We start from the raw sequence: 72,089 nt of genomic DNA, 5'->3' as shown, positions 1-72,089 counted from the left end.
TTGAGGTAGATAATGTCTCGATTGAGATTTTGAATTCATTTATTTGGATTTCCCTTATTAAGAATTGGAAGACATTAGAAGTTTGAATATAAGTAATGCAAAGATTGATTGACCACTCATGACATGTGAAACCACCAATGAGAGAAAAAATGTAGATATATAAAGGTATCATCTTGATTGGAGGGGGAAAATCTTAAATCTAATTAGGATCAAGGAGTATCGGATAGAAGGTCCAAGACTATTCAATAGGGTTACCTTGGCTGGGTATGGAGACTCAAATATTTTCTCCAAACTATGATTTGTCATTAGAGAACCGTTAGGAATACCTTTAAAGACTACTAGGTAGAAGGTCCAAGACTATTTTATAGGGTTAGCTTGGGTATGGAGACTCAAAGATTTTTCACCAAACTATGACACGTTGAAATCTATCATTAGAGAACCCTTAGGACTATCTTTACAACTCACAAAGGAATCAATGATAGTTTCAACAAGGGACTTGTCTAAGATAAGTCAAAGTTTGTATTGTTTGGACAAAGTAATGCAAGGGATGGCTACGTAGCTGAGTTTGGAATGTTAAAATTCTTTCTCAACTCATAGACTATCTTAATTCATAGACTTGGGACAAAGTTTGTATTGTTTGGACAAAGTAAATTCAAGGGATGGCTATGCAGTTGAGTTTGGAATGTTGAAATTCTATCTCAACTCATATCTTAACTCATAGACTTGGGATCTTGAAAGAGTTGGGGACAATTTAGAGGTATTTAGGGAGGTGACCTGGATGCATTCCACATCCATATTGTTGGTATGGTTTGATGCACCATGGGCCATGAGATTGCAACATTGGCTATTGAAGGAGTTAGGTAATTATCCCATGTGTGTATTGAGAAAAAGAGCACCCAAATCTTATATAAGCAAGGGGTGGACTAATAACTCAATGTATAGAGGGATATGGGTTGCCAAGCTAGTAGGTCAGATTGCTAGTATCATGCGAGGTATGGGACATGTATGGTGGTGGTTTGTCTCAAGTTGGTCTTGAGATCTGAACGGGGGAAAAAATTTGGTGCAAACATTTTTCTTTCCCATGCCTTGAGGGTGGTTTGGTGCAGCGAGCCTAGAGTGAGTATGTGTAGTACCTATTGCTTTCCTTGTGTATTCTATTGTGTATGCATGTGGTTTAAATGTAGAATGATTGCCAGCAATGATAACAATTTCATCATAAGCTTGATCCTTCTTTTCTCATGTGACCCACAAGGCCTTTACATCCACCTTACCACTCCAAGGTGGTCTCTAGTAGATCTTACCCACCTATACGTCCTACACTATCCCTTTGCATATAGCCTAATCACCCCTATCTCATGGCTCCTAACACCAAGGGAGCAACCACCAAGGGTCTCCTCTAACCGCTTCTTATTTTCTTTTTACATGCAGGGCCTTACAACCCTTTGATTGGAGAAGGATTATAACATCTTACAAAGGCACACAAAGTTGTTTATGACCTAGATGAGAGCTATGTAGCCCCTAACAAGAGTATGCTTGTGGACAAATACGCACAAGGGTATGTTAGGGGCTGCTTGCCTCTGAACAATAACCACTAAAGAGAGTATTGAAATTCATAAGCTCTCTAATTTAAAGCCTAAACTAACATAATTGGTGCATTCATATGCACAATTGGTAGTTCTATTGTGCATTCATATGCACAATAGAACTACATCTTGTTTTGTAACAATAAAATTGACAGATGTATCGGCATGATGAGCCATTGAAAGCAAGACGCATAAAGGTGCGCCCCCCTTTTCTTAGAAGCGTAGGAGATCTCCCACCTTCTTGCTTGAGAGTAAAATCGACGGCTGTCCACTCTCCTATCGGACGGCGGTCAGATGAGCAGCCGTTGAAAGCAGGACAATTACGCGGGTGTAGACGTGTGTGTGTGGCAATGACATCTCTCTACCCCATCTTCTCTCTACCCTCTCTCTCTCTCTCTCTCTCACACACACACGCACGCGCGCGCGCGCACGCACGCAGAGAGCCCTACCTGCTTTGTTCTAGCCGATCGGTCTCCTCTTCGACAACCGGCGCGAACCCCCTTTGGCAGCTGATATTTGGGCAAACCTCCATCTCCATCATCGCATCGATCAGCGGGTAAGTTGCCTGCTAGGGTTCCTGGAGTTCGTCTCTTTTAATGCTATGCAATCAGAAAAGGGCCTATTTACAGTGAGAAAGCCAGAAATCCTGTTTCAAGAAACCCATTCGAAAACCCTAACCAGAAGCGGGTAGTTATGAAGCCCTATGGATGGCTTCTTTGCAAGAAAATGGCACCATGAAGCAGCTTCCAAGCACTCCCATAAGCTGCAGGCTTAACAAAATTTGTGTTCAATTTTACTTCTGCCCCAGTGCCCCTTGCCGATCTTATCAAAGGCAAGGGCAAGAACATCACTTGGAACCGTGCTGCTTGTGAGAACATCAATGCAACCGTGATGAAAATCAAGCAGCCTGACCCCTCCAAGGGTGTAGGTGTTTTGCACCAGAACTCGACTAAGAACAAAAGCAGTTGTGTTGAAGAGGCTGCCTCAGTAGGTGCCTTTGATGGCTCTGCAGAGATGACAATAACTGATGGTTATTGCCATGGCCTTGATGCATGCATGATGACAGTAGCTACCGGCTATTTATGTCATGGTCTTGATGAAAGCATGGGGTCAGATGCAATGGATGGGAGTTTGAAGAAAGACCAGTCGATTATCGACTCTACAGATAGTAATCCCAAAGCTGAGGAATTCGAAAAGGTACAGGAACGAGAGGGAGAGGAGATGGTCTCTCCAGATCAAGGAAGTGATGTGCTTATCAACATACACAGTGTGGCAAATGAAAAAGCTCCTGTCTTGAGCAAGGATTCTCTAATTTCTGTCCCAATACACACATATAGTAGGAGAAAGATTAATGCAGCTTGCTTAGCAATGGGCCAGAAAGACTCGCATGCTGTCCAAAGCAGCGCTAGCGTGAGGAAATCAAAACGTGGATCATCAACAGGCATGCCACAGAATCCTCCATCTAAAGGTGACGAAGGTTTGCGGGTTAAAAAGCTTGCAAAATCTCAGTGTGTTTCAAGCCATGTAAAAAAACGAAGGTGTGATGTGGAGTGGGAAGCTATGATAGGAGAAGGTGGTGCAGCCACCGGTAAAAAGGCAGGTCTCACTGCACTAGCAGCAGGTGGCTCAGTAACTATTGAGACTGGTGATTCTGCAGCAGTAACAGCAGGGTTGCAAGCCCGTGCTCCTAGTCCTGCTGAAAAAATCAGGTTCAGGGATGTGCTAAAACGAAGGGGCGGACTTAAAGAATACTTGGAGTGCAGGTAATACCTCTGTGTCTTTTGTAACAGGACTACACTTTGTGAAATCTGGCCATGCAGCAATTCGTTGTGTCATTTGAGCCACCCTGGTTTGCATTAAGGCTTCTTTCAAAGCAGGAGTGCATAATTTTTTGTTTTTAAGTATAAGTGCAGATTCCATTAATGCATATTTGTACAAGGGTTTATGAATCATGGACGAATCTTACCACATGTAAATAGTCAAGGAAGCTGTGCAAATTTCAGGGGTTGGAAGTGTGCCTCTTGTCTTTTTGGTTTTGTTATTTTTTTTGTGAAAGGAAATACACTGCATTTATACTACGAAGTGTTAAGAAAGAAGTTTTTCCCCACGAGTTTGTGTTGAAACTTATTTGCGGTGTTTGTGCTTCTGTGACACCCCTCACTACAGGCTGTCCAGGACAGCTATGTGGGCAGCTGACAGGCCCCCAGGCAGTGGTCAAACCCACACGGGTAGCGGGCTGAAGTGGGCAAGTGTGGGCAGGGCAGAGTGCCCACTGGCAGCAGCCTGGGTAGCACATGTGTAAAAGGGGGGCAAAGCTTTAACACTCAATGTTAGAACCTGTAAAAATTAATAATTATGATCAAAAGCTTGCGTGCGCCGCCCTAACAGCCTCATACTAGCTGACTTGCAAGCGTTGGCCTACCCGTAACATGTCTTCCCCATTGGAGCCTCCTCACCCCAACTTCTTCTCCCTCCTACAGATTGTGGGCAGCCACAGGTGCTTACACACAGCCAATTTCAGTAGTGAGTTTTTCTTTCTCATCTGCCAGGGTTTGCCCCGCAGAGGTTCTAGTGGAACTTGGTTTGACTGGGAAGATGTTCAGTAGAGATTATGGTTTTCTCTCAGTTTCAGCTTCAAGCTGATTTGGCAGGCCTTGTAAATGGAGCTTTTGCTCAGCATTGAGCATTATAATAGAGTACAGTTATCTAGGTATCTGTCTTGGTAAGTCTATCCAAAGGGGCGTAGTTTCTCGACTAGCATGTGCATTGTGCGCTCTCTTTAGTGCTAGTTTTTATCATGGCTGAGTCTGCCTTTCACGTCCAAAGAACTGATAGGAACTCTGTATGGTGGGTTATCTGTGAAGATTTGTCTATGATGGAGTTGATGATTTGAAGCTTTGCGAGAAGACTCTTATGGAGTTAAGATGGCACTTAGGTTTTGTTAAGTTTGTGAAATAACCTGAACTTTCGATTGGCATTTCTGTTTTGCTTGTTTATCTTGTCCGAGTCTTCAGCTGCTCTTTAATTTCTGCTAAACACTCTCAATTTGAGATAGACAGGCCTTACAACTGTGGATGTGATTGAAGTCTAATGCATGTACCAATGAAGTGAGAATAAACAAAGATGCATTCCTGGATCGACGTCAGGTGTGTCAGTATCCTTGAACTGGACGGGGGTTGAAGATGTATTGGGATGGCAGTAGACTGCCTACATCTGTGTATGGAGGATGTTGAGTGTTCAGCGTTAGTCGATGTGAACCTTTAGTACCTCACGTCTTTGATTGTCGTGCAAGAGCATGTCATTTGTGAAACCACTGAGTTCTTCTGGTCGAGTTGTCTCGTCATGGTATTTTAATTATATTTTTAGTGCACTAAATGTAATAAGGTGATTGTCATGTCCTGTGGTAATTAATGGTGATGTTTTACCATCAATTACGGAAGTCTGACGTCTTAGCCATGCAGTTAAGGGAAAGTGGTGGGAGTGCATGCTTCAGTAGATAGAAGCTCCTATTATCTCCGGCTCTTTGGCTTTCTAAATAACATTTGAGTTGGTAGTGACATCTAGAACTTCGAGAAGTATTGCCATAGAAGATTTTAAATTCAGTATTGTTTCTAAATTGGAGAAAAAGGGTAATCAGAGAGTTTTCTGGACCTTTGTGTGCAGTGATTACTCAAGCAAACTACATTGTGCCATTGGAGCGTTGTATGCTTCCACATTGTGGCTATATCATTGTCTGAGCAGACCACCTCTCCTGGATCCTCCCAGGATATGGGAAGAGGATACCCATCAATACCCATCAAGAGCTTTATGAGACTTCAGGACTCAGTAAGTGTACTGCCTTCTAGATGGTGGGTGTGCTTTGGCGTATGCTATTGAAAGGCCTCGTGCAGTGATGATTGTCATCTCATTTTCTATTATTGGAAGTTGGGGATGTCTTGTTTCTGCCAACTGGCCAAACAAGCTTGTACTGATTTTGTCTGATTGTATCTCTACTTTGAGGTATTTTATCAGACTGTAATCAGTACCTCCCATTCGATTGAGGGTTTTGGGATTTCCAGTTAGGCGAGACTTCTTTTTTTCAGTGATCCCTGAGGACACGGTTTAGTCTTGATGAGCATGTCAGTTGCGTATCGAGTGGTTCGTATCTTTTGAGCATTAGGGATGTGATATTATGAAGTTACTGGACTCTAGACTTGGGGAAAATCATTATTGGCTGCAAAGATGTATATCCATTGTTATAGCAAGCATATGAGTTTGCATATGGCCTGTGGTACCATGTGGGCATAATGATATGATTAGGTACGAATATGCATTTTGGATGGTGTATTTTGTACACTAAGCTAGTTTTCCATTTTTTGCATGATAAAATAATGGGAATTTTAACTTTTGTGTCAGCACAGCAGTTTCATGAATATTGAATGATTGATATTTTTTTTTTGGGTTTTTTTTTTGGGTGATGAGGCCTTAGTAAGGGATGGTTTATGGTGACAATGTCTAGGATAATATCTCCTCCTCATATTTTTTGTCCTCCATATTGTTACATTTGGCACTCTTTGATGTATTGGACACTCTTTATTTGGGGCTTTGTATACCACAGTGAATATTGAGATTCATTCGTATATCTGACATGTCACATGAAACATGCAGGAACTTGATTCTGGGTCTCTGGGAGAGGGATGTACGGCATACTTTGTCAGTTACAGACTGTGGAATAAGTGCTGTAGCTTCCTCAAACGAGACTTCCCGAGAGTGCCTTCTTCGTGATATCTATGATTTTTTGAATTACCATGTATGCCCATCACATCATGTTTTGTCTTTGTTGTCTCTAGAAGGTTCGCTTTCAACACACTGATTCCAGTTGTTTGGTTTTGCGTGGGTAGGGATTCATCAATGTGGGTGTTGCAACAAAGAAGCTCAAGTGGAGCTCAGAAGTGCAAGCTAGGGTCAAACTTCAAGAATGCCAGAAAGCTGGGCTTAGCAGAGTTCCTGCAGTAGCAGATGAAAAATCAGCTGTAAGTTATGGTTGGGATCTAGAAATGGAAACTGTTTCTAGTGCGAAGCCATGTTCTCACTCTTGTGGACGCAAGAAAGAAGGTTCTATTGATCAGGAGCTAGTAAATGTTGGTAATGGACAAATGAAGAGATTGGGGCAGGCAATAATTCTTAATGAAGATACTGGTGAGCTGGATGTGGAAGCCATGGATATAGATAAGAAACTTGTAGTATTGGGAGTGCAAAATAGTCCTGCTGAGCCAAGATTGCATGAGCAATCTGTGTATTTAGGCAGAAAAGCTTGTTCAGAGCTGACAACAGTCAGGTCACCAGGTCATGGTGCAGACGAAGAGTCTTTGTTAGACATAAAGAACAGAATAAAAGCTTGGAATAGAAAGAAGAAGGAAGTGTCACAGAAATTGTTAACACCACTTGAAACTAAACATTCCATACGAAGTGAGGAGGTTAGATTGTTGGAGTGTAAAGACTCTTTGCGAGAAGTTAAAGGAAAAGCCATAATCAGAGAAGGCAGAGATATAAAGGCAGAGGTAGATGCTTCAGCTTCTTACTGTGATCAAGAGGAACTTAAAGGTGAAGTTGATGAAATCAGTGTACTTGACACAGCTGCAATGTCTGCACAGGAGTTTGCAACTTCTCATCAAGAAAACCAGTCGCCTCAGAAAAAAGTCATTATTGTGGGTGCTGGGCCAGCAGGCTTAGCTGCAGCCAGACATCTTCAGAACATGGATATCCAGGTGACTATCCTTGAAGCACGGGATCGTGTTGGAGGCAGAGTTTTTACGGACCGGACCTCGTTCTCAGGTCCAGTTGATTTGGGAGCAAGTATAATAATGGGGGTCGAAGCTGACGTGGCAACTGGAAGGCGGCCTGATCCCACTGCCTTACTTTGCAAACAATTGGATCTTGAGCTAACAATCTTGCAAGGCGATTGTCCCTTGTTTGATTCTGTTATGGGTACAAAGGTCCTTGCTGATATTGATAATGCTTTGGAAGTGGAATATAACAGCTTTTTGGATGAAACGGCCATGTTGGTTGCCCAAGATGGAACTGTTGCAATGCAGATGTCACTTGAAGAAGGCCTGGATCTTGCCTCAAAAAAGCGAAGGGCACAAGCAAAACAAGAACATTGGTTTTTGCAAGAGGGAGTAGATGAACCGTCAGGGAGAATTTCCAAAGATGATCAGGATGGTGAAGCAAAGACCATGCTATCAAAAGAGAAAGTCAACAACCTTTCACTTGCTCGAAGAGTAATGGACTGGCATTTTGCAAATTTAGAATATGTCTGTGCAGCAGAGCTGAGCAAAGTCTCTCTTCCTTACTGGAATCAGGGTGATGTCTATGGTGGTTTTTCCGGGCCTCATTGCATGATAAAGGGAGGTTTCAGCACTGTCATGGAAGCCCTTGGAGCTGGTTTGGACATCCATGTGGAGCAAGTTGTCACTAAAATAGATTATGCGTGCAAAGATGAGCAGAGCGGTGGTGTAGGTCAAGTACAGGTACGAACCAAGAATCAGAATATGTTTATGGCTGATGCAGTCCTTCTTACTGTTCCTCTTGGTTGTTTAAAATCTGACACCATCAACTTTTCACCACCTCTTCCAGATTGGAAAACTGCTTCAATTCAGCGGCTTGGGTTTGGGTTACTGAACAAGGTGGTGATGGAGTTTCCTGTCGCCTTTTGGGATGAAACTGTGGATAATTTCGGTGCTACAGCTGAAAGGGCAGAAATGAGGGGCCGGTGTTTCATGTTTTGGAACTTAAAAAAAACAGTGGGTTTTCCAATCCTGAGTGCATTGGTTGTTGGAAAGGCAGCCATTGAGGATGAGCAGAAAGAAGCAGCTGAATTGCTTGAGCATGCACTAATGGTTCTCAAGAAACTATTTGGGGAAACTGCAGTGCCACAGCCAACAGCATTCACAGTGACAAAGTGGGGAAGTGATTCATTTAGTAGAGGTGCATACTCATATGTGGCTGTTGGAGCATCTGGTAAGGATTATGACATTCTAGGACGGCCAATCAAAAATAGAGTTTTCTTTGCAGGTGAGGCAACATGCAAAGAACACCCAGGTACTGTAGGTGGAGCTATGATGAGTGGCTTGCGAGAGGCTGTTAGGATACTTGATGTTCTGTATAGTAGGGGCGATTGTATCTCAGAAGCTGAAACTATGGCTGCTATTCAAAGACAGTCAGACACTGAAAGGAACGAGGTCAGAGATATAGTGAAGAGACTCACAGCTGCAGGGCTTTCCAATGCTACCAAGATGCATGGAGGAAAGCTACGTGGGAATGAGCAACCATTAAGCAAAGCTACATTGCTCCGGGACATGTTTGGGGGTCCAAAAACTACTTCAGGGCGCTTGCTGTTGGCTAAGGAAATGCTTCATTTGCCTGATTCTTCCTTGAGAGCCTTTTTAGGCACAAAGGAGGGCCTTGTGGTCCTCAATGATTGGATTCAGGTGGTGCCATTTTCCACATTCTTTGGTGCCAAAGTTTGTGCCTCCATTTGTAGTTTTCTGTGTATGACTGCTTGAGATAATGGATTGCCAAAAAATTTATGTTTGTTTATCCAGGATTCTATGGGCAAGGATGCGACTCAACTTCTACGACTCTCTGTACGCTTGCTGCATGCGGTTGGAAGTGATTTGTCCTTGGTTCGTGAGTCAGGTGAAGTGGGTCTAGATCCTACAAAAATTACAACATTATTTTATATCCTTGTGGTCTGGGAGACTTAGCTTCTTGGTGCAATTCAGGTATTGGATGGACTGTTAAGGAGAAAGTATTGATGCATTCAAGTCGGGATATTCGTGCTGCTGCTAGTCAGCTTGTGAAAATGTGGACAGAAGTATTTTGTGAAGAAAAGGCTGCTCATGGCCTTACCAAAACATCGCAACAGTCTGTAAGGTATCGAAAAGCCAGAGTGACGCAAAAGAAGAAAATTAAAGAACCAAAGGTCTCCCCAGTTCAGGCGGGTGCCTCATCAAGGGACAACTTTTCTTGTGCTCTAGTTCATGGTGGGGATTGTCTGCAACCTAGCCCAGAAAAGTGTACACAAGCTTCGGGTTGTTTCCGTACAGAAAAAGCAACTATAGAGGGCATCAAGAAAGAGGATGATGTTAAGCATGAAAACATGGGGCAAGCTTTGAAGTTGAATGGACCTGTCTCACATCTTGAAGCTGCTGCTCTGGCTGCTGCCAAAGCTGCTGACGCTGCTGCAAAGGTTTGTTTTTTGTCTTCCTTACTGGATATTTTGGTTTAGATTCAAATGTCTAGTAATGTGGGGAGTTTAGATTGATTTTGAGAGTATGATTATCGAAAACACCTTTTGTTTTTATTTTTTTTGAGAAAGAGAGAGATGTGCACACACACACACACACGCACGCGCGCGCGCACACACATGGGGAGAGAGAGAGAGGGGTTTTCAGGGCATTTGCTCAACTGAATAGGTCTTTGCTGTAGCTTCTAAAGGCATTGCGTTATCTTCATGCAGGCTTACCAAACAGCTGAAGCTGCAAAAGGCAAACAGCCAGATCTTCCAAAAATCTTATCATTTCACAAATTTGCCAAGCGAGAGAACATGACCATGAGTGACTCGAACAAGAGGAAGCCTCTTCAACGAGAAACTCTAGTTTTGTATGGAAAGGATTTGGTGACATCAGGAGCCGATGCTCGACACTCCAAAGTTAGAGATTGGTCAATAGACTTCAGTGATAGCTGTAGTTACTTAGGTAGTCCTAGCATGTTGGCAATGTATGATATCGGGGCCAGCAGTAGGGATGGCTTCTCTTGTGTTGTTCCAAACATGCCTGGCATATCAAGTACAGAGATTGTCGGAGAGAGACACGAGTCTTGTTTCACATCTAACCAGGATGATGCGTTACCCAGTTCAAAGGAGGCTGCTGACGATGCAAGTGCAGGTTCCTCGATGAGAGGTTCCCATCAAAGAAAACCAGGGATCTGTTTGGCTTCTCTTAATAGTGGCAACATGCCACTCAATAGTGTACCCTTAGTTGAGAATCAAAATCTGGGTAAAACTGTCTCTGATCACCATCAATCTTCAGATCCACACAGGCTGGTGGAAAGTATCTCCACTCTTACATCTGCAGATCCAGAGAAATGTGGTAATGGATTTCTTTCGGCTGTCACAAAGCCAGAAAGTGTGGAAGGTCATCGGTGTAGCTTGAACGGAGCTGATGATGCGAGTGCAGGTTCTTCTATGAGAGTTGTTCCTGAACAAAAAACTGAAACTCAAAAGACTGGGGAGAGCTTTTCCAATCACTTATCATTGGACCCAGAGAAATGCAGTGGTGATTCCCCTACTCTAGATAAACCAGCAAATTTGGAAGGACGAAGGTGTAGCATGAATGGATCAGAGAACATCAAGAAGGCTGTCACTGAGTTTATAGCACAGCTTCTTACGCCTCTTTACAAGACGAGACGGATTAACAAGGATAGTTTTAAGTCCATTTTGAAGAAAGCCACTGCTAAGGTATGTACTTTAGTCTTTCTTTTTGTTCACTTGATATTTTATATACACAAGCATGCACTGTGTGCACACAAGAAAGAAATAAAAGCTGTATTAACATCTTCAAAAAATCCCGAGGGTCTATGAGACCGAAAAGTAACACAATGAATCCATGATAATATTGAGTCATGGAAAAAACTGAAAAAAAGAAACTAGGCAACAGTGCTGTAAGAGCCAGATGGCTGATACAATATGCCACTATGAGCGATGAACGGGAGATAGTATAGCAATACTAAGCTAACTCCATGTCGTCGAAGATTGTCATGGATCTGCAGCTGATGGGTAGAAGGTCGAGAGAGAGGGAGAGTCATGTGAGATCTCACACACACACACACACACGCACACACACACACATGCGCGCGCGTGTGCATGCACGCACACACTGGTCTCATGAGTTTCAAGTAGCTTCAGTTCTAGGTTCTACTGATTTTGACAATGGATAAAATCATATCCCATGATTGCAACGTGCCTGGTTGTAGGTGATGGAGCGGCGTACTGAACAGGAGCTAGCAATGGATGTAGCCGAATTTTTTGATACGAAACGGAAACTCAAGGTTGACAGCTCTTTTCAAATGCTCCAATGTAGTTGAAACTGAATGCCTTCTTTGCTTTTTTTAAAGGTCTCCATTCTTTATTTTGGTTGGGACTTTGCAGATCCGTTCGCTGATTGACAAGCTTGTAGAGCGACATCTTGAGAGTGTACAAAAGTAATGAAAGGGAATATGTGGATGGTCTCTTTACTGAATTGTATGTCATCTACAGTTCAACCCCTTGCGGAAAGCTTGAAAGTGATGAGACTGTAGTCTCTAATGACTGTTTGTAGAGAGGATTTGGCAGCTGCAGTACGGTGTTCTGGATTCCATTTTAGTAGAACAAGGGATGCTGTTTACTGGGTTGCAGTGTGAGGAAAGCAGGGCATATAATTCAAGCTGGATGAAATTGTCTGGGTCATAAGCTACTTAAATCATTCACGCTGTGTGTGTGTGTGGGGGGGGGGGGGTGGGTAGAGAAGATATATTGAAGTTCTAAGATGCAGTGTTGGTGTTGGTTTTCTTTTGTTTCCATTATTGGGAGCCAGTTTTTGGTGAAGATTTCGTGATGGATGAAAGTGTCAGTTGAGAGCATTGGCTGGCTCTTACTAATTTTTTGTACTCATCAACAGAGCTACTTGTACTGGAGGGTTGATAGATGTCACAAACGGAGGTGCAGAAGGCAGGCATGTCTTTGAAAGCTTTCACCCTGCACTGGCCTTTTTTGTACAGAGAATTGACCCAAAGGAGGTGTCTTATGTTGCGCTGCTGTACAGTAAATTACACTGCATGCTTTTCAGCTTTCATGGCACATTCCCCCATTTTGTGATCGAATTATCTAGAATAATCTCTTTGTGTTCTTATTTATCTTTACCTTAGTGTGAGCAAGATATGTCTTGTTTGTGTTAGTGTCTTTCTTTGCACTGTTCTTAAGTTTTGTGGAAGAAAGAGCATAGGAAGATGGACCAACACACAAAGAAAGCCGATGGGCAAGCAATGTCACCAACCTTGGTCATGGCTTACGAAGCCTAATCTCCACCAAAATTGCATGTAGCTTCTTTTTTTCGAGGAAAGACCCATTAGTAAAGAAAAGTACTATGGATAGTCAGCCATCACTCCCAGTCCAAACTCCAGTCAAAGACCCCGGGTCGACTGAATACCATAACCTGTTCCCCTAGACAGTTGCATTATTACATGGAGCACGCGTGGGTTAAGAGGTGTGCTTAGTTACTAATTTTCCAGGTGGTGTTCGAAGTAGTCATTTTGTCTTTACCTTTTTGTAAGAGTAGGAATGCAAAATCCGTTTGAGTTGTGCATTTGTCTCCTCTTCAAGGATAAAATGCATTGTGTCCTCTGCAAGGTTAATGTGTAATATTTTTGTACACTTGATAAGCGTCTGGCATACAAGCTTCTTGATGTACTCTCCTATGAGAATACCTCTGAGCCATATGAATGTAGTTAATTTGTAGTGTAGCCCAATGTGTTGTATGTAGAGTTTACTGTCAAGGTCATGGGTCCGATACAAGTTTCCACTTCTACAGTGAGGTGATCCATTATCTTAGCCAGCTCTTCCTCATGGTTTTCTTTTTTATTTCATGGGTAGCTTTTTCTAGCATTTCTTATGAACTGGGTTTGCTTCCCTCCCCCTTTTTTAAACCTATAACGTGTTGGGACTTAAACTCCCAACCTTTTGGATTTTTGATTTAAAACCAGTCTGGCAAGAGCTGTTGACATTCGTTTTCCTGTTTCACTCTTTCCTTATTGTATTAAGCAGCTTGAACTTGTCGTGTGAGATTATCAATTTACTTCTGCCTCTTTCTTGTCATCTTGATGTTTCTTGATCTTTAGCTGTTCATCTTTATTGCCTTTGAAATGCTTAGCCAAGGCTTTCCTGAGTAAGGCCATCTCATCACACTAAATGGTGTGCTAGTGCCCAAATTGGTGTATGGGTTCACGTTAAAACTATAATATAGGTTACCACTTGAACCGATAAAGAAATCATACAACTTTTGGGATAAGGTGGATAAGACCCTACGTCGACAGGAAACTCATCAACTTAATGCATCAAGGGGAGGTTGGGCATTCACAATCTCTCATTTAGATGTTTCATGTGCTTGGGTGCCCTCTCCTCATCTGAGCTAATTGCTTCCCTTTCATGCTTTCAAGATGTGCATAGGTGTATCGAGGTGCACCTGTTCCCTTAAGATTCTATTTTTGAGAACAATTTTCAAATGGTTGGCCGACTCACTTATGTCTCCATATCTAGGGAATTTTTACATAGCCACTGAAGCATTTGCATCTACAGTATTTGAGATTTGTAGTACATTGACCTATGATATAGGCATTGGCATGCAGATAGGCGTTGCGCTACTGGTGGCATCCATTACTTCAATTTGCATGCATGCTGTCTGCAATGTGGGCATATGCATTGTTACACTTAGTGACACCTCTTTAATTGCAATGACAAACACTTGGGTATGCATACTTGCAATAGTCTTCTTTGATTCCTGTTGTGCTGCAGTCAGTGGGTTGTGCTTCTAAAACTGTGATGTGTTCCAATCCGGTTGCCTCATCAAATGTAGTCATGACTTCAACACCAAAGTTTATGCATAGAGGAGGGAGGTGGGTGGAGACTGTGGTTCTTCTAGAACGTTATCAATTCTTTTGTGACTTCTTCTAGAGAGTAGTAGGTTGTGGTTATGGCTTTGCCCTGTTTGGGGTCCTGTTGGATCTCCGTTTTTGATTTCTTCTTCTGGAGGAGTAGGTTGTGGTTGGTGGCTTTGCCCTGTTTGGGGTCCTCTTGGATCTCCTTTTGTGATCACTTCTTGTGGAGGAGTAGGTTGTGGTTGGCGGCTTTGCCCTGATTGGGGTCCTCTTGGATCTCCTTTTTTTGCTTCAGTTCCTTTCCTAACTTGTCCAGTATCTCCTTTTGTGATGGCAACGAGTGCGGCTGATTCCTAGATGGCCTCTTCCTCGGCTTCTAGATCCCATGTTCTTCCTGGCTCCTCTTCTATCAAAGGTTCAGTCGGCAGAGGAATCTCAATAACATGGCTAATTAGCTTGGTGAGGAGATAGGGATTGACTACCCTACTCCGATGGGCTTGAAGGTAGTTGTTTAGCTCGGTAGATATAATAAGCTAGTAGTCCTGCATGCCCAGATGTACTTCTTTTGTAAATTATGTAGGTCCACTCTATTGCATCTTTACTTGCATTATTATAAACAAGGCTCGTGGAATGCTTTTATACTATGTCCTAGTTGTGTTGAACTTCATTTAACATGTCATGCAAAGTCAAGTCCTTTTTATCAACTGGATGTGTCTTGGAGGGTGGTAGCAATCATTATCCTTTATCATCACTCGGACCTTATTGCCATCTGGGAGAGTTACCTCATTGGACTTGGTCCCTTGGCTGTAATTCTAGCTAAAACTCTGCACATAAACTCGGGTTGATATACCTGCCTGTTGAGCCCTTGTAGGTTGGCCTATACCTCTAACAACGTACATTCTTGGGAATGGTATTGAAAATACACCTTGCCTTTAAGGGTTCCCACATCCCTTTGCACAATGTAGCCTGTCACCTAGTTGCTTTCTTTGTCTTGTCTCATTAGGTGTTGTGACTTCTTCCTTTGAGGTCAAGCCATTTTGCTACTCGGTTATTAAATTTTTCATACTATATCCCATTCATGTTAAACTTCCTTTCCTTTAGCATGTCATCCAAAATGAAGTCCTTTTTATCAACCGGATGTGTCTTGGAGGGTTATGGCAAATGCTTTGCCCTTTTACTTTCCTTATCATGTCATCAAAAGTCAAGTCCTTTTTATCAACGCAAATGCTTTGCCCCTTTGATATCATTCTCCTTTATCATCACTAAGACCTTACTGCCATCCGGGCTCACTGGACTTTGTTCCATGGTTGGCAGGTGCTCGGGGAATACATGTCGAGCCCTACTACTTGCAGCTTGGCCTGTACCTTTGGGTCCTCCAAGAACAACATACATTCTTGGGAATGGTATTGCAAATGCACCTTTACTTTAAGAGTGTCCACGTCCCTTTACACAATGTAGCCTGCCACCACCTGGTCCATGCACTGTCTTTTTCTAAGACATGGCTTTCTCAATCCTGTCTTGTAAGGTGTTGTGACTTCTTCCTTTGAGATCAATGGAGATTCATATTGTGTGAAGAATTTGTTGAGAGATGTGAGGAATGTCAAAGGTTTATTATATCGTGGGGCAAAAAGATAGAATGCCCCTCACACCAATCATAGTCACCCACCTTTTGAGAAATGGGGAATCGATTGTGTAGGACCTATCAATCCTAATGCACGACAACTCCAAGTATGTTAGATTATTGTGGCTACACAATATTTCACTAAATGGGCCGAGGCTAGGGCCTTGAGGAATGATGACGTGCATACCACTGCAAAACTTCTTATATGAGCAAGTCATTTCCAAATTTGGTTGCCCATTGGAATTGGTAAGTGATCAAGGATCACACTTCATCAACGAGGTAATTTAAACAGGATTTTTGGTGGTTCACCAAAAATCTTCACCCTATTGCCCCCCACAAGCCAATGCTAAAAGCACTAACATGACGTAATGTGCTATTCTTATTAAAAAAATCAGTTTTGTTGAAAGAGACCTCCATGTCAAAGTTGCAACTTTGTAACTTTAACATGGAGGTTCATGTCAAAGTTGCTACTAAATGTTATTAAAAGAGATCTCCATGTAATATATTCATGCTTAGAGATGATGAGCTCATCGCTATAGGAAAAGACTCTTGAGGTGCTTATCAATCTTGTTGCCCATAGTGCTATTAAACATTTGATTAACATCACCTTGCTTAGATCTTTTGTAAGATGCCTTGTAAGCTACTTGTGCCATCTTTTTATATTATGCTTATGAATTTGGTGATACGATGCTAAGATATATAAAGTGGCCTTCATTTTAGCTTTATGACAAGTATAAGGAGTTGTTGGTAGAAGATGCTAGAACCAAGAATAGTTACAAGGACTATTTTTAAGTCTTGGTCAAGCACATGTGGACACAAATGCCTTGTATATAGACTAATTTTTGGCATTAAGCAATGCAATCATTCCTCTCCCCCATTGTAAATCAAATTTGGTGATCAAGGGCTTGCCTTGCACTTACTGATTCAAAATGGACTAGCACACCCACATGAGAAATTTACTTGAGTCATATCTTTAACTAAGTTTCTAACAACACGTATTGCTTAGGTAAGTTCACATATTGAGATCACACATCATTAGCGCAATTGCCAAGGATATGTCTTAGGGCATAGTTCCATACTTCTAGCTAATGGGCATTACCCAAAGCCTGCCCAATGTTGATTAGAGGTCACATTTTAAAAGATATTTACTTTTGGATACCATTGAGAGTGAAAGATGTGTGTAGTTAGGTTTCTTTCAAGTTTTTAAAAAGATATTTACTTTTGGATCCCATTGAGAGTGAAAGATGTATGTAAGTTAGGTTTCTTTCAAGTTCTTGAAAGCATTTCCATTTTCTTGGTAGTTCATAAGGTTAATCTCTATTTTTTTAGTTCTCATTAAAAAAGGATGGATTTTTTGGATTAGGAAAGAATCCAATCAAGCTTGAAAATCATTAAGAGGGTTTCTAGGTGTATGAGAATTTCTAGAGTATGATATAGGATATCTTCTCCAAGAACAATAACTAATTTTAAAAAAAAATGGTAGATTAACTTGCTTTCTTTTTTATTGACTAGTCATATTATGTGACAGGATTTGAAACACCCTCTCAACCCCAAACTCTAAGGAAAACTTTAAAAAATCTAACTAAACCCAAAAAACCAATTCCTTGCATATTAATCATGAGTTTAAAATAGTTGAAATCATGTTTATAAGTCGGCAAACTCTTGGCATGTTGGTGAGTTAACCTTGTTCAAGGGTAATGTTATATTTAGATGTAACATTTGTTGAAATAATCCACGCCAACCACCACGAACCTTCAAAAACCTATATAGGGGTGTAATAGAAGAAAGTAGCCACCTCTATAGGGGTGTAACAAAAGAAAGAAGGTGCTTGAGTTAGAGAAAAGAAGGTGCTTGAGTTAGAGAAAAGAGCATAGATGAGTTAATCAATAACTTGATAAAGGAAGATAATCTCGTGAGACAAACAAGATCATTAACACTTGTACCCAAGACGTGACTTGTTATGGTGCATTGTGCCATCAAGTTATACAAGAACTAAATGCCCACATTGAAGGCCTAGGCTATTGTTCACATTGCGCCATCAAATTATACAAGCACTAAGTGTTTGCCTTTTAAGGCCTAGGCTATTGTTCACATTGCCAATGTTACAAAAATCATGATAGATCCTATTGCTTCAATCATCACAATGCTTACTTCTAGCCAACATCTATTGCTCTCTCCTCCTCAAAGATATCCCCCCCACAAGCACTAACCACACTCTCCTAGTCACATAGAGCTATAAGCACTCAATGTGTTGCTTCTTAAGGTACCTAAAACCAACTACCTATCAACATGTGTAGAACTCCTAACCTACCTTTACCACCTCCATAGATAACCCCCATGTAGCAAAAATTAGTATGTGAGAGCCATCTTGAATCAAATTGTCTAAGTTGGGAGGTTATGAACTTCACCACAACCACCACCTCCATAGATAACCCCCATGTAGAGCAACTCAGTACGTCAACAACCGTGCCAAATCAAATTTTCTAAGTCGGGAGGTTATGAATTTCATCATTCATGTACACTCATCAAGGGGAGTCTATTGACTGCAACTATACCTTGTATCAAGTCCTTCAACAGAGGGCTAGAAATATGAAAAACAGTGCAAGGCACTAGTTCAATGCTTCTAATGCCAAGGCAAGCAAAAAGCTAGTGAATGTCCTCATAAACCACCAGGTCAAAATGCCCCAACACAATGCCTAAGCCCAACAATGTTCCTTAGGATGGGTCATGCTAACTCATATGGATTATTTAAGTATGCATACAATGATTGTTGTCAAAATAAAGTGATTTTTGCTTGAGAAAAAGTGTCACCAATAACGAGTCTTTTGGGTGTACGGCATCATGGACTCTTACATACAGTTCCATTAAATTTATTTCACACAGCTTTGAAGCTAAATGTAGAGCTTTAGCACAAGAAGTGGAAAAAGAGTCTCCTAAGAAAAAATTCCATACCTCGACTTCAAAGCAACCTACCCAAAAGTTAACTAAAGAAAGGAAAGACATATAGTACCCTACCTTAAAGAGAGAGAAACTCTAAAAATATGCAAAGGCACATTCCCCAACAAGTCATCAAAGGTGATGACAACAAAAGGGATATAACACATAATCCCAAGGATAATCCATGAAAGAATTCTTACCTAAGACAGCACCAAACAAAGGCAAGGATCTAGTGGGGATCAAACCCAAGTTCCCATAAGTTTCCTTTTATGTGGAAATTATCAATTGTGGAGACTTAATATTGAGAGCACATGTAAGCAGTCCATTGAGACTAGATTAAGATCCCAATTTAAAGCAAAAAATAAACCAAAAAGTGCCCATGAATAATTTAGGACACTACTTTTTAAAGTGATGAACATTGTAGTCTACTACAAACGAAATCAAATAATTACAACCTTGAATGGTGGTGTAGGAGTCAACATAATCACCAAGAGCACTGCTTGGAGTCCTAGGAAAGCCTACCACTTGTTGACAAATTGGATGGTGAAGCTAGATAATGGGAATGCAACAAAACCAATGGGAGTCCTTAAGGATATTAAGTTTGACTTTAAAGATGAGCTTCTACCGTGCATTTGTGGTAATTGACTTTTAATAGTAAGGATCTTACACATGATCCTTGGGAGACCAAGGTTAGTTCATGCTTTAGATAATCACCATATTTACATTTGAAATGGAGACAAGATCTTGAAAGTAAAACATGGAAGACAATGGATCATAAAATTCTCAAAAGAATATGAAACAATCGCTTGGACCACTTTGATCAACATATGACGGTCTTATAATTTGATAGTGAAGATGAGGAATTTGAATGTGCATTTCTTTCTTAGTTTGAACATGCACTTCTTCCATAGTTTGAGTATTGTGGGTTTGAACATGCACTTCTTCCTTAATTTGACAATGTAGACATTCGGATGCATGTTCTAGCCACCAACCTTCCACATAAGTTTAGGATTGAGATTACTTCTCTATATATGTTGAACTTAGCTTCTCTACTTACGTCGATGAGTGATGACCTTAGGAGAAGAGAATCATTCTTCCTATGAAGATATTTCTACCCTTAATCCTATAGATACACTCAATGTCACAAGCTTAAACCAAAGAAAGAGTTAGTTTTGAGTGTCTTTTTAATGGAATCAGACCTCCATTGGTTATGTTATGTTGAGGTTGTGGATTTGCATATGAAACTTATAATGTGAAGCCAAGATAACCATTATATTAATTTAATCCAATTCAGTGGTCATTGAAAGAGACATCAAGTCCCTTAACCTTAAACAAAGAAAACTCTCAATATTGGCAAGACAAAACTCAATAAAACCAAAGTAGATGCCGAAAGAGAAAAAAAGCTGAGAGAGTTGTAGTTAAAAAGATGAAGAGGATCTTATGCAATTGCTTAAGTAAAATGCTACAACATAGGAGACAAATTTGGTTACTTTGAAAAGAGAGCTTGTAGGAACAAAGAGAAGAGAATCTTAGGCAACTGCTTGAGTAAAATCCTACAAAATAGGAGACAAATTTGGTCACTTTGAAAAGAGATCTTGTAGGAACAAAGATGAAGAGGATATTAAGCAACTACTTGAACAAAGATGAAGAGGATCTTTGGAAATTGCTTGAGTAAAATCCTACAACATAGGAGACAAATTTGGTCACTTTGAAAAGAAGTGGAGAGCCTCATACATCCTATGATGGCCTCAGCAAGGTCAAGGAAGGAAACATTGCTAGTCTAAGAGAATATTTGAAGCCAATATATATTAACCATGATTGACCAAGAAAATAATAGTATTACCTTGCTTAAAGAGTTTGAATGCATCTTTGCATGGAAGTACATGGACGTGAAGGGAATTCCACCAAAATTCATAAAATATACGATCTTGATCACGGATGGTGTGAAACCATACAAATAGAGGCTTATCCAATAAATCTAAATAAATAAAGGCCTTATCCATAATGAATTCATACAAATAAAGGCCTTATCCACAATGAATTCATACAAATAGAGGCATTACCCAATGAATCTATACAAATAGAGGCCTTACCCAATGAATCTATACAAATAGAGGCCTTATCCAAGAGGCATTACCCAATGAATCCATACAAATAGGACCATTTATCTATGTACTTGAGATTCATGTGGTAGGCTCTATGTTTTATCGTGTGTGCCTTTAGTGAGAGGGGATGTGCTTCACCACTTTCAAAAGGAGTTCTCTTCTTGTCTATATTTTTTCAACAAGAAAAATAACACCTTGAAATTCTTTGAGTAAAAGGCTATCAAAAGGAGAGGGGATGTGCTTCACCACTTTTTCAAAAGGAGTTCTCTTCTTGTCTATATTTTTTCAACAAGAAAAATAACACCTTGAAATTCTTTGAGTAAAAGGCTATCAAATTTTCTTCTTACACTCAGGGGGGTGAGTGCAATGAATATTGGCTTATGTTCTTCACCTAGGCCAAGAGTCTTCTCCACATTAATCAAGCAAAAGCCCTACAAACATCAAGGGGGGTAAAATTTTGGTGCATGCCACTCTTCTACTAGATATTGTCAAACCTGCTAAAAATGACCCAATATCTAATATCATTTTTCCCATTAGTATACACATTTGCACAACATTGACAATTAGCATCTAAAAAATGTTTCCCTCCTTCATGAGGTCATTCCTTAAGCACCATACTTCCCACAACATTGTGAATCTCATTAGACCAAAAAGACTTTGATATTCCTTAGTAGGGCCCACCTTCTTACCTAAAACCCACTGAGATTAGGATACTTTGGACTACATCACTTGAGAAATACATATGTTCACTTTGGTCCATATTGCAGGCATCCCCATATGTTTTCCTTAGCAGTCAAGCATCTAGGGCATCTTCCTCCTACATCTTTGTGATGCTTGTCTCCTATTGCATACTTTACACCAGTAGGTAGAGCACCCATCATACATTCCCATAAGAACAAAATATACTTGAGTGGGATTTGTAAGCTCCAAAGCGCATCCCATCTCTGTCTCTCAGTCTCTCTATCTCTCTCTCTCTCTCTCTCTCTCTCTCTCTCTCTCTCTCTCTCTCTCCTCACACTTGCCAACCCCATCTCTCTCTCTCTCCAAACCTACCAAGCCCCGAAGAGACTCTCATCTCTCTCTCTCTCCACACTTGCTAACTCTAGTTCAATCTCTAAATTTTATTCACACTATTTACATTACTTAAAGAGTAAACATCTCCTTATAAAGTTTATTTGTGTTACACATTTACATAAGGGTCACCCCCCTTTCTAACACCAATCACTTCTCTCCTCACGGTGGTGTGTTTGGATAGGCTATAGAGGCAGGTCTCCCCAACACATCAACTTGTTTTAAACATAGATTTAGAGGATACCGTGTCGACCCAAGAAGGTCCTTATCAACTCACCTTTGTCTTGGGACCCTCTTCAAGAATGAGATGCACTGTGGTAGAGGGTTTGAGAAACACAACGAGTAGTAACACTTCCTCTAATCTAGAATCGATTGAAGGGGCATTGGAACATGGGGGAGAAATCCCCACTCAACCAATAAACACTAGACTCACCACTAGCTTGACTATTTACGTCAGGGTGTTGGCTATGACCATAACCTTTGCACCTAACCAAGTAGCATATCAATTTGGGAATGAGGGAGTTGAGGTTAGCTCTAAGGCCACACCTAGTGTCACCTTACACATGAGCCCCATACATGTGGAAATCCCCGTCCACATGGGACCAATCTTGACCGGAAACTCGATGCCTATAGACCCAAACCTCAGCCAAACCTTACTATCATATGCTAGGATTGAAGAGGAGGTGCAAGAAGTAGAACCTGCAAATCCAAGCTGCTAGGGCAGAACAAAAAGAGACCTTACGCCGAGCCCAACAGCGATTAGCAACCCAAATTGCACCAATTGGAAAGCCACCCAAGCTTCACCAATTTCCCAGGTAATTGATAGCCCTAGAGAGTGCTAAACCACATGAATTCATATCCAAGGTAGATCTAGGTGTAAGGTTCTTAGGCACATTACTACAAACCGAGAGTTGGGAATTCGATGCAACCCAGGAAACCTTGATAGTTTTGGCTATGGGCCTTATTTATGCTATTAGTTGGGAGGAAATGAAGCAAGCTGTCTCTACTTCCACACACAAGGAAGAGCAACTGTGGATGGTCATGGGATGGAATACTTAAGGTAATTACCACTTCAAGAGCGTGTGGTAGCATGTATAGGATGAAGTCCCAAGTGATGTACTTAATGGATATATTATGAGAGTAGTCATTGTAATAGCATTAGGCCTCTTATGAGCCTAAGTGCCCAGCCGGCCATAGTTTAAGTGAGTGTGAACACTTATGGCCATGTATATAAGTGAATTTCTCTCATAATATAACATACTCTCCCATTGTGCAATTGAGTCTTGCTATTGCTAATCCTCTTGCTAATCTCTCTCCCTAATGCATGCTAGTGAGTGTGTGTGAGTGATGTGAGGTGAGAGGAGGGACGAGTACACGTAGTGCAATGGGGCGGTGTGACAATGCTCACCGGAGGCACGGTGGAATTGCTTCTCAAGGAGTTGTAGAGCTTCGAGACCTCAAGGGTTACGGGCTTGGCTATTGGAAAGATCCTCACAACAGTTGGTAGTCATACGCCACAATTTATCTCTATAACAATAGACCGGGTGGACTCTGTAAAGGCAAAGGATGCAATGATAGACTTGGAGCATGATATATACAAACAACTAGTAGAAATGGAAAAATAAATTCATGATACAAAGTGGGCTATTAGGAGAGTTCCAAAGACAAGCAGGATAAAGTGCCATCATTGGGCAAAGGGTCATAAATGTGATGGGGTGTAGTTGCAAGGTGGGGATGTTGCTCTTTGTTTTTCAAGTGACTATCAGTTATCACAATGGACAAAAGATAAGATGCACTATTTCCGCAATACTAATGTGAGACATACATGGAAGATTCAAACACTAGTTTTACATCCACCCCTAGTGTTCATGATGTATGGCCCATTGAAAAGGGCACCTCCTTGAAAATTGGTGAAGCACAAAAGCTTATTAGTGCAGGTTTTGATATTGGTATTTCACTTGAGGATCTCCCAACATCCACAACTTCACATGGTGACAATGACCTTCTTGGGGGAAAAAGCCATAAGTTACCCTATAGAAGAGGTATATCTAAAGCTGCATTTGAATAGATTCAGCAAGAATTGGACATGAAAGTAGAGATTGTTGGTGGAGTCGTATACAAGGCTGGTGTCAAAGAAATGTTCTATGTGAAAAAAAAGGATGTTGATGAGCAGGGGATGCCACCATTTGAAGGAATAATATAGAAGAAACCCTTCTGTTCATGTGGTGTATTTATGGAAAGGGTACACAACAAGAAGATATATCTTGCTTGCAAGCATATATATTTTATGTTTTCTTTGGTGCTTGGCCAAGATGTGAATAATAGTATGTACATCCATCAAGAAAAAATAGCTCAATATGTTTTGAAGGACATGCTTATAAAATCTGTAAAAGGAGCCACCCTTTCACTTCACATTAGGCCAGAGTTCCTTTGCCTCCTTTTATGTTGTACTCCTTTTTGGTAGATAAGGAATACCTAGTATAGCACTATTTTGTGATTGTAGGAATGCTAGCATAGGCATCTCCATGTGGTAGAAATTTTAACTTTTTGAAGTTATTATGAAATGCCATGTGTCTGAGATTCTTCTAAAAACTAGCACTATAATGTTACTAGTTCTTGCCTCAGTACCACCATTGGTATATTTTTTTATGTTGTATTATTTGTAAATTTCTTGTCAATTCATGATCAACTTGTTATTTTATGTTGGTAAATATAGGTACTTTAGTATTCCTTTATGATTAATTACTACATTTGTACATATCCATACATCTTTTGGCTCATCTTGCTCTCTCATGCACTGGTAAGTTGTCAATAACCTAATCTTCTTGCTAACTTGTGCTCACTCCACAGACGCACCCTCTACTGCAAGGCTTTCCTTATGAATCCATACTTCTACCTCTTGGATATACCTGAAGGTGCATGGCCTGTATGTAAAAAATCTTCTACCTCTTGCAAGTTTTCTCTTCCAACATAACTGGGATGGGCAACAATAATGGCATGTACATCCAAGTCCAACTCCCCTTTTGCCAGTGCATCTGTAGCCTGACTCAACCCCCTCTTTACATGCTGAATTTGCACTTCTTGGAATCTGTGCAGCATAATTTTAATCTTGAAACTCCACTCCTTTAGTTAGGGGTTTTTGGCCTTCCAAATAGCTTGAAGCTTCCTAATAACCAGCAAGCTGTCTCCTTTGATGATGAGCCTACTGATCCTTTTCTTTATGCACTATTGAAGTCCATATTCCAAGGTTGCATACTCAACTTCATTGTGCTGGTCTGTACCTGAACCCATCAAAGAACAAAGTATAAGCATTTGGCAGCCCTATTTCTGGGTCCTTCCACATGTGGTCACTTTCTTCTTTGCTATTATCTCCTCCTTAAATGCCACAGGGTTCTGCCTATATGTCAAGATGTAGCCAATGTAGCTTTGGTGTGCTATCCTCCACTATATAGGTAAATTGAAATTCCTGCAGTTCTATTAACCATTTGGATAACCTCTTGGAAGGGAGATTGGATAAGATGAGGGAGAAGAGAATAATGGGTTAGGATGGTGAATGGCTTAGGGAGAAGATAGGGCCTAAATCTTTTAAGAGCAAAAATAACAGCCATCATGATCTCCTCTGCTACCTCTGAATATGTCCTCTCCCCTTGTGTTTTAGTCCTGCTGGCAAAGTACACAAGCCTCATGTGTGAATGCTCTTTCCCCTATTGCAACAATACTGCACCCACAACATCTGCACCCACACTTGGGTTTACAAATACCTCTCTGTCCCAGTCAAGAGGCATAATCACTGGTAGGGTACTCAGAATCTCTTTCACTTGCATGAAAGCCACTTCCTCCTCGTTCTACCAACTAAAAGGATCACTCTGGGATGCTCGCTGTGAAACATAACAATGATGGTAGCATAAGCAGGTACAAGACTAGATTGGTAGCCAAAGGATATGCGTAGACACATAGGATTGATTATGAGGAGACATTTGCCCCGGTTGAAAAGATGGCAACTGTGAGAGCTGTGATTGTAGTGGCAATAGCTAAAGGCTGGTTTTTACATCAGATGGATGTAAAAAATGTGTTCTTGCATGGTGACTTGCAAGAAGAAGTGTATATGGATCAGCCACCTGATTTTGAGGATATAGGTCACCTGGAGTATGTATGTAAGCTTCGTAAGGCTTTGTATGGGCGCTGAAGCAAGCTCCACGAGCATGGCATGACAAGATTGCTGAGTATCTTGTCACTATTGGTTTTCATATGGTAGATGTAGATCACTCTTTGTATGTGCACAAGAGTGATAAGGGTATTGTGATCAATCATTATCTATTTAGAAGACCTTATTGTTGGGGGTGACAACTTGGATGAGATTGAGCATGTGAAAAGTCTTCTCAAAAGAAAGTTTGAGATGAAGGATTTGGGAGATCTACGCTACTTTTGGGAATTGAGGTCATTCGCACACCTGATGGCATTTGGCTGTCACACAGAGACAGTATCACAGAGACAGTATGTATTGGACATGTTGTCCAAGTATGGGATGGCTAATTGTAAGTCAATCTTGGTGCCAGTAGATCAAAATGCAAGCTTAGGTGCGGGTGCAGGTTATGTGTTGGAGGATCCCACTATGTATAGGAAGATTGTGGGGAGTTTGATCTATGTCACGATCAGCAAGCCAGATTTGAGTTACACTATTGGCTTAGAAAGCTAGTTTATGCAGGTTCCATGCAAACCACATCTTGACAGTGTGTGATGCACACTTTGGTATTTGAGGGCCACTATTGATTATGCATTGTTTTATGCAGTAGGTATACCATTGGAGCTATATGGGTACATAGATGCAGATTGGGCAGGTAGTATCTCAGACAGGAGATCTACCTGTGGATTTGTGTTTTCATTGGGGAGTGCTACCGTGACATGGAGCAGCGAGAAGAAGCCCATAGTTGCCTTGTCAAGTACAGAGGCAGAGTACAGAGGAGTTGTGGTGGCAATGCATGAGGTAGCTTGGTTCCGCAAGCTACTTGCTGATTTGGGGTTGCATGTGGAGAGAAAGGTTGTCATATATTGTGATAATCTTAGCAGTATACAGTTGGCCCAGGAACCCAGTTTTTCATGCATGGATGAAACACATTGAGGTACATTACCACTTCATCAGGGAGAGAATCTTGGCAGGTAACATCGACTTGGCCTACGTCAGCACATAGGATCAGGTCGCTGACATCTTCATGAAGACCTTGGGAGTTGAGAAGCTCCGCAGATTTTGAGATATGCTTGGAGTTCATGAGCTGGAGTTGAGTCTAAGGGGGAGTGTTGAGATGTTAAGCTCAACATGAGCTGACACTCACACGAGGCACCTGCATGACCGTTTGACATTTACATCACTGGCGAGTTTGGTAGCTAGCACTGGCATATCTTTGCCAGAGATTCTACAGCTGGATTACATCGACTAGTCCACACCTACCCATTACTCTTAGCTTGTTCACATTATGGACCACTTGTATATATACTCTATTATGTGTGTTAGTCACTTTATCTTCTTTGTAGACCTCTTTTGTTGTGTGAAGAAGAAGAAGAAATTTCAGCCTCTCACCTTGTGTGTTCTCTTCTAGGGTTTGTGTGAGTGTGTGTGCTCTTGCAAGAGCTCAATCTCTCTTCTCCCCTGCATCTTTTCAATGTTGGCTCATTATAATATTGTCAAGGCACCCAATGAGCAGCCCAATGTGGACAGCGTTATTGGATTGTTGTGTGAATGTACTTAGTTAGACATTATTATTAGGGTTGGTAGGCTTGGTAGGCTTGGTAGCCAACTCACCAACATGATACTACTATAAATAAGAGTCGCGGACTTAGACATATTTTATCCTTAAGTAGTTAGTCATCAGTGAGAACATACACTAATTGTAATTGAGCATAAAGAAGGAGCTCTCTGTGTGTGTGTGTGTGTGTGCATTTAATTCTCTGATTATGTACACTAATTATAATTAATCAATTCATAAATATAATTTCTCAAGCACCCATGTTAAAAAATTAGCATCAACATAGAAAAATATTGTACAGCAATATCTAAGAATGTTTAATGTTTACAATTAGCCAAGCTCGGTAAGAATTAGGAGATCCTACTCATAGTAGCTATAGGCTTGCACTTGTTGATGGTGAGAGAAACAATTGGAATGATACCTTTAATCATGATGTTAATTACATAAAATTAGATTAGCAAACAAAGATTCAATTATAGAACAAGGGAGGTTATGATAATTGCATGAAGATACCCTATGTGTGCATCTAGGCAAAACAGGTTCTCACTTGTAAAGTAGCCAAACTTTAGAAGTGATTTTAATTAAGTAGATAGGGTGTAAAGGGTATAATATCCTTAGTGAAAAACCAATAGCCATGTTAATAACTACCTTAGCCACTAATACTGACTAATGGCCAAGAGAATATCTATGTGCTTTATAGTGGAAGCAAGCATGTCATGGCATTAAAGATCCTCTTCGATATGTATCTGTTAGCTCAAAGGGTTGTGATTCTTTAGTTTAGGGCATTGAGCCCACAAAATAGATCAAGCTCTATCAAGCGTCTTCTAAGTGAAACTAGAGTACTCTAATCCCCAAACCTTAGTCATCTCTACAATTTGCCTCTAACAATAGCAGCATGACAGGGAAGGATCACTAGTGCGGGACCTAACCCCTCTCGAAAGAGGACCCAACCCCTCTCAAAAGAGGTGAGTAGCTAAGAATGTAGTGTGCCTCATCTTCCATCTATCTTGTGATCCTCTACATATCCAGTCCTCCCATGAGGTATCATTAGCCCCTGTTGATCTCAACTTTGAGGTGGTGAGAAGAAATTCTAAGCTAGCCAATCACGATATGCATGGCATGTGACATATGTATATAATCTCATGATCTCAATTCCCAAAACTCTCATAAAGTGGTCCTTGTAATACTGGATTTTTATGCCAAGCTCGGAGAAGGGAGATGCCCATGTTGAATGACTATGAAGCCCTAGTAGATCCAACCATAATCCACTTGATCTTCTGCCATTAGAGGTCCAATAAAGGAGAGTCTAGACTATACTAAAAATGGGGGAGATTATCCATCTACTAGAGGCTATGTGCATCAAACCACTCAACTACCTCGAAGTACCATGATGGTAAGGGTAATGATAGTTATGTGGGGAAGGTGCAAATGAGGTGGGTAGTCCATCCATCAGTCTAACCAGCCTAACCCACTCCCTCTCCCTCTCCCAATTTAAGTAAATAGAAGACTCTAGTGTAAGACTTGGGAGGAAATCCATGTTAAGTCTGTATACATGCTAGATATAGGTGATGGTCTAGAAGAGGGTGTCTATAAGAATTATTATGGACATTCTAGACTCTGCTAGTACAACCTTATCTAGAATTGATGGCTTACTACTAATCATGTGTGACAACATCATCATCTATAGTGTCTCTATGCTCTTCCATCTAGGTAGCCTTAGCTAGCCTTGGTCCCCAAGAAAATGTATCATACATAGTTATTGATGGGCATACCAAAGTGTCAAGTATAAGGCTCTTGGAAGTGGGCTTGGAAACTCTCTCTCTAGGGAGGCAAGGTAGGTGTGGCCTCTCACACTAATCAATCAATGGAAACCATGGTCATGTAAAAGTTGGGACTCATAAAGATGACTCTGAGGTATACATAGGCATCTTTGTACAAGAAAAGGATCGCCGTGATGTTAGCTCATACCCTGATCTTACTAGTGATCAAGATAATATCATCTACATACAACAATATGGGTACCACTACTTGGGTTAGCACAAAGGCGCACAAGGTTTTCTATCTTATGTATAATCCAAAGAGTTTAAGAGACCGTAGGAACCCTGTTTGACCCCAATAGTAGTATATATGGACTCTAATTGGTGCAAAAATTCAACCAATCACTATCTCATATAAGGAAATCACACCACCAAAATCTTGTTATGTGTGGGAACTATATCGCTTGCAACATCTAAGTGGTAGATGGTATCATAAATGAAATCCATAAAACAATAGTATACATGATGTTTCCATGACTTCACCTCCTCTGCGATGATGGCTTGCAAAGAGTGAAGATATGATCTAGAGTGGAAAAATCCACAAAGCAATGTTTCCATGACTTTGCCTGTGATGGCCCTGTAGAGTGAAAATATGATTCAAGGTGGAGAAATTTCTTTGGAAGCTTGCTTGACCTAATGCTATGTACCCCAATATCTTACCCATAAAGCTGATTTCTACCTCTAGTATTGCCTCATATATCTTGGCAATCGATAGTCTCTTCTAGTTTTCAAATCCATGGCATTTCCTGTTTTGTGGTGGGGGGACAATGGTGTTTATGGTCCAAGAGGGGGGAAGGCTTCACAAAGGGCTTAACTCAAAAGATTTGCAAGGATGGGAGAAATCATGGTGTGCCCGTGTGCCGGCAAAGTATTCCATGTGTAGATCTTCATGATATTTTTCTCTCCCATTTTGTAACTTTTTAAGAGCCCAAGTGATATTGGTGGCATTAGAGAGGAAAGATGATGTGAGTCGGCGGGGGATACACAATATTTGGTGTATGCTAGCACATCATAAAGTTGTCGTGCACATAGACCTCCCAAAGCAATAGGGCCTTTCTCAAGCAACGTCATAAAGTTATCGTGCACATAGACCTCCCAAAGGCAATAGGGCCTTTCTCAAGTAGCAACTCCTACTCTCTTATGTCGGGGCACTGTCATGACAATATACACCACCCATCAACTTGACTAACAATGTGAGCTTCAAAGCCTTTCTTAGGTAGTGGCTCTAACTCTCTCATCTGGACAAACTCATACCACTCGTCGCGATAGTTCTTGATTGTGCCTTGATCCATGTGAGCTCGACATATACTAGAACCTTGGCTAGACACTTTCATAACCTTGAGTGGGAAAATTATTTCCATGAGGTTGTATCAATTTCTCCTTGACATAAGTGGGCTATAGCAAGAATTTTTCTTGATGGCTCTTAACAAACCCAACATCAACTTCACCAACCTTTCCTATTTGGAGGATTAACCACTTTATCAAAGCATAGATAGGGCATACATACCTCTATGTACATATACATAGATCTATGCGTGAACTATGTATGCGGAAATATATCATATATATCTCTATGTATGTATAAATAGAGCTATCTATGCTCTAATAGAGTGTACATAAATAGAGCTCTATGTATGATCTAATAGAGCGTACATACCTCTATGTACACATACATAGATCTATGCGTGAACTATGTATGCATAAATATATCATATATAGCTCTATGTATGCATACACAGAGCTATCTATGCTCTAATATAGAGTGTACATAAATAGAGCTCTATGTATGATCTAATAGAGCATAGATAAAGAGAGCATACATAGAGCATTTAAAATCTCTCTATCTAATACATGCCATATTGGAGAAATTAAGAGAACAAATATCATACACAAATAGCACTAAGCGTAGATAAATAGAGCATGCAAAGGGCATATATAAATTAAGCATACATAGAGCATTTAAGAGCTCTCTAATACATGCATATTAGAGAAATTGAGAGAACAAATAGCATACACAATTAAAACTAAGAAAAGTACTTGCATAAATGATTAGGAGGGGAAAAAAGGCTTACCTCTTCTATGGTAAGTTGAAGGAGTAATCAATGTACCAAAGCCTATAAAAAAATAGAAACAAAAAAAGCTACTAGAAGAAAGCATTAAAACTAATTTTTACTGACCAAAAATAATAGAAATATAAAAGGCTTAAAACACCACTTGCTCATAAAGAGGAGATAACCAAGAAGGAGGAGCTTGCATAGAGTAAGAAAAGGTTACTATTCTTAAACTTAACCTTAATTACCCATGATCTAGAGAAAAACCTACAAAAAATATAAAGAAAGCCTACCAAAAGGTTAGTGTTCTTAAACTTAACCTTAAAGTGATTACTAAATTAACCATGATCTAGAGCAAAACCTACAAACAAATAGAAACAAAAAAAGATATTAGAAGAAAGCATTCAAACATATTTTTACCCACCAAAAACATTTTAGAAGAAAGCATTAAAACATATTTTTACCCACCAAAAATAATAGAAAGGCTTAAAACACCACTTGCTCACAAAGTGGAGACAACCAAGAAGGAGGAGCCTGCATAGAGTAAGAAAAGGTTAGTGTTCTTAAAATTAACATTAAAGGAATTACTTATTTAATTAACTATGATCTAGAGCATATATATTAAGTAAAATATAGGAGCCCTTACTTTGTAAGCTTCTTGAATAGAGATTGAGGATGAAAGGAGGGGAAGTAGATAAGAAAGAGAAGATGAAGGAAGGAGAGGATATAGGTTTAGGGCTATAACTTAAATAGAGATTGAGGATGAAAGGAGGGGAAGTAGATAAGAAAGAGAAGATGAAGGAAAGAGAGGATGTAGGTTTAGGGTTATAACTTAAACCTGCCAAGAAGAGAGGTAATAAGATGAGGAGAGAATAAGGGATTCATTGGCACCATGCATGGTGCACCGATTATTTTAAAAATTTAAAATCCCCAATGCTGGTATATTGGTGCTTTATATCAACACTTTTGCCAGTGCTATGTATGAAGTGCTAATATACTAGTGCTTATATGAATGCTTATACTGCCACTATGTATAAAGTGCTAATATACTAGTGCTTATATGAATGCTTATACTGGCACTATGTATAAAGTGATAATATACTAGTGCTTGTATGAATGCTTATACTGGCACTATGTAAAATACAAGTGCACCGTGAGCTTATTGAGGAAAGCTATTCATAGAAGAGGCAAGCTTCTACTATAGGTGAGAGCAATATTTTGAGGCACGTGTGAGCTTTTCAAACATTTGTTTGCACTTTAAAGAAGATTCTCCATCAACTAGTATGGATAACAAGTCACATAGTGTATTTCTTACCCTCATATGTAGTATCCCACGATACCTTTCTATCACAAAAATTAAATATTCATGTCACTTGTATGAAAGCTAATCTGATTTGTCAAGTCACAGCATATCAAGGGGAGAGGCTTTAATTTCAATAAGATGCACATAATCATTTACATGTTTTTTAATAATCAACATCTTCTGTAAGCTAAAACAATATCATTGGTGAGTAAAGCCTTAACAAACTTCATAAATAGCACAATAGTAGTATGAAAAAGAATCATAAATAGCATAGTTGCAACACAAATGTAAAAAAAGATCCATACCTCCAACATAAAAGAAGAAAGTAACCATAGTTCCAACATCAAGCATGAAACAATGTGATTTATAAAAATCTACGTTTCTCTTTTAATCAGCATGTACTACAAGCATTAATACTATCATTTGTGAATTGCCTCATGTTACTTCATAAATGGGACAAGCACCAATGTGCATCATCCTTCATGGCCATACCATTCCATTATTTATAACCATACATTTGAGAATTCTAGCAAAAGATACAATACATAGTTTAAATTGTAATAGAATAAATGATGCAATCCATATTTCAAAAACTAGTAGCATAAAAAAGGCCAAGCCCACAATTCATGCACAAAATATCCATAGCTCTAACATCAAGCATCCAAGTATGCCTACTCACGTTTTCTTTCCTCAAGGCCTAAGAAACTCTTTTAACATAAGCTCATCCTTTTCCATAGAGATGCAATGCTTGCCTAACTCTTTGCATGCAATTGGGTGAAAGTAGGGTAAGGTGGACCACTTACATGAGTTTTGTGCATTTTAAAAAGCACCTTGCAAACAAGTGATCCACTTGACCTTAATTTAAGAGTTATTAGAGTGTTTCTAGAGCTTTGAAAGATATAAGAGATCCTAAAAGCACATTACCTTATGTGGATTTGTAGTCTAAGTACCTTCAATCACCAAAAAAGCAGTGCCAAGGACACAACTTTTGGGTCCACCTTACCTTGCTTTCCCCTAGCTACCATGTTTCATGTCCTTTTACGAACACATAAAAAATGATCGTGTCTCTCCTAGCCTTGTAAAGAAATTTATCAAAAACCTGAAAGCATTCAAGGTTAAAGAAAACATTCGTAGACTTCTACTGAATAAAACATAGCCTTTACATGATAACTTACCTACTCAAGCTTATATTCCTCTCAACATCTCCATGAACAATGGTATTTTGAAAAACTGTCAAATTTTCCCTCTCAACCTCACACCCCCTCATCCACAATTGCTACCAATAATATAGAGTTTTGGATATTTCTTAAAGGATTTTTCCTTTTTGTAGAGAAGTGGCTTACAATCACTACAAAAGAAAGTTTGCAACACTAGCCATTCAACCTTCAAGGGAATGGAAACACGCCAAAGTTATACATGGAACATATTCTAACCCATAACATTAGGCAAAATTCGGACTTAAAAACGGACCTCTAAGAAGAGACATTTCATCACTTTGCTAGGAAAAAGGGGTCTGTGGTGAACCTTATGTATCTTACGTCAAAACCCCCACATGTGACAAGCCCTTAAAAAGTAGATTCTAAATCTACCACCTTCGACAAATTTGGAGTTGATAGGTTCAAGTTATGTCTTCCCCACTAAAAGGTGGATTTCAAGGATTTTGAAATCCATGTTGATGAATGCCATAAGTCATTGGAGTCTAACTTTTAATAGGCTCAAGTTATGTCTTCCCACTAAAAGATAGATTCCAACCATTGTGATATTCATCAACATGGATATCACAATCGTTGGAATCTACCTTTTAATGGGGTGATGATATAACTTGAGTCTATTAACTCTAAATTTGTTTGAGGTGGTAGATTTAGAATCTACTTTTCAAGGAATTAAGACTAGTACTAGAGGCCATACCATTTTTTAAGTTTGGCTGACCTAGTGTGAAAACTAGTCATTTGTATATAAAACATTTTTGAATAAGAAATACACAATCATTCCCTTAGAATAGTTTTCTTGTGAGCTCTTCTTCTTCCTTCTTCTTGCTTGCTTCTGCATGCTATTGAATCTTGCTTGCTTAATGGATGCCTGCTAGTTAGGTTTGATTCTTGCATTAGATTCTTCTTCTTTCCACGCTTTTTATGAGAGATAGCCATTGCAAAGATGGATCTCTTATTGGCTCCATCAAGGCATAGGGAGGTCCCCCTTCACCTCTTTGGCAACAAGGAGCATTCTGATGTGACAATAAATTGAGGATATGACGGACGAGCTAGCACACCCAGAATGGGAAAGTTGAAGTGCACCTCAAAGGTAAGACCCAACGACACATGCTTTGGCAAGGCTAAGGTAAGCTCTTGACTTGAACATATTTGGCACTACTTATGGGGGATTAGCCTAGGCCTTAGCTCCATTTTTCTATCCATTCCAAGCTATGGGGATCACTAAATATTTCTTGGTGTTGATTAGGATGTCACACTTTGAAAACCATATGATTTTGGAGACATTGGATTTGTTTACTTGTGTGATTAGGAAATTATATTTTCATTTATTGGTAGGGTAAAACCCTGATTCTTTGGTGATTTGAATGAAACTGGAGCCCAAAAAGGCTTAGATTTTATTTCTTTGATCAAGGATTAGCTTAGCAATTGTGATTAGGAGTAGAATCCATTCTATAAAAACATGAGCATTAAGCTCCATTAGGTTGAATCATGCATTTTATAAATTTTCATGCATTGTTAAAATTGGTAGATTAGAAGCATGCTAAATCATCAAAAAGAAATAAAAATAAAATATTTAATTAATTACATAATAACTATTAACTAAGATTAGGATCATTAACGCAATTTGTCAAGTCTAAAAACCCATAAAACCATAAAAAACCAGGCCAAACCAACTCTTGCGTAAGGGACGTGAGCCCACAGTCTCATGCAAAAAGACATGAGTTTAGACACATAAACTTGCAAATGTGAGTCTGGACACATGAACTGTGTCTAGACATGTGAGCCGCAAGTCTGGACATGTGAGCCATGAGCTTGGATCTATAACCTATAGATGTGAGTCTAAAGGTAGGTATGAACCAACTATAATTTACCATAAAGACTTGTAGGAACATACCTACTCATAACTTGGAAGTTTTTCTTGTCATATAATCTAGTACTACCCATTATAAATTCCAAGGAAAATTCTTATCCTTCATAATTATTAGGGAATTAAATTACACTTATTAGCAATAATTATTAGGGAATTAAATTACACTTATTAGCAATAATTGCACACTAACCCTATCATAGGCCTAGATCCTAGATTTCCATACCCCAAGTAGGCTTATCTCACACTAGGGAAGTATATGAACTGATTTTATATACAAAAAAGAAGTGAGCTTGCAGATGTGAGCCTAGATCCTAGATTTCAATGCCCCAAGTAGGCTTATCTCACACCAGGGAAGTATACGAACTGATTTTATATACAAAAAAGAAGTGAGCTTGCAGATGTGAGCCTAGAGACATAAACTTGGACACGTGAACTTAGAGACATGAGTCTAAAGACGTGAACGTATATACGTGAATTCAGACACATAAACCTACATACATAAACTTGCAGACACGAGTCTAGAGATGTGAGTCTGGAGGCGTGAACATGGAGACATGAACTTGGACACGTGAGCCTAGCAATAGAAAAAAAACATTATTCGAAACCATTTTTAGATTTGATCTAGATTCACCAAGGACCTTTGATGCAAACGCGATATTGGTAGAAAACAACAAATGCATCAAACACACTTTCTCAAACCCACTAAGCCTTTGATCCCAACAAACGCCTAGCACTCAACAAAGTGCTTCCCTATTATGATGACTAGATTTCTTTAGATCCACCTCTAGAGAGCCTTCCGAAGAAATGAGCCAACGAAATAGAGATGTGAGTGGATGAAGACCAAAACCCTTGAAAACAAGAGCCGCACAGGCCTCTAAACTTTAGATATTCACTAACTAGCTTTGCCTTAAATTTTTTGAAGAAGGCATTCCCCCACCCTATCTTTAGGCAAAGCTCCTATGAAGGAGCAGGAGCAAGAACCTCAAGGTTGACTTTCATTGGAACTAGTTTTCCTCCACACCAACCAATTCGCTCCCATAAGCACGGTTTCACTCCCACACACAAAGGAACCAAATTTCTCCCACAGGAAGTAGTGAAACCATGTGTAGACGCCACATGTTTCAAACATTTGGTGTCCCAAGTCAACCGCCGTGTATAGTAAACATCCTAACAACTGCAGTTTATGCTAATCATTAGGACATATCTCTTTTACTATACCACCATGGATAAAAGTTTCACAGTACATGTAATAACAAGTGCACAAAGTGCAAGCAAGAGTCCTTTTCTCCACAGGGGCCCATTATAGAAGTTCCATTACCATGGAATCTAGTTCTAGTTCTCCTTTATTTAAATGAGGAACATGGAACATGGGGAAGGATAGCGACCAAATTTCATTGATAGACTCATCACAAAGGGATACATGTGTGAGCATTCACGAATGTGTCCTCAATTGCAGAGCGACCTTGTAGACTCAAAGGTAGGCTAGTGGGGACAAGCTCCATTGGAAAAACCACATAGCCCAACCCCATAGGGCATGCAATCCCACATTAGGCAAAATTTGGACTTAAAAAGGGTTCTCTAAGAAATGCAATGTCAGCTTTTTCTAAAAAATGGAGGGGAGATATGGAAAGATCTACCTTTTCCAATGGAAAGCTTGTCTCGGGCTGATATGGAAAGCTTTTTCTAAAAAAATAGAGGAAGGGCTGATATGGAAAGCTTTTTCTAAAAAAATAGAGGAAGGGCTGATATGGAAAGCTTTTTCTTAAAAAAAAATAGGAAGGGAGATATGGAAAGATCTACCTCTACTCCATGCGTTTATGTATGCAAGAGGGATCTTGAGCAAGAGACAAGAAGAAGGGGGAGAAAAGACAAAGCAAGAATCGTCTCCTACATGCACACATGACAATCAAGCAAGCAAGCATCAACTAATAAAAGCTTAGCACCATAGCCACAAGAAAGTGTGTGTGAGAGAGAAGGCAAGACTCAATTGTGATAATGGGATTGTCCCTTTTCATATTTCATAAATCACTTATATACATGAGCTCTCTTTTTACAATGTCTGGGCGCCCATTTACAATTGGGGGCCCAAAACTAACTTCCTAGCTCTATGTACATCTAGGCTCATTCCTGTGGATCGGCATTACACAAGTCATAAGCTCGGTCATCCCATATATCTTTTTCATTAAGCACTTAGCGCAATTACATAACAATGGATTATAAGAAGCATGACCACACTTGGAAAATGATGTTAACCAGTGTGGTTAACATATCCCCCTCCCTAATTCAGATCCATCCTCAGAGCTGGCAAGAGTACTTACCGGTAGTAGATGGAGTACGTGTGGATAAAGTCAAACCACAACCTGGGATGTGGGGGGATTGATGGAAGACCTTGTAGCTCATCCAAAAAGTGGTCTCCATCATGTATTCAAAGGTCTGCAGGTGCTAGGTAGGCATCCATTGGATGCGCTTGTAGTAGCCGAATAATTGCTTCAAAGTGGAGTCTTTGTTGAGTTCGAAGGCGATGCCTTGGCTGCCCTCGTGGTAGTGGTTCCCATTCGGGAAGGCTTCCAAAAGAGTAATGATGAGGTGGAAGAAGCATATGGTATCCACAATGGTAGGATCAGGCACCTGCTCATATTTGTCGATGAAGGCGTGGATCTTCGTGAGCATGGTGGCCTTGGTGTAGGGGCTTTGGGGTGTCAGTGGGGTGAACCATGGAAAGTTATAGTTGCCATTCCAGCACGTAGTCAGGTCAATATGCGAGGATTTTGGCATTAATATGCGTCAGCAAGCCTCTTCCCTAGGATGTTTGCAAGAGACTACGGAAGACTGGCTTGTCGAATTTTTTCAGGATAGCTACGTCCTTGCCGTGCATGCACACAAAAACATTGTGATGCCAAAAGACATGAACTCGCTTTATTTACTCAGGTTCAGATATGAGAGTACGCTAGAGCCCGTCCTACTTAGTGGCAAAAGAATGAAAAGAATTTTGAAAATCCCTCCTTTGACAAAAAAAATTAAGATCACAGAAGTGACAGAGCTTAGTCATTCTCGTGAACACAAGGCTCAACGCACAAACGATTGGAGACCAAGCCACGATGCAGGAGCTCCAAGAATTGTGGATGAAGAAAGCGGCTATTCAGGAATGCATAAGTCGAATGTTAAAGCTTTGAGTTGTTTTTTCCCCTCATTTCACGTTAGACTTCCGAGTGCGAGGCACCGCACAATTTTTTCCTTTCGATGTGGAGGAGATTGTTGTTTTATCCAATGTTTTAAGGGAGGTCAATGATAGAATTATGATAGCAGTTCTAAGGTTTTCTACGTCCTTGTCATTATCTTGATTGTGTAAAGTGGTTTGCTTGTCCAAAGTAACTGATATAATGTAAATTTCTTGTGCAGCCTAATTATATAAAATCTCCCATTCGATGTTCAAAATCGTGTATATATTGTAGATTCCCTCCTTTCCTCGGTTCTTACTGCACAACATACTTCAATGGTTGACGTATGTCCATGGTTTAGTCCGATAAATTTTGATGTAGCTCAAATAATTCTAATGGCATACAATGAAGAGTAAGTGACATGCAATCTCATTTATAGTCTTAGTATTGTGACCTAAATTTATTGTATATTTTTTATGTTACTTCTCATACTCCTAATTGCATGTTGTAGTTCACACTGGAGTTTGATCCTTTACGATATGGAATCCAAGACTTGTTACTTGGCCAATTCAAGTGAAGGATTCCATGGCACCGTGAGACAGTAAGTCCACACAATCATTATTTATATATCGTAATGAGTTGGAGAGAGAGAGAGAGAGAGAGAGAGAGAGAGAGAGAGAGAGAGAGAGAGAGAGAGAGAGAGAGAGAGAGAGAGGGAGAAGTAGGGAGAGAACTTTCAATATTGACAACAATAATGTTTCGTGTAGATCAATTAGAAAACTAATAAACTGGTCTCGAGGGCATAGCCCACCGACATGAACTGTCTAGGTTTGATCCATCATGTAAACACGGTAGGTATGTTCTAAGCAAGACTAAAGAGTATAATAGGAAGATAATGAGGTGCAAGAGAGGAAAGAAGTTAAAAAATTAGGAAATCAATCGCATAGCACAGGATAGAGAGTGATTAAGCACAAAAGTATGTTAATAAACATTTAGCTTAAAACTAGGAAAATAATAACATAGCACAACATAAGTGCGTCTTGATAAACTTTTGACATAATTGGCTCCTCAATTGATCTTATTGGAGATCTATGACATAAGTCTGATAAACATATTTTTCTTTATCCGATCGTCCGTAAACAATCACTTAAAAGAAACATTTGTATATTTATATACAAGTTAGCTAGGCTAATCTCTCCTGCTAGCCAATGAGCCTCTCCCTAACATAATGATAATGTATCTTAATGTGCTTTATGCAAGTATAATGGTCCAGCTTTACATAGAGGGTACTCTCAATTATAAAGCTCTCAATAACCAAAAACAATCTTTGCTTCTCTTTTACATAGAGGGTACTCTCAATTGGACTATTGCAAAAACTATTTGCAACCAAGTATGCATTTGCCTTCTCATACCATGCTTTGGGAGTCTACTTAAGGGCAAATAAATCTTTTCTTAATCTACATACTTTAGATTCATGTCCCTTCTTAGCAAAACCACGAAGCTAAGATATATATACCTCCTCATGTAAATCATCGTTCAAGAAGAGAGTCTTGATAGCTAATGGATGTAGATTCCAACCATGATACATTGATACACACATAATCGTAGAGTCATATGAGATGTGGGTGTAAATATTTCATCATAATCTATGCCCTGCTCTTGAGCATAACCCTTTGCAACAAGCCTTGCCTTGTAGTAGGCGATCCAACACTACCATCACGTACTAATACGATTTTTGGCATAATGAAAATCTTCTAAATACCAAGTGTCATTTTTGAGGATTGAGTGTATAACTCATGCATCCAATGATCATTTTCATGTGCTTCCTCTTCATTGCATATATTGGCAATGAGAACATGATCCACAAAAGAATAAGATGCATGATGAGAACTTGCACGTGTCCTGCTAGGCAAAGGAGTAACTAATTCGCTATCATGCATCTAGTTTGGAATACTCTTGGATGCTTGCATGGCTACCCTTTCCTCATCCACTGCATCATCCATAATTTCCTCATCAATAGGCTCATATGTGGGCTAAAATTTGAGTTGATTTTTAGCCGGTATGGGTTGATTTATAGCACCTTATTGAGCATTCATTTGCTCCACATATGGCTGCTCAACATTGTACAAAGGTAGAAGTGTATCAAAGATGTCTTGTGAGCATACATTTTGTTGGTTTTTTCATAAAAGCATGGGATGAATTAAGTTCTCAATAAAGGCAATATCTCTACTCACCAAAATCCACTTTTTGTGGTCGGATGCTAGCGTTTATGACCTTTGCTTTTATGCTGTATCCCACAAAAATACATTTTACCGCCTTATCATCTAGACTATTGCATTGCTACTCAAGTATAAGAGAGTACATAAGACAACAAAAACTGATAAAATGAGCTAGAGAGGGCTTCCTGCTAAGCTTCATAAGGGGTGATTGTCTGCAAGGCCTTGGATTTTATGCATTAAAATATTAAAAAATTTAGAAAATCTCTTGAACTATTTGCAAATATTAGCTCTCTACAAGATTTACAGTGCTTAGTAGAGGCTTCCCTTGAGTACTATTGAGCCCAATCTTGAACTATTTTTCTCAAAACAAGCCCTAAAACCATTTTTCTTGTTTTCCCCAAATTTTAAAAATTCCTTGCAATTTTTTTGGCCACTTTCACTCACCCTAGCCTCTGCCAAATCTTACCAAGCCTTATGAGGGCTTCATTAAGGCCTTTTGAACTCTAACCTTAATGAGGGCTTCATTAAGGCCTTTTGGACTCTAACCTTGGCAAGACTAGACCCTAAAGGGGAGGTGACTTCAAAATGGTTGTAGGCACCAAATCCCAAGGCCATAGGTGTATGATGGCCAGGATGCTCTCTATCAAGTGCAAGAATGCTTCATTAGCTTGTATGCAAGCTTGATGAGTGTTTTTGCTATTTCTTAGCCTTTTTGACTAGATATTGGATCTTGGGTACTTCTTTGTACTTCTTGAAACCCTAGCTTCCTTTGCTATGGGGCTTCATGTTTCTTTCATAAAGAGAGGCTTCTACCTACATATGATGCTCTCTTGAAGCCATTTGGACATTCTCCATGCTTTAAAGCCATTTGGACATCCTCCATGATTTCTTGAAGTCTTTGCAAGCATTTCTTGCTCTCTTGAAGCATTTGTGAAGTTTCATCATTTCTTATGAATACATATGCCTATGTTGCATACAAGTTTCTTCATCAATTTCCTCATCATTTCTTGTGAATACATATGTCTATGGTGCATACAAGTGCAAAGCCTAACTCTAGGGTTACATGAGAAGAAAAGGGCTAATTTGTGTTGACTATATGCATGGAATGTTGTTTACTAATTGCAATAATCTTGCAAAAAATGGTGTCAATGGCATATAAGCAAGTGATTTCATGCTATGATTGGATTTTCAATGCATTCTTGGCATTGACATGCTTCTTGCAAACATTTTAAGAAGAATCATGTGATTTTGATGCATTTGGAAATGTCTTTGATTTCTTGGAAGCCTTGGTAAGAGGAATATGAGATTTTTGGTGAAAAAGAAAAAGATTTGGAGCTTTTGGAAGAGTTGATGATGCAATGGTGATATTGATGGTGAAGAGACAAAGCTTTGGGGCTATTGGAAGAGTTGATGATGCAATGGTGATATTGAAATGTGATTGGGATGAAGTAGCATGAGTCCATGATAAGTGGGAATGTATGAGAAATTGTAAGTGGCTTCAATCCCACTCTCTTGTAAATCGCATTTCAATTTCATAGAATCTAGCTTGTGGTGAGGAGTACCCTTGGCAAGAGGAGGAAGAAGGGGCCAAAGGAGAGGGTTTTCTTGAATCTCATTACCTCTAGGCCATGGGAATGGGAGGGTTAGGTACCGCACGGTGTGGATTGGAGAAGGGTTGATCACTTGTATGGCCACATGGATAGCAATTGAGGGCTATGCAATAGCTCAATGCAATATGTGTATGTGGACATGTATGGCAAGGATTTGAGGGCTATGCATTAGCTCAATGGGACATGTCAAGTATACCTTATGGGAATGCTTTTCACATGGAATCTACAAGGAATGGATGATCACATGTGCATGATAATGTTTACAAATGGTTTGATGATGCTTATGGTGTCATTTGGGTGTGAAGATACATGCTTTTGGTAAATTGGAGCAATGCCTATAATCATTGTATGCAATTTTGTGCACTTTTCACTAGTTTCTATAGAAATGGGATATCTTGACTCAGTCCCAAATCTTTAGAGTTTTCACCAAGGAATTACGTCCATTTTTCCTCCACAGGCATCCCCAGAGAGCTCTTGGTATGATTGAACCATCTTTTGATTCCCCATTGCAAAAACTTCCCAACAAAGCCCTAGAACACCCAAATCAAAGTTTCGGGCTTGGATTTATGGCCATTTTTTGGGTTTTCGGTACATAAAAACAAAGAGTAATTGGCTCGGTCTAAACCAAAGTTTGATCATACCTTTTGATTCCCCCATTGCAAAAGCTTCCCTACAAGACTTAGAACACTCAAATAGGAGTTTCCAACATGGAGTTATAACCATTTTTCGGTTCAAGTGCAAGAGCAATCTAGTTGGTGGTGTTTGACAAGTGACTTCACAATTGTGTTTTCTTCGCCATTAGAGCTTCCCAACTAGCTCTCAATCACTCAGTTTAGGGAACATTTTCTTAGTCAAAAGGTCATTTCTTCTATTGCCATCAGCCAAGAGAAAGCCCTAAAAAGATTGGTAGATGTACTTCAAGAAGTTGAGTGGGGAGCAAGAACATGGGGATCATGTTGATGATTGAGGCAAGATTAATACAAAGCTTGCTCATCGCTACTATGGACTATTCAAAGTGTTGAGGGGATTTGGTGAGGTAGGTTATCAATTGTTACTTCATTCTATTACTAGAATACATGATGTCTTTCATGTATCACACTTGAAAGCATATTTGGATTCAATGTGCTTCCTCCCATGGATGAGGAAGGCATGATTGAGTTTGTGCCGGAGAGTGTTGTGGGCAAGAGGAAAAGAGTGCTTACTCTATGATATACATGGTTTACATAGTGTAGTGATGAGAGATTCCATCTCATGAGCTAAATGCTTATGGTTTCGAGGACAAAACCTATTGGTGGGGATGGTTTGTAAATGGTGGCATTATGCCCATGTACATAATCTAGCTTATGGATTAAGCTTGTATGGCCCCAAGGCCATAGTCATAAGGCTGGACAAGTATAAAGGTCAACGGATTATGAAGTGTGAACACATGGGGCTAGTATAAAAGGATAGTTCATCAGCGCTAATGGAGGTTAATCAATTTACTAATCACAATTAATAAGTTTCTACCTTCTTGGAGCTCATGCTCTATGGTGTCCTCTCCCTCATGAGAGTGAACTTTTGTGTACTACAAAGTAATGAGTGCAAACTCTTCTTCTCCCTTTCATCCATGAATTCTATTTTTTATTCCATTGATATGCATGGAGTTATTATGGTATCTAATGGTGGCATAAGGTGGTATTCAATAATTAGTCATGCTAAATTTTTTATGGCAATATGGTATGTTAGTGAATAATTTGTGTGGACCCACCCCAACTATAGTGTTATTTTTATCAATGTGCATACATTAAATAATCATCAAGTTCACATCTTCATAGAGAGAATTCAAAAACAAACGTCAAAAATAGCACCAATTATAGTTGTCTAGGGAAAGATTAGTTCCTATAGCATGGTACCCGTCCAGCATGGACGGACATGCAAGATTGTGCTTATGTGTTTATGCATGGGAGTGGGAAAATATCCACATGCTCAAGTATAACATATTTGAGCATCATGCTTGAGCGCAATGGGCACTGGGAAAAGTTAACACACTCAAGGTTGGATGTGAATTTACCACATGCTTGGCTAACCGAATTAAAGGCTTATATCTGAGAGGTATTTCTGAGAGATTTTCTTTACAAGAACTTAGACCAAGCAACATACACCTCTTAAGGACTTAAATCTGACATAGAAAAATCCGTTGGGAGGATTTAGACAAGGCAACATACATCTCTTAAAGACTTATATCATAGAGATGAATTCTTTAAAAGAATATAAGATGAAGTCCAAGGTGGATGACCTCTACAAAGCATGCGAGTAAGAAAAGTGAGCACACCTTTTGTCTTTGAGATGGGATTTTAGCGGTTTCGTTTGAGCTAGAATTTTAATCATTTTCTTCAAAGGTGTATTAATTATAATCCAAACCAAATTTTGCCAAGAAGTCATGCAAAACTTCACTGTATGAACCGACAAAGGGTATACAACTCACATATCATTCAAAAGATCTTGCATTGACATTGGAGATCACAAGTATAGGTATACCTGTGATTCAATCTTTGCTTCCCTATGATAGTGAAATTGTACATGTATTCTTGGCCTTTGGTTTCACTCAACAAGTCTCTTAATTTCTTTGTTTTATTTCATCTTTCAAGCTTATGCCATTTGTTATTTTACTAAATAGTAGCATAAGTGACCCATGCTTGTTCATCAAACAATGGTCCTTTAATGTTTAGTTAAGTTATTAAATATCATTGATATGAATGGTAACTTGTTTGCATGCATTTCAAGGTAGTGCAAAGTATACATAAACACATTAAGACTAAGAAAATTAGATGTATTTGCAATAGTAGTTCTGTTCAAAATCTGTTGGTACCTCTTGCAACTTAAATAGATAAAGTACCAATAGCCCAATGTCATGCATAACATCCTTATAATAGTAATAAAATGTATCCTTCCCCTTGAAATAAATGATTACTCTAGCAATTAACTATAAGTTGGTTCTTTAGTAAGATATCAAACCTTGCTAACTATTGAATATTCTCCCATTCTCTTGGAATTGACTTCACTTATATCTAAATTATTGTAACTACCATGATGGAGTAGAGAATGGCCATGGGACTTCAAATTTTAACTATTAGATCATGGAATGTCCACGGGCTAGCCTGTCAAATTCCTCCTGTTGCTGATGCATCACGTGCAATGCTTTTCGATCGACCATCCCCTGGAGGGTGGCATGTCCACATCCCAACCTCCATGACAGCCCAGAATAGCTCACTAGTCAACCATCCTGCAGGGAAAAACTCAGCTGCTGCTGATGACCATCTTCTGAATGGTCATCAGCTGGTGCTGATGACCATCTGCAGAATGGTCCCCTGGCAAAACCATCGCCCGGCAACCATCCCTTAGTCCATGACAAAACCCCTGGTTAGGGTTTCCGATGCCATGAAAGAAAAGTTGTCTCCCAATCAGGATTTCAAAGCCTCAAGCAACCTCTATCTCTGCAATAGAACTCTCAATCAGGGTTGCAAGAGATTAAAATAGGGCTTCAAAATTCTCTGAGCAGACCAGTAAAATAAAGATCATCAAGCTATGGTGATATTGTAGGTATGTTTTAGGGCTTGAAATGCTATGAAATAATTCAAGATCAAATCAGGATATGCCACGACCCCCTTCCATTTTGTGCTCTCAAGCCCAGTCCTCTCTTACAGGTCAATCTCTTGGACAATGATTAGCAAGCATTAGGGCCAATGCATCGAAGGCATGTGCAAAACTATAGGCAGTCTCATACCAATAAGCTTGTGAAGTCTCTACCCTTCCTCACTTCACACTCCTTTTTCTTCTGAACACAAGCGATCATGCCTTATCAACAGAGAAAGGTAGATACTTCACAACCTGCTGAAAAGAATTTACAAGGGGAAAACAAAGAAGTTAAGAGCCTCTAGATAATAATTGCAGTATTACAAATATTCTTGACTAACAATTTGACACATCCAAAATATAATATTTAACCAGATGCAACTGTTAAAGACATTATAGCACACACGAAGCATTCACCACATAACAGCTACTCATACTAAGAAATGTGTTAATCTTCTGCCCTGCGGACATGAGTTTGATTTTACTCACCCCGGACTGAAATAATGAAACAAACCCTCTCGCAATTTTTTTGTTGAAAAATAAATGCATCAAATCAGAAAGGGGTGTGACCAAGTTTGAAGAATTGTACCTCATCACAAGTGATGCAAGTGAAACACCACTACATTTAACCTACTTTACTTACTCCATTTAGGTGGGGACGAGGCTTGACTCCACTTCTGGCCTCAAGACAAGCTTATAACATTCTCCAAGATATCATTTTAGACTGCAAGTCCCTATGCACGTGTACATGCATGTGCTTGGTCTCTAAAAAATGCCTATGCATTTCTTTGCGTGCATATGTGCGCATGTGTATAGTTCAAACCCTTCTAATTTCCGCACGTGTCTGCAGCACCCTCATTATAAAATCCATTGGATGTAAGTCCTTGGAGAGCACGTAAAAACTAGTACCATAAGAGTGAAAACAATATGAATAAAGCCTGGTGGACACCATACGCTTGCATATTGGAGCCTAGGCATTATACCTATTTTTGGCCAATCTCTCATCTCTTTTAGCATCCTCCTGGAAAAACAAAGGGTGGCTTATCAGAATAAAACCAGATATTAGTTCTGAGGCTTTTCAACTGGAACATCCAAACCACTACTGAAATAGAACTGACAGATAAGTAGCAAAAGTTCGAAACCTTACATGAGCTAAAAACCCTATCTTTTCATGAAAGTCCAGCAAATCTTTCCACTGCCTTCCAATGCTCATCTGCCAAAACATGAGAACACGGTACAAGAATGAGTTTAGTGGAACAGCATACCAGTTAGAACACTTGGGCGTTCAACTAGACTGGTGGTCTCCTTGAAAGAAAAAACAAGACAGGTGATAATAAGCACTAAATCAATTTCACCAAGAGTGTAATCAATTTTTGACCCACATGGCCACCTATATTGTATATATTATAATCATTCACACATGTTTTATCATCTGTGGATTACACACTAGTGCTACATGTTTTCTTTTTACTTTTTCTTTCAGTTTTCCATGGCTAGGAATATCGATGGTACTATCGTATCACTTCTGGTCTCATAGACACTTCGGGTCTTTCGAAGACATTAATATTACTTTCTTTCTTGAATCTCCCTTTATAAAAGGATCTTCATGGGTTTCTGCACGAGATACAAAGACCGACTCATGAAGGAAGAAAGAAGCCAAGAAGAAGACAGCCACTTTCAGACACTCCTTACATCTTTGTTCCAATGCATTGGACAGCACCAAGACCAAGTGCGAGAGAGTGCTGGAATATATATCTCCAGAGGGTCTACATGTACCTTTTCATGCTTGTACTGGTCATACCCTGCATTAGCATAAGCAAATATTATTTAGGATTTTTTCCAGCATTTTATGAGCTTTTTTATGCTATTTATGGCATATTTATGCTCACGACTGCTGTCGGCCTGCTACAGCTGGCCGACTAGCACATACTCGAGGTAAATAAGGGATCACACCCTTCACCTCATTTTTCACTTCATTCTTGCATATCTACTGGAGGTCATCTGCTGTAGCAACAGTCTCTTATGCTTGTAAGCACCTACGGGCTTCCCTCGTGCAGCAATAATCAATTGTTCACAGTCTTCTACAGTTTGTGCTTTTGCCTACAACCTGTGTTTGCTCTGTCTTTCAGAGAGTGCACAAGATCAGGGCTTGCATGAAAAAAAAAAATTGCAGCCACCGGGGGTTTCCGTTCTGACAACCAAGCGCCTATGCCTAGGGTGTTGACACAGAGAACACATCAAAGAACCACAGCTCAGCAGAAGAAACCATACCCATCCTCAGTTTCTGTCCCCAAAAGGCTCTCTCTCTCTCTCTCTCTCTCTCTCTCTCTCTCTCTTCAGCCCATCTTTTCAACATTACTAATGTCATTAAGGCTCCATTGAAGCTGTGCAAAATGGCCGAGCTTAGGATCACAAGGACCTTCAAAGAAAGAAGGGGAGGGGGGGGGGGGGGGGACACTTCGCATATGGGCACAAAATCCTGACCCCCTTTCTTACATAACTCTTCAACATGGCCTTATGGGAAGGCTTTCGTCATAAATCCCGAACTGTTCCGATCATGTGGAATATGATTAATCCTGCAGACATGTGTCTAGACTCAAGGCAAGGCCTGTGACAGAGATCTAGAGTATGGTAGGATTATGGAGGGATCTCTAGCACAGCCCATAGAGATTGCCTTTGGACCACTAGGCAGGGCCTGTGGGTTTGTACTGGCCATGTACAGTTTACAGAATACACGGGACCAGATGGGTGACTATCCAAGTTTACATGGTGTTCTCACATCACCACTTGGTTTAATTCGCTTGGTCTCCATATGGATTGCCTCCCTTATTTAAGTAAACTGTCACGTGCATCCCGCACTTGGATGCCACGTAAACATATTTGAGCAAGAAGGTGCAGGACCTGGAGTGGAAAACTGGTCCCATGTGAGCCCAGTCCGAGACGAGTCAGCCAGGGTTCCACTCTATGTGTCCGAGATCAGGTGTGCATTGTCCTGCACATGGAACAGTGCCAATCCGCGCTGTGAGTCTCCCTCTAGAATGATGTCAGTTGCTCTGTGTGTTTGGTCTGCGACCAGGCGCCAGACTTCTATGCAGAGCTTAGGTTTGCTTTTATTAGTGTGGGCATGGGGAAGGCTATGAGCCACCCCAAGGGGCCAGGAAGGCCCCAGGCCTTGCCCACCAACCCTAGTGTTGGCTGTTGGGCAGCCCTAGGAGCCTGGCCATACAGCCGACAGGCCTTTGGGCCCTGCCCAGCCAGGCAGCCAGACTTTAAGTGCTGTCCCATAGCCAATGCGCAGGCTGGGCAGCAGCCTGGACAGCATCAGGTACATGCGCATGCTGGCCAGGACTTATAGGTGTGAAAACAATTGAATTTATTAGCATAAAGTGCTATTTTTTCCTAGTCGTGGAGAATAAGCTGCTGGCCGCCTAGAAAGAGAAGCTAACGCAAGGGTGAAGGCTGAAGGTCAAGGGCAAAGGTTTACCTTAGTCAAGAAGGTCCAGGTTCAGTCTTTTATTTTTTGATTTGCATCATTCTAATAGAAGCAAATACACCATTCGTGGTGGGGGTCCTACAAAGGGTATTCGGGACCCAATACTGTGTCCTCTTCTCCCTCTCTCTCTCTCTCTCTCTCTCTCTCTATTTTCTGCACATCTATTTTCAGTTTTGTGCGTTGTTCTCATCATGAACGATTGCTGAGTTCTGAGGATTGAAGTTACCGATCTATCCCGAAGCTTCCGCATGTTACAGTGGTATCAGAGCCTACTTCAAGTGTAAAGATTCAGCAAGAAAAAGAAATAAAAAAGCCCATATTTTTTCTCACTTGTGTGGTTGGTTTTCAGACTCCGGTGGACCACCCCTTTCAGAGTGACTCCTGTCCCTCGAAGGACGGTTGGTTTTAAGCCTCCGGAAGTCTCCCACACACAGTGAATGGTCACATTGCGCTCTGGAAAGGTAGTGCATTTTCCTGCTATGGCGAGCTACGACGACAAGAGAGAACAAGAACCTTGGGACCGAAATGCACCACGTAGGTCCATCTAGGGCATCAGGCATGAGTGTACCAGAGATGTTCCAAAAGATGATGCGAGCAATCGCAGAACAGGGTACCAAATTGGAAGAGCAGAAGATGCAGATACTCGCTCTAGAAAAGCGCACCCATTCACCAACTCCTCTTTTTCCGTCTCCTCCTCCCTCTCCTTCCATTTCCTAGATTCTAGATCCTCTACAAAGAAACCCTTTCAAAGGGTCACAACCGCAGTCGAGTTCGATGCTTGAGTTGCAGATGCATGCAATGGAGATTCGATGATTGACACCAGCAGCTTCCTCAAGTCATTTTCCCGAGAAAATGAACTTCAATAAGTATAATGGTAAACTCGACCCCACAACTCTTTATTCATGGTTGCATCAGTTTGAAGCTTATTTTGTTGCAATTCAAAAAAGTGATACTGATAGGGTGATCTTAGCTAGTTGGTACTTGGAAGGTGAGGCCATTCCTTGGTGGACCCAGTGGGCTCATGCCCACACCAGATTAGGTATGGCAGCTTATGTTTGGGACAAGTTTGTCCTCGACATTAGGCAATGGTTTCTACCGCCCCATTACCTCGAGCAACTCGAAGAAGAGTTTAGGGGAGCACGTCAAAACGCGCAACTCGTCCTTCAGTTTGCCAATAAAATTTCAAACTTATGTTTGCAGTTGGGCTTATCTAATACCGACAAGAAAGGGCAATTCCTTTATGGCCTTGACACGCAAATCCAGTGGGAGGTGCGTATGCTTAGGCCAACCACCTTTGAAGACGCACTCTCGCTTGCGCAAAGTACTGAAATGAAGCACAATGGCGGAAAGCCCAAGACTTCCCAACCTGCTGTTGGGGTAAAGGCATTATGCCCACCCTTGTAGTGTGTACAAGCCCATAAGTTATAGTACATAGTGCACTTAGTACTTTTAAGTACTAAGTGCACTATGTGTACTAGTGCAAAATATACATGTGATAGGGGAGTCACACACTCATATCATGAGTTGACTTATCGCCACATATGTCTCTCTCTCTCTCTCCCTTCTTCTCTGTGTATGTCTCCCACATGAAACCCTAATTCTCAGCTCCCATCAACTGGTATCAGAGCCTTGGCAAACAGAACTGCAGAGACCTGCTGAGCTCTCGCCTCTCGCTTCTTCACTCTTCGCCTTCTTCTCCACCTGCGCCTTCCTGCTATCTGGCTTCTTCGTGGAGCTTTGCCATTAGCCCACTCGCTCATGAATCACTGGCTCGTAGGGGTTTCTTCTTCTCAGACGTCAAAAGGCGCCCTTTGATAAGTGTTGTTGCCGCTGCCACTACGACGAAGAAGGTGGACTCCGCTGCCAAGAGAGCCCGCCAGGCAGAGAAACGTCGCACCTATAACAGAGCGCGCAAGTCAGAAATCACCACACGCATGAAGACGAGCCTGTGCGTGTGAAGACATTGGAGCAGTGCGCCAGCCTGGCTCATATGCGTGCGAAGCTCTCCTCATGGGCGACAGGACCTCAAACGGAAGGGTAACAGTTGGCAGCGTAGCTTCGCTCGAGCTGCTGGTGAAGAAAAGGCAGAGGCGGCGTCAACAAACAGGCCAGCAAGCTGTTGGGCGTCAGACGCCTGGCCACAAGGCGTAACATCAACGCTCGCCAGCAAACGTGTCCCCGTGGAGGTCTTCTTCCCGACTCGCTGGGGCAGCGCCCGTGGAGGTCTTTGGCGCTAGAGGGAGGTCTTCTGCCCGACTCGCTGGGGCAGCGCTCGCAGCAAATGAAGCGCCTATAGCGAAACGCCGCAACCAGCCTCCAATTTTTTTTTGTCTATCGTTGACACCAACTCTCCTTTATCGCCAGAGCTCCTCAGCTATTGCACACCTGCACAGCAGCAGCATCATCAGCACGACGCCCCCAACACCCCCCTTTCTTGCAACAAAAATCACTGATTGATAAAAATCAGCTGATTGCAAAGGTATTTGCTTCAATTTTTTTTGGGGATTTGCAATTGAGCAAGTACAATCATCAATTGAGCAGGTACAAGTGCCAAATTGCTCAAATTTTGAGCAAAATTGGCAAAATTGGGTGGCATTGGTCACATTCAGGATCAATTTGCAAGAAATTGGATGTCAAAATTTGGGGCTTTTGATGTAATTGTGCAATTGGGCATTCATACATGCTGTATGATGTGAGCAATCTCACATTCGGGCCAAAATTGCAGGAAATTGCAGTGCAAATCAAAGGGCTTTTGTGCCGATTGGGTTGATTTGCATGCAGGCACTGGCATTTGATGCTTTGGGCAATGTGTTGATGCCTGTCAAGCACTCAATGTGCCTGTAAATCAAGGGGCTTTTATGTATTGGATGTATATGTGGCCAGGGGGAAGCATTGTGAAGACTCTGGATGCCTTCATGTGCGTTAATGTACCATGTATGATCAGAAATTGATCTTGAATCAAGGGGCTTTTGAAGATTTTATGCTTGTTGAGCTTGGCAAAGCAGCAGGCAAGACTTTTATGCCTTGAATCCTCAGAAATCCACTTGCAATCAAGGGGCTTTTGCCCAATTTCTGTTCGGGACTGTTGTATGCAGTGGTGGGGACTGTAAAAGTCTGATTTTCACTCATTTGGACAGCCAGGAGAGCATTTATTGCTGCTGTACTTGCTGGTACAGATTTGGTACAACTTTGTGCAAGTTTTGGCATGGCTGTACATTGATTTGAGTGAGGAAAAGGTTCATTTTCAGCTGCTGTACTTGCCGGTACAGATTTGGTACATCATTGGTGAGCACTTAGTACTGCTGTACAGTACTTTGGAAGGGGAACAGAGCACATTTAAGGTGCTGTCCTAAATCTGCAGCAACCAGATTTTGGTGATTTTATCACATTCAGTGGGAGTAGAGTTGCATTTGTGCTTCCGCAGCGGGGGATAAACTTTGGGAGAACAATTGTGAGCACTTTGTGTGCTTTGGTGCAGTGTTTGCACATCTTGCAGGGAGTCAGGCATTGACAGGTTGCGTATTGCTATGGCAACCACAGGTGAGAGCTTGTTGATGATTGTACCAGATTCACGTGGGTCTACTTTCTTTCCCAGAAGGACCAAGCTTTTGCATGGTTCAAGGATTGGCACGTGATGGTGGAGAAAGAGTCTGGATTTCAGGTAAAGACTCTCAGGGCTGACAAAGGAGGTGAATTCTCCTCGACTGTATTTCTCAGATTTTGTGCAGATCATGGCATCAAAAGGAAACTGGCCAATACAGGATCACCTTCAGAGAATGGAGTTATAGAACGCAAGAACAGGACTGTGGTGGAGATGGCGAGGACCATGCTGGAGCATCGTGATCTTCCTCGTCCACTTTGGGGAGAGGCTGTGGCAACGGCTATCCATACCCTCAACCGAGCTCCGACGACTTCAGTACCCCATATGACTCCATTCGAGGCATACTTTGGCAGGAAACCTGATGTCTCGCACTTCCATGTTTTTGGGAGTGATGCATGTGTACATATTCCAAAGAAGCAGAGGGGGAAGCTTGACTCCAAGTCCCACAAGCTTGTATTTGTGGGGTATAATTCTCTTTCCAAGGGATACAGATTGTATGATCCAGACAGGAACGAGATTGTTGTCAGCCGGGATGTGGTCTTTGACGAGCATGTTCTAGTATCCACTGTCGAGGAGCCGCCACTTCTTGGAGATCCAGAGGAATCTGATGATGATTCCCAGACCATTATTCCAGTTGATCAACCTCAATCAGTACAGGAGGTTGAACCTGCAGCTGGAGTAGAGCCCCCGCGACCACAGGAGGCTCCACGATCTGTTCGAGTACCTAGGTGGTTGTTAGACACCCTTCGAAGGTCAGGTGTCACGCGGTTACCCTCCGAGTGGACCACAGAGGACGGCCCTCGAAGATCACACAGAGTCCGAGATAAAAGCAATACATCCTTCTCTCGGGCGTGCATCGGCCAGGTGCAGAGGCTCATCAGGAACTTTCTTTGGTCCGGAGGCGATGGGCGACCCGCTAGGGCAAAGGTGGCATGGGCTGTGATCACTCAGCCGAGGGAGAGAGGCGGCTTGGGCATTGTAGATCCTATTTGCCAAAGCCGAGCTTTGCTTGGCAAGCTGGTAGTTCGTGGTCTCCTGCCAGGTGTTGAGCCGTGGAAGGAGCTTCTTGTTTCCAGGATGCTCAGCCGCACTCCGTCTCTTAGCGGCCCCTGGAACCCCAGCATCAGGTGGATCTTTACGGAGCAGCGCTCCAGAGGAGTGGGCCTTGGCTTCGAGGAGCGTTTTGCAGCCAGCCTTCTGAGGGCCTGGGCGCATCTGAGGCCTGCACTCTTCCAGACTCCCCCGGGCACCGATGAGGAGCGCCTGAGGCAGCCATTGATCTGGAACCCCTTGATTCGTCTCCCCAGTGGCCATATGGTTGGCTCGCGGTCTCACGTGTCGTGGGGCCCGTTGAGCTCCGGCCCAGCCCAGTCCCTAGACGACTGGATATGTTTTCAGCAGCTGCCTCTAGAGGCTCAGGAGAGGAGACTCAGTGGGATGAGGGGCAGAGAGTTGATGAGACAGGATATTGAGGCGGCCATCCCCCGGGAGTGGCGGACCCCAGTACAGGACCCTTCACCTCCACAGTGGATGGGTGTCTTTACTCGGCATGAGATCCTCCTAGCGGTCTGCGGCACAGCGGAGAGAGTCGCCCCACTCACTTTCGAGGTGGGAGAGGGTGGCCAGCTTCAGAGGTCACGACTAGATTTGGATGGGTTCCAGGGTTGTATCCTTCAGAGGGTTCGGGTGGTCGGCTTTCATCAGAGACAGTGGTATGTAGACCCCTCACCGGCCTCGATAGGGGAGGATTGTTCTTGGAGACTCTGGGCTTGGGACAGCAAGCCTCTTATTCGTCTTCAGTGGGACCCAGGGGAGTGGTTTTGGCGAGATCCCTACTCGGCTCCTACCAGCCCTGCCATTCCCTTTTTTCAGTACACAGCGAGGCTGGGGCGGCGGATTCAGAGACACAGGATAGAGAGCACCCCGGCAGCGGCCGAGCATTGGCGGCGACAGGGGCTCTCCCCTGCCTTTCTTAGGGACTTCTGGCAGCGCCTTTGGGCCAGCTTCCGTCCCCGGAAGGTGACGCTTTTTCTCTGGCTCACAGCGCATAGAGGATTGGCTGTGGGGGCTTGGCTTGCTTTTGGTAGACACCCAGCGTCCTGCCCTCGGTGCGATCATGCACAGGAGTCACAGCGGCACTGCTTATGGGATTGCCCACAGGCACAGCAGGTCTGGCAGCGCGCTCTCAGGATGGTTTTTGCAGGGTCTCCAGGGGAGATGTTGGTGACATGGGGTGCGGTAGCTTGGGCCACGGATAGCGGCCCTGCACTTGGATATGAGGACGCTCCTGGCAGTGTGACCATCCAGGTCTCTGACAGGGCGATGGCGGTGGTTCCGACACCAGACTTCTCCTCGGCAGCCTCTCAGGAGGGGGTCGGGCAGAGATGGGAGTTGATCAGCAGCATGACGGCCTGGCACATATGGAGAGCCCGATGCAGGGAGGCCATTGACCACCAGACGACTCCACCGGCGGAGGTCATACAGGCCCTCTGGGTGGACATCATCCACACCTTGAGAGGACACTGGGGGAAACTCCAGGGAGACTCGGATCGCATGAGAGGGCGCCGCAAGGCTTTCCTCCGCACTTGGCAGCCTGGCCCTTTCCTCACCGCGAGGGACGAGGATGTCATTTGGCACTATCGGCCGCCAGTTTGGCTTTTCTCACCTCCTTCATGTATTACTAGGTAGCCCCCCCCAGAGAGCGGCCAGCCACGGGGGGGAGCTCAGGTGTTCATTGTGTTTTATCCCTCCTTGCGAGGTGAGCTTTGTAGCCATATGGCGTTTTCTCATTAACTAATAGAAGGATCTTTTTTCCGGAAAAAAAAAAAAGCAATACATGCTTTGATGTCTCGTATTATGCGGGACAAGGAGCCCACTTAGGTCAAGGAAGCCCTTTCATGCAGGTGAAACTTGATGCCATCGAGAAGAACAACACATGGGAGTTGGTATCGAGGCCGTCGAAACGGTCAGTCATTGGTGTCAAATGGGTCTTTAAGACCAAATATGCATCTGATGGGTCGGTGGACAAACACAAAGCCAGACTTGTGGCTAAAGGTTATGCTCAGCGGCCAGGCATCAACTACGAGGATACCTTTGCACCGACAGCACGGATGTCCACGATTCGGACCGTTCTTGCCCTTGCTTCTTCTCAGAGGTGGCCCGTGTATCAAATGGATGTAAAATCTGCGTTCCTTAATGGTGACCTGCAAGAGAAGGTGTATGTTGAGCAGCCTCCAGGCTTTATTGTTCCAAGATCAAAAGGGATGGTTTACAGGTTACGTAAGGCCTTGTATGGTCTTAAGCAGGCTCCCAGGGCTTGGAATCAGAAGATTGATTCCTTCTTTGTTCGGACTGGATTTCCGAGATCGGTTGCAGATCCTAACATGTATCTCTTTCGGGAACACGGCATGGTCACGATTATCATCCTTTATGTGGATGATCTCATTCTCACCGGCGGTAATGTGGAGCACATTGGCGTGACGAAGGCTGCCTTGTCAAAAGAGTTTGCGATGACCGACTAAGGCTTACTCCACTTCTTTTTGGGATTGGAGATTTGGCAGACCCAGAGGGTTTTTTGTCTCTCAGCAGCAGTATGTTCATGAGTTGCTTGAGGCCTTTGGGATGGAGATCTGCAAGCCTATTACTTCGCCGATGGACCCAAACACAAAGTTAACCATTACTGATCCTTGTGAGCCAGTTGATGCCTCGCAGTATCGGAAGTTGGTTGGTTCATTGATCTGGTTGCTAAACACCAAATTGGACTTGAGCTTCTCCGTGGGACTGTTGAGCTCTTTTATGCAGACGCCATAGAAGTATCATTGGGACGCAAGATTGCGGATCTTGCGGTATCTGCAGAGTACGAAGGATCTAGGACTCTTTTACACAGGAGGGGATGGAGTCAGACTCCAAGGTTGGAGTGACTCACATTGGGGAGGAGATCCAGACACGAGGAGATCTACTTCAGGATACAGTTCTACCCTCGGCTCAGGAGCAGTTTCTTGGAGCAGCAAGAGGCAGCCAACTATTGCCCTCTCTTCGACAAAGGCAGAGTACCGGGCTGCTTGTGGTGCTGCTTGCGAGGTTGTGTGGTTGCGGAGGCTGCTAGGCGAGATTGGGTTTCCACAGAAGGAGCCCACAGTCATCCAGTGCGATAACCAGAGTTGTATAGCTATTGCTCGAAACCCGGTCTTCCATGCCCGGACCAAGCACATAGAGATACAGTATCACTTTGTACATGAGAAGATCTTAGCTGGTGACATCTTGCTACTTTATTGTTCGACGGAGGACAATGCGGCGGACCTCTTCACGAAGTCTCTACCTCAGGATACGCTCAGGCAGCACTCCAGCTCCCTTGGTTTGATTGCACAGCCAGGAGCTAGGAGCTGAGAGGGGGTGTTAGAAGTCATCTCCTGTCTTAATCAGACACCAGGGCCTCTGTTGTGGGTGTGCCTGCCCTGTATAGGTGTTTTATCATTTTTCCTCACTCTCCGTATTTTTTCCCCATTTTTTTTCATTTTTCCATGGTGTGGATGGATGCCACATGTTGGCAAGAGTCCATGGTGCTGGCCGACTGCACCTCATGTGCTCCTGGTGGCTGGCCGACTGCCTATGCTGCAGTCGTGGAGATGCTGGTGGCTGGCCGACCTGCTTTCTTCAGTCGTGGAGACATTTGCTGCTGGCCGACTGCTTTATGCAGTCGTGGAGTGCCCTCATGAGCTGGCCGACTGCATCCATGGGGCATATAAATAGGCCCCATGCTCCTCACCACTTTATCATTCAGTTTTGTGCGGGATCTTGTGTATAGAGAAGAGTTTACACGCCTATTTCTCTGTGTCTCTTGTGCTGTCTATTTTCTGCACTCTACTTGCTCTTGTGAACCCAAGTTTGGTTATCATTTCCACTGCATATTTTGACAGTTCCCGTCCAACTGACGGTCCACCGGGAACGTGGGGAGTGTTGGGATCTTCACATGCCTCTCAACCATCTCTAACAAATCTGCCATTGCGGGGATGTAATCTGAAAAAGGGTGAGTGGGTGGGAACAAAGAACTTACAACTGCAAGTGGCTGTCCCAGCAAATCAGCCCGCCGTCCTCTTGCTTCTCCTCTTCCGAAACAGTCCACCAATCAACAACACAACAGTCCCCCTCTTGCTCACACAAATCCTAAGAACTATCAAGAGCCTAGGGCTCTGATACCATGTCAGAATACGCAGCGGAGATGATGACAAAATCTGGAAACACAAGAGCAAGTGCAGAAAAAAACAGCAATGGAGAGAGAGGCGTGTAAATCTACTATATATACACAAGAAGAATCCCAAATACAAGACGAATGTGACAAGGGACTGGGGGGCCATTTTATATGGCCCCCATAGTGCAGTCGGCCTGTTCCAGAGGCAGCCAACAGGCACTAAACCTCCACGACCAGCCAAAAAACCAGTCGGCCAGCTGCAGGGGTGTCGGCCAGCACATGTGGGAGGTCGTGGACCTGAAGCAAAACAATCAGCCAGCACCAGCATGAACAAATGCAGTCGGCCGGCATCAGAGGTCCTCTTGCCACCACAGAGCTTCCACCCAAGCCACAAAAAAATAGGGAAAAATGGGGGAAAAATACGGGGAGTGAGGAAAAATGAGAAAACACCTACAAAGGGCAAGCACACCCACAACAGAGGCCCTGGTGTCTGGTAAAGACAGGAGATGACTTCTAACAGATACATCTCAGATACCCATTGATTAATCAAGATGAAATATGAATCCAATGATCTCCGAAACTTCTTAAATAATATACAGAACAGAATGTTTAGTACTGCATATACAGCTCCAATCTGGAAGGATATTGCCCCAATTCATCTTAGCCTATCATTGCTGGGTACTTAGGGTGAGATGGAGCCTCAAGAAGAGCACTCATTTTGTATCGTATACACATAAGAGACACACAACGCAATTGAGGTGCCCCATAGATGACTTACACCCTTAACCACATGGCTCGATTGATGTGTCACATAGATATCTTGCACCTTCACACATGCCCCTACACACAGCAATCATCTCCCTTCCCACTTGTCTACAGATTGCATGATTAATCCTACCAACTTAACTCATAGTAGAGAACTGAAGTAAATTAGTGAGATGATCCAACCAACTTAAAAGGAAAATGTACAACCATACCTGGGCTGCTTCATTAGATGCGGTTTTAGTCCACAAAGCTAGTTTCTCCACTTTACTTCTTATGCTTACGACAGAACCACAGATCTCATCACTTTCATTGAACTGCTCACCGATCATTGCCAAAACCTGCATATTCAAAACAACACAAACTTATCGACCGAAATTTTCACATGAAATTATTAACTTGTACTCCAAACAATTATGATAATGCATGATAAACATAAGAATAAAGTCGCAAGAGAGAGCTAGGAATCTCCGTACTGTGTAAAGCCAGAATGTGTCTGTCATACTCTTTCCTCTAGGTAAACCAATAGACCACTTTCCACCCTGTGCACATATTGGATCTTCCCACTTGGGTTCAATACCAGCCTTGAAGCAATGGAAATCTGCTCCATTGGCCAATTGACTTGGCTGGATCACATTGTTGTAAATGCTGCATCACAATGCACAATCAGTATAGAGTTCAGAGAGTACACAGCACATACCCACAGCCAAAGGCCTGATGCAGTAAAAGAAAAATAGAGAGCTAGCTCTTCTGTTGTGAACATGTGCTCATGTTTACCCTAGAGCTGCTCTTAGAAGTTAGAAGCCTAGGGCTGTTCTTGAATTGAGTAGCAATATAGAGAAGACTTGTGAGGCCCGAAAGGACTGGCTATTCTGCTTGTCCACATTAGCTACCAGCAATGGCAATAGAGGCCCTGGTTGCTCTTAAATAAGCAATTAAGTCCTGAGAGAAGCCTAAGCTCCCAAGCCAATATGAGCAGTGCAGCAACAGCAGCTGATAGTTTCTTGGTTGGCCGAAACTGTCTGCAGCTTGGCTTCTAGAAATCAGCTTGGTCTTGCCAAAAAAAGCTTTGCTTAATGGTTTTCTGGTCTTCACACGTCACCTGATCCTATGGTCACCATATGCGTACAACCAACCCAACTCACCATTTACCCAATAGGTATCTTCCTAGCTGGGGTCGAGGTTTTGCTTTAACTCAACCATCCACTCCTCATAAATACATACCTTACAAGCACTGCATTATTTCTTTACCCTGCATAGAAGTCCTAACTTGCTGTCGGCACACTGGGGTCTGAGTCCATCATACCATGGGCTTAGTGGGCACAAAAATCCAGGCGAGGGGGCATGGCAGCAACGCATTTGATCAAAAGAGGAGTGTTCAATCTTTCTACGCAAACAGTGGTGACATTGTGCTGGCAGACCCATGGTTGTAACGCTCTCTAAGGGCAGATCTAGAACCCACATGCACATGAAGGCATGTATGGAAGACATGATGTGCATGTGGACATGTAGACACATGCATGGAAGACATGATGTGCATGAGAAAATGGGCAATGAGAGCAAAAAGGGAAGAGAGAGAGGGCGTACCACCAGAAGTCCTCGACGGTGGAGAAGGTGTAGACGGGGCGAAGGGAGCTGCCCCACGTCTTCTGCTTGGACTTGGCGCTGTAGTTGTCGTACCAGAAGGTCCAGGAGCGCTCCAGCCGATGCTTCGGGGCTCTCGGAATCTCCCCTTCTTCAAGCTCCACCTCGTCTGTGGTCGCCATAGCGAAAGATCTCGGAGAGAGCAAGGGAGTATCCGCAAGCGTGTGTTTGGTTTAGTACGTGTGAGAGAGGGAGAGAGGGGGGGGGAGAGAGATTATATGGTCCTTTTGTTTAATCGCTAAGAGTATTGAATGGCGCTGGTCAACACTCGCATGAGCTCAAGCCCTTTTTTTTTTGTGATGGAGGGTACAATAATTTGTAATTATAATTTGATGGGAAGGTACAATAATTTACGATCGGGAGTGGGTAGATTCGAACCTTGTACCTCTCTTTCAGAAGCCAAAGGAAATAAATTCCAAGCGGCAGCTCAAGCTCAATTTGCTAGGTTGTCTCCGCCACCCCGAGAGAGAGAGAGAGAGAGAGAGAGAGAGAGAGAGAGAGAGAATTCAAAATTCTTTGCAAACATCCACCTACATTAAGGTAGAGTGTAGGGTCGGTTAAAATTTCTTCAGTAATGTATCCCCATTAGGCCCACATGTGAGTGCAAACCTCCAACTTTTGAAGAAAGGGCACTCAAGTCTCACGCCCTTTTCACACTAGAATCTACCCTTCACGTGATCAAAATTACACCTTTTTGAATGTTGTGATACTTGCTTGATGATTGATTTTAAAGATTACATGTACTGATACCAAAAATGGTCTCAAAACTCTAAAGGCCTACAAATATTCTATGATGACTTTCTACGGGTACAGATATAGGTCTTCTATGTTGAGTTTCACATAGAGAGAGAGAGAGAGAGAGAGAGCGCATTATAAAATATTGTTTATTTGTAGATAAATTTAGTTAAACGTATGAACTGACAAAGAAAGAGAAACACACACACACACACACACACCTTATCATTTAGAGAATTGGTTCAATCTAATTGAAAGTTTCATCCTTGCCCACCTCCAGTTCCATGAAACTTTTTGCCTTTTACAAATGCCACCTTGGAACTCCCCACTAAATATGTCCTCATGGTATTGTTTTCATGAAATTTTCTATCATTTAAACAATGCCACCTCAGAACTTCTCGCTAAATATGTCCATTTCCATAACTTTCATCGATATCTCTATTAATATTTTCTTTTTTATTGATAGAATGTTATATTAGTAGTTTGGTAACCTAACATATGGAGCTTTTCTCTAGGGGGAGAGTGTGAAAAGATGCTCTCAACTTTGTGCTTGTGGAGGGGATTAATGTATTCAGGGCCCACTTATTTACTGTAGTGCAAAATGTGAGGTGGGGCTCAATCCTAACATATGGAGCTTTTCTCTAGGGGGAGAGTGTGAAAAGATGCTCTCAACTTTGTGCTTGTGGAGGGGATTAATGTATTCAGGGCCCACTTATTTACTGTAGTGCAAAATGTGAGGTGGGGCTCAATCCTCCCAATCCAATCCAATCTAGCCACACCAAGAACAAGGTTATGTAAAAGGGAAAGGTGATGGGTCCTAATCCTCCCAACCCAACCTAGCCAAGAGTACCTAGGACTCCTACACAAGGGCCCCCCACTCCCGTGGATGGATGGGTTCTTGCATGTAATGAGGTCCTATGCAAAGGGGGGGGAGGGGGGATTGAAATAGTCATTACACAATGGAATGCACATGCCAATAATGTATATACATTTAAAAGGACAAATTTCTTTTTTTTTATGGCACGATTTAAAAATAGTTTAAGGTGTTTCTAAGCAAAGAAAGAAACCTTTTTGTAAGCAGGATTGTAAAAAGGTTTTTTATAGCTTGAACATTGCTCGAAGGCAAATTTCCTTGAAGATGTCTAATGAAAATGACTAAAAAGAGGGAAAATATTGGCACAAAAGAAGAGGTTCAATGAGGCATTGCATTTCCTCTCAACAAATGAGGGGTACTTTACCGCTTGTGCTTTTCTTACTATAAAAGTCCAACATCTAGTATCCAAAACAAAATTATCTTCAACAATATTAGTATTAAATTATACACGTAATGATTAGGGTATTATGAGAAATGGGTTTGTGTTAAAAATCTATGCCTTAATCGATCTCTTGGTAATGCTAGGTTGCCTATGGGAACTCTCCTTGTGTGGAGATTTTTCCCTTTTCTTATGATTTCTTAATTAATGAGTATTATAAGCATATCTATAATTATCTCTTTGATGGTTTTTATCATGAAAAGATTTGAGATTAATTTAATTCTCTCCTTCCCCAAAAGAACAGAGTATTTAATGCTTTATGTTGTTGAATTTATGGTATAGTTGTATCATCAATTAGGGTTAAGTTTTAGATTCCTCCTTAAAGAGGGAAATGATCTTCTGTAAATGAAAGAACATCCTTTTCATTTGTAAAGGATGTTTTTTCATTTGTAATTAACAAATTGGGATTAAGTGAGTCCAATTTATCCTTGTACCGCGCAAGCACAAAGCTATGGTTTCCTTATGATTGTATTATGAGAGAAGCATGGGATTTGTGATAGTGAAGAACATTAAAAGATAGATTTTTATTCCTTATGCAATAAAAGGGTTAGTTTGTGTGATTAAAAGGATTTTCCTCCTAAACAAAGAACTTGTTTTTTCTTATTAGAGGGAAAATGAACATGTTAAAACGTTATGAGAATCTCTTTTTCATTGATTGGAATAAGATTATAAAGGTCATTATGATTTCAAAATTCAATATCTCAAAGAAGTTGTATTAAATCTAACAATAATGAATGGAACTAGAGTCGACCTACGAGATTGATGAGGGTAGTGAGGAACTTCGCACTCGTCTGTGAAAAGAAGCGAGTCTAGAGCTAGGTCCTCCAACTTGGCTTGAGTGAGGTCTGGTGAGGTCAAGGGAAGTGGCTTGGGTGGTGCATCAAGCTTTATAGTGACCATAAGTCCAGGTGTCATGGAGTAAAACAAGATTAAGGGGAGCGTTGGCCAATGTATTGGCCTATAGTTGGGTGGATCGGATGAGTCCAATGCGTTCCTTTTCTAGCACAAATAAAGTTGAAAGTTCTGTAAGAATCTTGCATGAGCATGATGTACTAAATATAGCATACTTGCATTATTGGTTTGATTTTCTACTTAATTGTATTCGTCAATGATGAGAAATGAATGAGATCAATACTACCTATGTTTTTAAAAATTGTGTCCATGTGGGTTCTTGTGCTATGAGTTGCCCCCTCAAGCTCGGATTTCTAGGACCCACATGGAGGCAATCCATGCATGTCAAGTGGTCGAGGACGAGGTCAAGTGGGTCGGGGCCTCACATGTGGTATCAGAGAGCAAACCCATGGTCATAATGTTATTTCTTGAAAATGAATGAAGATGCTGAGAAACTTGGTTGTTTATCTTTTAGGAAGCATGATTAGGAGACCAAGTGATGTCTTTTTAGAAGATCTACAACGAGCGGGTGATCGACCTGCATATGTAAGGGACCACATCCGTACTGTTCCTCGAATCTTAGAGCATGATGCTAATGAGCTGTTTGGGGATAATGTGTGAGCTTGTTAGGCTTAAATATAGGATGATTAGTACCATCTTTGTGTTGTTAAGTTCCATTGATAATGACTCTGAAAATGACATTAGGTGAATTTTGGACTCAACTTTGGGCCTTTTTCCTCTAGAGAGCGAAAGGCTTTGGACCAATAGAAAGAGAGCCTCCGAACGGAACTTTTGATAATTAGACGTTTTCATATATTATTTATATGAATATATTGTTATTAAAGAAATACGAAATGCATTTGACCACACTTTATAATGTCATTTCTTTAATATATACGAAAATTAGAGTGCTGTCAGCTCATTTAATGAACAATTTTCAATCTAAAAATTTCCCTCATTCAACTCATTTAATAAAAGTACCTTTTTCCTCTAAAAATTTGAAATGTTCTCTTCGAAGTTCCTAGCTCATTTAATGAATGGATTTCCCTCTAAAAATTTTGCACGTTTTGGAGGTTATCTCTTCTTCCATCTTCTTACATCTGCTTTTATTTTCTATTTGCTTCAATGGAAACCACACGTCCTAGGCGACCTTGCTTCTCTACTAGAGCTATTATAGTATACAACAGCTTTGATATGGATAATCAAAGGTGGATTTCTACCACAAGCTCTATTGGAGTTGGATTATGTTGTAGACGAGGAAGCAAAAAAATACAAAGAATGAGTTCATCAACACTTACAAAGGCAGAGTTCAAGATTTCAAACTCTCTGACACAGGTAGAAGCATTAAGGAAGTCCTTATACAACATGCCTACATACACTTAGAACTGCGTTTGCAACATTTGCCTAATGGAATCCCACTCCATAGACCAAACTGTAAGTAAGTGTTTTTTTGAAAGATTTTTACATTATGTTTATGTAATGTGTTTCATTTCTATACTTATGCTTCTCTTGTATTCGTCTGTATAGATATATATCCTTCAAACTTGGTTGACTGCTGGCAACCTATAGATAGTATTGTGGGAATCTTCGATGTTTTTCATGCATCTATTGGTGGGTGAGCAACTATACAAAGAAACATCAAGCAGGTCTTTGGCAGAGAGAGGAGTTTTCTTTTATAATGAATTTTACACGGCACCTCATAGTGTTACAAGTTATGGATCTTTGAACCACTGCCTTCATTCGACAGTCCATAATGGCCAATACCAACAGCAGAAATAAGTGAGTGCTTTAGATTAAAGATATACCAAGACGTGCAGAGGTGTATAAGACCAAATGTAGCAAGTTGTCACAGGTGAAAATCATTGTCTTTATGCCATTGCATGTTTTTGTTGACTTCTTTTATAACGAGGATTATAACGAGGAGGTCAAAAAAAACATCATCAATGTTTATCTCTAAATCAGAGAAATGTTTAGAATTCTTGGATTAAAATTGGGATGTGAAAGAATTAAATGGGGTTACCTGAAAAATCCAGAGGAAATTTATTGTCTGTAAACATATGATTGACTCCCATAATTTTATTTTAGCCTTTCATTATATGAGATGGCATTATGTCAATGGAAAACTTGTAGCAATTGATCAGGACTTGGAGGATGACATTGAAAATCCATTGATGTTATTAGAGGTATGGTTTGAACATGAGCTCTTGATAGTACTCAATATAAGGTCAAACAACTCACGTCAAGTGAGAACAAACCTGGCAAATGAGGATGACCTACAAGTGCCTGATGATTATGTGTTCAAGTGCAACGACCATAAGGTATGTTATTCAATCTAACCTCGAAAAAGTATTCATTTCAAAACTATGCCATAATCATTATTACTTATATACATTGCTTTGATTTTTGGAAATAGGTACCAAGGAGAAAAGAAAGGACCATTCAATGTAAAGACATTACAAGGAAGCAAGTTTTCGTGGTGCAAACGACCATCTCATAGAGATAAATCATTAAAAAATAGAGATAAATGTATTTTTGATAGCATATCGCTACATCAATCATGACAACATTTTGTATTTCTCAGAGCAATAGAAACTAAGAAATATTCTACATTTTCTTATTGGATGTTTAAAACATTGATAACATGTTCTTTTTTTTAAATACAAAGTGTGCTCTTGGGTGTGGGAAATCAGATTCTGGAAGCTCGACAACCAACATGTCGACTTGTGTTCGGTGGTCCTCTCGTGGTGGCGGTGGTCCTAGTCGTGGCCATGGTGGAGGGGACACAAACGCAACAGGGATATTAGGCGGCCGATCCTGAATGTTGATAATAATACGCTCAATGGTCTCTTCACTGAACGGAATTGGCCAAGTAACAAGTCTTGGATTCCATATCGTAAAGGATCAAACTCCAGTGTGAACTACAACATGCAATTAGGAGTATGAGAAGTAACATAAAAAATATACAATAAATTTAGGTCACAATACTAAGACTATAAATGAGATTGCATGTCACTTACTCTTCATTGTATGCCATTAGAATTATTTGAGCTACATCAAAATTTATCGGACTAAACCATGGACATACGTCAACCATTGAAGTATGTTGTGCAGTAAGAACCGAGGAGGGAATCTACAATATATACATGATTTTGAACATCGAATGGGAGATTTGATATAATTAGGCTGCACAAGAAATTTACATTATATCAGTTACTTTGGACAAGAAAACCACTTTACAATCAAGATAATGACAAGGACGTAGAAAACCTTAGAACTGCTATCATAATTCTATCATTGACCTCCCTTAAAACATTGGATGAAACAACAATCTCCTCCACATCGAAAGGGAAAAATTGTGCGATGCCTCGCACCCGGAAGCCTAACGTGAAATGAGGGGACAAAATAACTCAAAGCTTTAACATTCGACCTATGCATTCCTGAATAGCTGCTTTCTTCATCCGCAATTCTTGGAGCTCCTGCATCCTGGCTTGGTCTCCAATCCTTTGTGCGTTGAGCCTTGTGTTCACGAGAATGACTAGGCTGTGTCACTTCTGTGATCTTAATTTTTTTTGTCAAAGGAGGGATTTCCAAAATTCCTTTCATTCTTTTGCCACCACTAAGTAGGACGGGCTCTAGAGTACTATCATATCTGAACCTGAGTAAATGAAGCGAGTTCATGTCTTTCGGCATCACAATGTTTCTGTGTGCATGCGCGGCAAGGACGTAGCTATCCTGAAAAAATTCGACAAGCCAGTCTTCCGTAGTCTCTTGCAAACATCCTAGGGAAGAGGCTTGCCAACGCATATTAATGCCAAAATCCTCGCATATTGACCTGACTACATGCTAGAATGGCAACTTTGGAACCACGCAATGTATATGTTTCTCCACCTTCCTTAGTTCAAGAAGGACTCATCTATGTTGCTCGTATCTGTATCTCCTCATTGAGCACAGTGTAGACATTTTCTTTCTCGAACAGCTTTTTTTAAAACCTATTTTAGGATCATTTGTAGATGAGAGCCTTGCGATCTTCTTCATACGCGCCATCTAAAAATAGTCATAATGTTACATGATAAGTTTTCTCAATAAATATATAGGACAATAAAATAGCAACAAATCACTACAACGCGATATGGGCACATCAGATACAAAACACAATATAATCCTCGCGTTTGTAGTGATTTATCACGCATAGCCCTTCAAAACACAAAATAAGACAAAAACTACTAAAAAAGATAACTTGGATAACAAAATAGCTTCAAATCACTACAACGTGATATGGGTACGTTAGACAAAATCTACATCAACTCCTTGCGTTGTAGTGGTTTCTCACACAGACTCTTTCATTTGACAAAATTACACATGAACAATTTACCCAACAATACCTATGACGATAAAATAGCTTCAAATCACTACAATGCGATATAGGTACATCAGACCTAATCGTCTCATACCCTCCTCGCGTTGTAGTGATTTCTCACACAGAGCGTTTCATTTCACAAATTAAGTCACAAAAATAAGTGATAGATAACATACATGACACAAAACAATGTATAAGACAAGAAAGTATGTCCAAATCACTATAACGCAATATGGCTACATTAGAAAAAATGGAATTTATTCTTCGCGTCGTAGTGATTTATCAGACATTACCTTTCATTTGACCTAATATCTAATGAACGTAGATAAAACATGACATATATGATTGAATATAACATTTAGAACCAAAAGTGATTACTTGATAACTCACCAAAGAATCACGCAAGGAAAATGTTGAATAGATATACACTTGGTTGATGAATCGTAGGAGATGGTGTAGATGAAGCACAACAGAGGAATACACGTAGTTGAAGGCTGTCCAAAGGAGGCAAAACGAAATGGGGGCAAAAGACAAGGACACCTGGGGAAAATACAAACAAGGGTACAGAAGTGAAAGACGTCGACCACATTTATCGAGGACAAGTACGACATTTACCGAGAATGATAATAGTGATGATACGTGTTAGACATACGTGCGAAGGAGTACGATACACGTGCGAAAAGAGCATGTCAATGGTGACACGTGTCAACAACACGTGCGAAGGAGGATGTGGGGCCGTACTACTCATTAAATAGATGATGATTACGACCAATCCATTTTTGACACCTATCATCAACACGTGCGCAGAGCACGTGGTCTGCCATCATGCATGTTTGCCACATGTACAGACCGTTAGTTTCCGTGAATAAAGCTAACCCACATTCATTATTCGTTGCTTCTTTCTCTCCTACAATTTTTCTCGCAGTCGTGAGACCGGCATGTTGCTTCTTGCTCTCGTAAAGTCAATTTCGTTACTTGCTTCTTGCTCTCCTAGTAAATTTCGCGGTATGTTTTCAAAGATTTATGCGTTTCAATTTGGCCAAAATTATATAACTGTTTTATAAATATTCCATCAAATCACTATAACGTGAAGGCAGATCTCAGTAAGAATTCTCCCACGCATATCGCGTTGTAGTGATTTTGCCTACAATTGTAATTTTCTTGCAAATATTTCTTTAAATCACTACAACGCGAGAAGAGGTCTTGGTGCGAACTCTCTCTCGCATATCACGTTATAGTGATTTGTTCTACTGTCGTTCTTTTTTTGCCTCAATGGGAATTCTCCCACACATATCGTGTTGTAGTGATTTTGGCATATTTTTCTTTGCATTTTCATTTTCTCACTAATATTTCATCAAATCAGTACAACGCGAATAGAGATCTCGGTGAGATTCTCCCACCCTTAGGCGTTATACTGATCTTGCCTAATCCTTTATTATCTACCATCGAAATTTTGTTGTCATATGACATATTTTCTAGCTTGTAGATGGATCCTTTCGGGATTGAGGTCGAGTCTGATGCTGGCATTCAAGAAACCCCAAATGAAAAGTTGTTCGACTTCCTTTGTAAACTTCGACAGCATCATCACCATCCTGAAATCTCACGCATGTTTAATTTCAATTTTCCCATCAAAGATATGATCATTTTTGCACGTTTGTATCTTGAGGAGAAAGAGCAGCAATTTCAGTAGATCACTTCAAATTTTACAGTCATGTTTGACGACGTTCAGTACGTGCACGTGAATGATATTGAGCCTTCAACAACCCCGAGACAAAAGTTAAATAGTGATGTTTTAAAGGTGCCAGATGATAAGAACTTTGAAGACACACAGTAACTGCCCCATTCACAATCGTAAGTGTTGTCTCGTCGCCTACCACTATGGATTTATCTGCTACCTGCATGTGCTGCTTGAGGATGAAAAAATTGCAAATGAAGAAATTGAGGAGAAGGCAGAGGAACCTCCAAGAGAAGAAGATGAAGTTCAAGAGATTGTGGAGGAGATAACTTGGCTGCGGAGAGGGACTTAAGTGAGCACTTGGATATTGACTTAAGTGAGCAGTTGGATACTGACGTGCTCAGAAGAGAAGACACCTTAGTGGTTATAGGTGAGACGAGCAGCCCTCTATGATAGAGGAAGCAGGAGACATTCTAACCCCACTCCTCTCCACATTTCCTATTGGTGACAATGAAAATTTGTTAACTACAAATATTCAAGCTGTGTTTGACATAAGGGAAGACTATTGTTTGGCCATCATTGCACATAATCTTGAGGAAGATGAAGATTTTATTGATCCAGATTTGGATAAATATCTCTTATTGGATTCAAATGTCAAGGATAGTGAGTTCCATTCTACTGCCGACACATTATCTATGATGTACAAGGATGCAATTCGCTATGAAGCCAACCTTCCCATGAGAAATTTCAGGCTATTCAGCAAAGACTTAATATTTCACACATGGGAAGGGAAGGAGCGTCCTCATCGGCAGTCCAAGACACCAACTCAACAATTGATATATGGACAGATGATTTACTTGTTAATGACAAAAATCAGCAGGTGTGTTTACTTGTGTTAATGACTTTTTATTGTGTTGAGAGTAGCTTATTCTATTTGTTGTGTTGGCTCATCGACAACATTGTTTTGCAGCTGGTTGTGTTTGAGGATAAAGGCATTAGTCTTGAAATCCTCATTTCATTCTCCTAGGGCCTCAACCACTTTTTCCACAATTCATTATATTCCACAAAAATTTCTCGAAAGACAATGCAAAATTTCCTTTGTTTGCAATCAAGACATTATCCAGATACCTTGGGGCATATCCCGTGAGGTGGAATGTAGACAAAGTCATGCTTTTGGAGAAGCAGTTATTAGCATTGCAAATCTTTGGGCAGGGCCCTGGAGTCTATGCACTAAGGAGTAAATATTACTTAGCCTATACTGCTTATGGATTGGCATGAGGGGTTAAGGATCCCAATATGCTAAGTGATTATGGCAAAAGGGAGCTTCTCAAATTCACAAAATCGAGGGTTCCTCCAATTTTACAGTTACAGGATGTTGTAGAGCCATCTTTAAAAAGGGCAAGGCTTCATGCACTCGAGGATGTTAATGAGCAGGTTAAGGAGTAGTAGTATATTCTTATCTCTTGTAATAATATTCTCTCTCATGTAATGTCATGACACTTTTGCATATGATCATTTCTGAATTTGAAATGTTAATCATGGATCTATGGGTATCCAAATCTTTCCATTTCTTTGTTTTGTGCCTCGCCATTCTGCATGCTTAATACTTGCATTAGATCTCCTCCATATATCTTTTTTTCTTTCTTTATTCACAAGTTTCATTGCTTGATTAATTTCGGATGCTTTGAACTGCTACTTCTTTTTGGATTTGTGTACAAGCTTCCTATATGTCCACTGATGTAATTCCTCTAAACTGTTAGCTTTTTCTGCTCCTCCACCATGTCTTGTATGATTGAAATACCCAGAGCGTGCTTGATAATGTGTTTTCTCCATTCCCAGGGTTGACCATATT

The 72,089-nt window shown here is 41.2% G+C and overlaps 2 protein-coding genes across 2 annotated transcripts; one reads left to right on the top strand and one right to left on the bottom strand.

The window, feature by feature from the left end:
- The first annotated feature begins 1,922 nt into the window (after positions 1–1,922).
- LOC147626555 (lysine-specific histone demethylase 1 homolog 3-like) lies at positions 1,923–12,515 on the top strand. Its single transcript, XM_086816609.1, has 8 exons — positions 1,923–3,346; positions 6,231–6,372; positions 6,464–9,052; positions 9,167–9,260; positions 9,347–9,813; positions 10,084–11,082; positions 11,598–11,672; positions 11,773–12,515. Exons 1-8 carry the CDS (start codon positions 2,475–2,477, stop codon positions 11,827–11,829), a joined length of 5,295 nt encoding a protein of 1,764 aa, XP_086672735.1. The 5' UTR covers positions 1,923–2,474; the 3' UTR covers positions 11,830–12,515.
- Positions 12,516–47,083: 34,568 nt separating this feature from the next.
- LOC147626554 (eukaryotic translation initiation factor 4E-1-like) lies at positions 47,084–61,476 on the bottom strand. The gene is made up of 5 exons (XM_086816608.1): positions 61,210–61,476; positions 60,099–60,270; positions 59,838–59,963; positions 47,726–47,791; positions 47,084–47,599 (listed from the first exon to the last, which is right to left on the bottom strand). Exons 1-5 carry the CDS (start codon positions 61,386–61,388, stop codon positions 47,549–47,551), a joined length of 594 nt encoding a protein of 197 aa, XP_086672734.1. The 5' UTR covers positions 61,389–61,476; the 3' UTR covers positions 47,084–47,548.
- Between the last annotated feature and the right edge of the window lie 10,613 nt (positions 61,477–72,089).

Source organism: Cibotium barometz, chromosome 22 (assembly GCF_041138505.1).
Source record: "Cibotium barometz isolate CiBa-2024 chromosome 22, ASM4113850v1, whole genome shotgun sequence".
Taxonomy (NCBI): domain Eukaryota; kingdom Viridiplantae; phylum Streptophyta; class Polypodiopsida; order Cyatheales; family Cibotiaceae; genus Cibotium; species Cibotium barometz.
Note: the sequence above shows the minus strand (reverse complement) of the source record. Positions and strands in the feature narration are given on the sequence as shown.

Bases quoted from the DNA above. Each gene is read 5' to 3' on its own strand.
- LOC147626555 (XM_086816609.1), top strand. From the start codon at position 2,475: ATGAAAATCAAGCAGCCTGACCCCTCCAAGGGTGTAGGTGTTTTGCAC. The intron at 11,083-11,597 runs GTATGTACTTTA...GCCTGGTTGTAG, and splicing joins TGAAGAAAGCCACTGCTAAG to GTGATGGAGCGGCGTACTGA. The intron at 11,673-11,772 runs GTTGACAGCTCT...GGGACTTTGCAG, and splicing joins ATACGAAACGGAAACTCAAG to ATCCGTTCGCTGATTGACAA.
- LOC147626554 (XM_086816608.1), bottom strand. From the start codon at position 61,388: ATGGCGACCACAGACGAGGTGGAGCTTGAAGAAGGGGAGATTCCGAGA. The intron at 47,792-59,837 runs GTATGGTTGTAC...ATGTTTTGGCAG, and splicing joins CATCTAATGAAGCAGCCCAG to ATGAGCATTGGAAGGCAGTG. The intron at 47,600-47,725 runs GTAAGGTTTCGA...TTGTTTTTCCAG, and splicing joins AGATAGGGTTTTTAGCTCAT to GAGGATGCTAAAAGAGATGA.